Here is a 72,089-nt window from a genome sequence, read left to right on the forward strand (position 1 = left end):
CTGCTGTTCATCATCTGGGACCATTCAACATCCTAGATTTACCAGGTTATTACTTCTAAATAAACTGCTGTTCATCATCTGGGACCATTCAACATCCTGGATTTACCAGGTTATTACTTCTAAATAAACTGCTGTTCACCATCTGGGACCATTCAACATCCTAGATTTGCCAGGTTATTACTTCTAAATAAACTGCTGTTCATCATCTGGGACCATTCAACATCCTGGATTTACCAGGTTATTACTTCTAAATAAACTGCTGTTCACCATCTGGGACCATTCAACATCCTAGATTTACCAGGTTATTACTTCTAAATAAACTGCTGTTCATCATCTGGGACCATTCAACATCCTAGATTTACCAGGTTATTACTTCTAAATAAAAACTATTTTTGGGGTTCTCATAGGCTTAAAATTGTTGTTTAGATTGTTGCTTTAACAGTCACTAAGATAATATTTAGTTGTGATAGTTGTAAAATATCTATTTTGGATGCAGCTCTTGTTAGCTTGAATGCTAACGCTCATTAACAGGCTGTTAGCAAAGCTAGCCAAAGAGCATTTTACTGGTTGAAGTTGAAGTGTTTTTTAAAGTATAAAGCAGTTGATTTGAGACGATGGCACAAACATTATATTAAACAGGACGTTCAAACGAGCCTTACAATTATAATCCTAAAGTAGTGGGAAATGCAGTCATAAGCCAACCTGTAAATGGAGGCTATTTTTGCTGGCAGCCTCTGAGAACTCCCCTGAGTTTTCCCCCACGGTGGTGAATTAGTGAATAGCGACACAGAGCTTAATGTGAGTTTCCTTGAGTAGCACTCCTGATCTTCCACTGATAGTGCGCTGTAATATTCAGAATACGTTGTGAAAAACTGAAATCTTCGCTAACCATTGTTGCTCCACACAGATATACTACATCAATAACTAGAGGTTATTAGCATGGAGGAGTTCAGATATACTACATCCATAACTAGAGGTTATTAGCATGGAGGAGTTCAGATATACTACATCCATAACTAGAGGTTATTAGCATGGAGGAGTTCAGATATACTACATCCATAACTAGCGGTTTCTGTATTCGCAGGGGAGGAGTTTCTGCAACCAAATTGCTTGTGTATCGCCCTCATGAGGCAATTCTAGCAAACACAGAAAGGGGCCTATATTGGTGACCAAAAGGGGTTTCTGCAACTTTAATAACTTATTTATAGCCTAGAATCATCAACTTTACTACTAAAGTAAAAATAATAAGATTAAATATGACTGTTGTTGTTCATTGACTGTCTTATTATGACAATTGTCAAATAAGTTTGTAAAAGCATTAAAACATTCATTACAGATGTAAATTGTTGTACAACATCACGGGCATCACCTTTTAGCTAAAAATAAAAAGTGGATTTCTGCTGTTGTGGACCTTTAACCATCTGTCTGACTTTGTTGTTCACACAGGAGAGAGACGTGACTATCGTGGATCCTCTGGGGAGCCTCAACAACATCATGAAGCTGAGGAGGCAGAGAAGAGTCCCTCCAGATCAGAACACCTCAAGAAACACCAGCGGAAACCCACAGGGAATAAATCTCACCACTGCTCTGACTGTGGGAAGAGTTACTCAAGATCAGATTCACTAAAAGTACACCAGAGAATTCACACAGGCGATACAGCTCACTGCTGCTCTGACTGTGGGAAGAGATTCACCTCTTCAGCAGACCTCAAAAGACATGAGAGAATCCATACAGGAGAGAAACCTTATAGCTGTGATCAATGTGGGAAGAGTTTTAATGTTCCAAGCAGCCTGAAAACACACCAGAGAACACACACAGGGGAGAAATCTTATAGTTGCGCTGTCTGTGGGAAGACCTTTTCGAAATTATATACATTACAATCACACCAAAGAATTCACACTGGAGAGAAGCTTTATAGCTGCTCTGACTGTGGGAAGAGTTTTTCAAAATTATATACATTACAATTACACAAGAGAATTCACACTGGATAGAAACTTTATAGCTGTAACCAATGTGGGAAGAGTTTTACTCACTCAAGCTGCCTGAAGGTTCATCAGAGAACACACACTGGAGAGAGACCTTATAGCTGTGATCAAGGTGAGAAGAGATTTGTTACATCTAGCAGTCTGAGTGGCGCAGTGGTCTAAGGCATTGCATCGCAGTGCTAACTGTGCCACTAGAGATCCTGGTTCGAATCCAGGCTCTGTCGCAGCCGGCCGCGACCAGGAGACTCATGGGCGGCGCACAATTGGCCCAGCGTCGTCCAGGGTAGGGGAGGGAATGGCCGGCAGGGATGTAGCTCAGTTGATAGAGCATGGCGTTTGCAACGCCAGGGTTGTGGGTTCGATTCCCACGGGGGGCCAGTATAAAAAAATATGTATTCACTAACTGTAAGTCGCTCTGGATAAGAGCGTCTGCTAAATGACTAAAATGTAAATGACTATACACCAGAGAACACACACAGGAGAGAAACCTTATAGCTGTGATCAATGTGGGAAAAGTTTTACTTCATCTAGCCATCTGACTATTCACCAGCGGACACACAAGAGAGAAACCTTATAGCTGTAATCAATGTAGGAAGAGTTTTACTTAGCCAAACATCCTGATATCACACCAGAGAACACACACAGGAGAGAAATCTTACAGCTGTGATCAATGTGGAAAGAGATACTTTACCAGCATATCTCTGAATGAACATCAGAAAATACATGCATGAAGGAGTTGTTTCATGATATCAATAAAATAATGTCACAGTGTAGAATGTTTTTAACATTGTAGTAGGAGTATTTTAATGAATAATGTCCCAATGTAGAACCTTAAACGTTTTCCCCCTGTTCTATTGATTTCAGCGTGATATGGATATTAGCCTCATCAGGGGGAAAATCCAGGCTCTGAAATGAGTTGTGTTACACTTACCACGTTGGCGACCCACTTGAATCAAAATGCAACACTTCTAAATGTAGCTAGCTGTTTTCTACAAATTGTCCTCTGACCAGTGATGTACACATTTTTACCAGATTCCGTGTGGTTTTTGAGCTGTTAGTTTTAACAGGATGTGCAACCTCATCTCACTCCTCTCCTGCAATTGATTTCAACATGATATCGATATGATGACAAATAAGTGTGATGACAAATAAGTGTTGCGTTTCTCTTCGTTTTGGGGACCCTAAATTTAAATACATCACTCCAAAATGTAGCTGACTGTCTTCTGCAGGTTGTCCTCTAACCAGTGAAGTAAAAGATATCTCCCATTTCCATGTGTTTTTTTTAGTTGTGTTAGTTTCAACAGCAGGTACAACCTGATCTCCCCCCCTAATCGATATCAGTGATTTATTGCCACTGGTCAAAACAACAGCGGTTTTTGGTGATTGTGAGGTTTTATAAGGTGGTTGTTTAAAAAAATATTTAAATAAATACAAGTAATATGATTACTATTATGTTTCTGTAGATTTTAGGTTTAGGTTTTCATTATATCACAAACTGTTTTCGGTTATTGATTTGGACATTAAAGGGGGTGTACATTCGGTTTTGATATTTCATCATATTTACATTTCATGTAACATTTAGTAATCATAATTATTTATGCAACCTACTGAAAATTTTTTGGTACAATTATATTGTTTATAAACAGTGTAGTAAAACCAGCTTATATTTTGGGCTGGATATTACATCATATTCTTACTGTTTTAACCAATGTTATTTCCTTAGATGCTCTTTAGTCTTTCAGCTTTTATTGATATTCTTTAGTTTTGTATCCACTGTTTGTTGTCTAGTAAATATTTCCGTTTTTATTTTCATAGTTTTTATTAGTTTTTTCCTGTGAATCCACTGTGTTGCATCCATGTCTGAAATGTGCTATATAAATAAAGCTTGATTTGATTTGAACATATTTTTAAAACAAATGAACCCATTGACTGACCAATCAACAGACTCCAATGAACAAATATGTGTAAAAGCAACACATATCTTGGTCCATCTTAGTATGAAAACAGTATCAATTCAGTATATCTAACACTATGTCAAAATTGTGCATGGTACGTAAGTTTATCACTTTTCAACCATTCCAGTGCATTTTGGTTGAAAATGACGTATTGTTGATTTCAACATTTTTCTAAGGATTCAACTACTAAAAACTGAAATGAACAAATGGATCACACCGATCAACTTTTCAAGCCTGCTGAACTCTATTTAAAAAACAGAAACACCTTATTTATATACGTATTCTGACCCTTTGCTATTAGACTCGAAATTGAGCTCAGGTGCATCCTGTTTCCATTGATCATCCTTGAGTTGTTTCTACAACTTGATTGGAGTCCACCTGTGGTCAATTAAATTGTTTTGCCATGATTTGGAAAGGCACACACCTGTCTATGTAAGGTCCCACAGTTGACAGTGCATGTCAGAGCAAAAACCAAGCCATGAGGTCGAAGGATTGTCAGTAGAGCTCCGAAACAGGATTGTGTCGAGGCACAGATCTGGGGAATGGTACCAAAACATTTCTGTAGCATTGAAGGTCCCCAAGAACAACGTGACCTCCATCATTCTTAAATGGAAGAAGTTTGGAACCACCAGGACTCGTCCTAGAGGTGGACGCCCGGCCAAACTGAGCAATCGGGGGAGAAGGGCCATGGTTAGGGAGGTGAACAAGAACCCAATGGTCACTCTGAAAGAGCTCTAGAGTTCCTCTGTGGAGATGGGAGAACTTTCCAGAAGGACAACCATCTCTGCAGCACTCCACCAATCAGGCCTTTATGGTAAAGTGGCCAGACGGAAGCCATTATCAGTAAAAGGCACATGACAGCCCGGCTTGAGTTTGCCAAAAGGCACTTAGAGGACTCTCAGACCATGAGAAACAAGATTCTCTGGTCTGATGAAACCAAGATTGAACTCTTAGGCCTGAATCCCTACAGTGAAGCATGGTGGTGGTGGAAGCATCATGTTGTAGGGATGTTTTTCAGCGGCCGGGACTGGGAGACTAGTCAGGATCGAGGGAAAGATGAACGGACCAAAGTACAGAGAGATCCTTGATGTTAACCTGCCAATAGGACAATGACCCTAAGCACACAGCCAAGATAACGCAGGAGTGGCTTCGGGACAAGTGTCTGAATGTCCTTGAGTTACCCAGCCAGAGCCTGGACTTGAACCGATGGAATATCTCTGGAGAGACCTGAAAATAGCTGTGCAGCGATGCTCCCCATCCAACCTGACAGAGCTTGAGAGGATTTGCAGAGAAGAATGGGGGAATCTCCCCAAATACCGATGTGCCAAGCTTGTAGCGTCATACCCAAGAAGACTTGAGGCTGTAATCGCTGCTAAAGGTGCTTCAACAAAATACTGAATAAAGGGTCTGAATACTTATGCAACTGTGATATTTCAGTTTTAATTTTTAATACATTTGCTAAAATAATTAAACGTATTTTGCTTTGTCAAATTTAGCATAAGGCTGTTACGTAACAAAGTGGAAAAAGTCAAGGGGTCTGAATACTTTCCAAATTACCTGTATATTATGTATCCAGGGTTGGATAGGTTACTTTCTAAATGTAATATGTTTACAGTTACCTGTCCAGAATTGTAATCAGTAACGTACCTTTTGGATTACCCAAACTCAGTAACGTAAATCTGATTACTTTTAGATTTCAAGAGGCACAGGTTAGTACCACAGTCATAAAATCTGATTTAAACCTAACCGTAACCATACTGCTAACCCTAATGCCTAAACCTTACCTTAAATAATGCTAACCTTAACCACACTGCTAACCCTAATATCTAACTCTTACCCTTAAATAACCCTAACCTTAACCACACTGCTATCCCTAATGACTAACTCTTACCTTAAATAACCCTAACCTTAACAACACTGCTAACTCTTACCTTAAATAATGCTAACCTTAACCACACTGCTAACCCTAATATCTAACTCTTACCTTAAATAACCCTAACCTTAACCACACTGCTAACCCTAATGCCTAACTCTTACCTTAAATAACCCTAACCTTAACCACACTGCTAACCCACCCTACCCGTAACCACACTGCTAACCCTAATGCCTAAACCTTAGATTTCAGAGTCCAGCAGATGGAGCCACCGCCTCGTGACGTATACTCCATCTGTTACCAGGCCTCGACAAGTCTTCCCCTGGTGGCTGACCTGCTGTATGCCCCCAGCTCTGTCGGGAGGGGACGGTCATCAGTGCAACGTCTGTCTCCCCTTCTCGATAGGGCATCCGCGTTTCCATGCTTCGCCCCCTGACCTGTGACAACAGAAAAGAGAACCGTTGAAGGGACAAGAACCACCTGGTGACCCGATCGTTTGTATCTTTTCCCTGGCCATCCAGACCAGGTGGGTACCTAACAGGTAATACTTGAGAGTGTCTAGCGCCCACTTCACCGCCAGACACTCTTTCTCAACAATTGAGTATTTTTTTTTCTCTCTTGGTATCAGCTTTCGGCTGATGTACATGATGGGGTGCTCTCCTCATCGTGTATCTGGGACAGAACGTCCCCTAGTCCCGTATCACAGGCATCCGTCTGGACCACCATCGTGTATCTGGAAATATGGGTGTTACGAGAATCGGATGGGAGCACAGCGCTTCCTTCAGACGGCTGAACGCCGCTTCTGTCTCGTTCCGTCCATTTCACTGTTTTCGGGAGGCGGGCCTTGGTCAGATCGGTGAGGGGGGGAAGCCGCAAAGTTAGGGATAAACCGGCTATAGTATCCTGACAGTCCCAGGAAGGACTTGACCTGTGTCTTGGTGCATTGGAACGGGCCAGTCTCGTACTGCGTGAACCTTCCTCTCCTGGGGCTTGACGTTTCCCCGTCCAATCATATACCCCCAGGTACTCCACCTCCTCGAACGCTACCTTGCATTTCTTGGGGTTTTGCGGTCAACCCGCTTGTCTGAGCGCGTCCAGCACCGCCTGGAGCGCGTCAGGCGCCTTCCTCCCAACCTCGGCTGTGGGTGATATCGTCCAGATAGGCCGTCAGGCGCTCCTCCCAACCTCGGCTGTGGGTGATATCGTCCAGATAGGCCGTCAGGCGCTCCTCCCAACCTCGGCTGTGGGTGATATTGTCCAGATAGGCCGTCAGGCGCTCCTCCCAACCTCGGCTGTGGGTGATATCGTCCAGATAGGCCGTCAGGCGCTCCTCCCAACCTCGGCTGTGGGTGATATCGTCCAGATAGGCCGTCAGGCGCTCCTCCCAACCTCGGCTGTGGGTGATATCGTCCAGATAGGCCGCTGCTTACTGCTGGTGGGGTCGAAGCACTCTGTTCATCAGTCGCTGGAATGTGGGCGGGGCTCCATGGAGACCGAACGGGAGCACCCGGTACTGGTACAGACCGTCTGGTGTCGAGAACGCCGTTCAAACGGGGAAAACCCAGTGGAGGATTGGGGGTACTTCTCGGATTGAGAACATTAGGTGGGGTAGCAGCTGGTCCCAGTTCCTCCCGTCCTGCTCGATGACCTTCCGCAGCATCTGTTTGAGCGTTTTTGTTAAAGCGCTCGACGAGCCCATCCGTCTGCGGGTGAAAAACGGAGGTCCGGATCTGCTTGATCTGCATGAGGGCACACAACTCTTTCATGAGGCGGGACATAAACTCTGTACCTTGGTCTGTCAGGATCTCGTTCGGAATGCCCACCCGGGTGCGCCCCAAACAGGTGGGTGTGGGCAAGCTGAAGAACGGTTCCTAAGTACCGTCGGGTCAGCAACAATACCTCTCAAAGTTCCCCCTGTTGGCGCAAACCTGATACAAAAGGTTATTCTTAATTTGGAAATATCGCCAGTCACTCACCCCCGGAAGTAGCTGTCCGTCCACCGCTATCGCTTGGGCTGCGGCAGCTTTCAAATTCGGATCCTCCCACTGGACCGTCCCGAATTATCCCCTCAGTTGGCCTCCAACGGGGGTCTCGACTGGCCCCTCGAAATCGAGAAGGGGGAGGCTGGGCTCCACCTCCAGTGGTTCCCCAGGAGGTTTGGGTTCCTGCTCCCCCTCCGACTCCGGACCCGTAGAGTCAGGTTGGTTAACCGGTGGCGTCCTGGCCGTACAGGCGAGGGGTCGTACCCGCTCTCTTCTTCGGCCGGCTCGTATCTTTTTTTTCTTTTCGTTCGGTCTCCTGGTTCAGCAGGCTCGTGGTTACGAGCATAACCATGCTTCTAGAGTCTAATAGCGCTTCCGTGTCGTGTCTGTCAACCTTCACCGGGACCATGGGTGCAGTTGATTCATGGTGCGCCCAACAGGAGGTGACATAGTTTGCGGCCTCCGTTGCTAGCTGATGGCATTCGATTCCTCTCGAGCAGGGCAATTCCAGGCAATGTGCCCGGGACGGGACGCTTCTTTCAACAGCAGCAACAGTTAGTCAGACACCTCGGTAGCTTGCTAGCCAAAATAGCCGAACCAATAAAGCTCTTTAGACGCTTTCGTGTATATTAGCCACTGTGTTTTAAACCCACTTCTGTCGTCTAGTTAGTTATCCCATTTAATTTCATATTTACGGTGTTGTTGTTATTGGTCAGCTAGCTGGCTGGTTAAGTTAGCACTAGCCTAGCTAGCTAACATCCCCGACCATGAGCTCACTAAGCTACTCTCCTCCTGCTAAAGAAGAGGAGGTCTGCTGGACGGAGAAAGAAGCTCTAGTGAAAGAGGAGGAAGAAGAGGATGATGTTACAATACAAAAACAAGTAGAGGGTGAAGCTGTTACCGTGAAAGAAGAAGAGAAAGACGTTACAGTGAAAGAAGAGGAAGTTGCGTTCAGAGTGAAAGGGGAGGGAGGATGTTACAGTGAAAGAAGAGGAAGACGCGTTCAGAGTGAAAGAGGAGGAGGATGTTACAGTGAAAGAAGAGGAAGACGCGTTCAGAGTGAAAGAGGAGGGGGATGTTACTGTGAAAGAAGAGGAGGCTCCCGTTTTTGGAGTGAAAGAGGAGGAGATGACTGTCACATCGAAAAAGGAGGAGGAAGAAGAGGAGGAAACTTTATATCTGGTTCCGGTTTCCCAAAGGCATCTTAAGGCATCCAATGGTTCTAATGATGAACTTAGCAGTAAGATGGTTTTGAGAAACCGGGCACTGATTAACACTAGTAAGTACTGTCTTAAAAACAGAAGCACAAACTCTGCAGTTGTTGAACTGATGTGTGGCGTTAAAGGTGAAATCTGCAGTTGCTACATCCATATTTCGACTTTTAAATTATTTATAGATAGCCATTGATTCTTGAAGAATATAACACATGCCTCATGAGCTTAGTTCAACTATCGTACCCCATCAGATCCCAAAATAAGCTTTTTTTACTCCAATGTTTAGAAACAGTGTAAATGTAAATCAACACTGTATAGCCTCAACATGGTTAAAACTATAATGTTGATATCAAGGATGGTCAGTCCTTGCATCCATAGGTCTGTCTATGAATGTGACAGTAGTTACATTTCTCCAGCCCCATCTATCATCTTATTACCAAAACAGTGGCGGAATGACAGCTTTGTTATTGTTTGAACTGCAGATTGTTTGATTGATGTGTGGATTTTTTAAAGGGACAATTTAGGATTTAAACAGCAACAAAATGGCTGCACAGAGACTTGGTTTGGTAAACAGCTGAGGGATGGGGGGCTGGAGAAATGTAACCACTCTCAAATTCATAGAGAAAGCTATTGAAGCAACCTTAACCCAAAACCTAGCGACCTCATCAACAAGTTCAGACATCTTGGTATAACAGTTAGAAGGTGTTGGCTTGACAGTCTCTGGACCCAGGTTTGAGTCCAGCTCAGGGCTAATTCAAAATTATCACACAGGGTAATGAGTGGAGAACAGGAGGGCTTCATAAAGAAAAACTAACAGGTCTGTGAGAGCCGGAATTCTTACTGGTTGGTAGGTGATCAAATACTTATGTTATGCAATAAAATGCAAATGAATTACTTTAAAATCATACAATGTGATTTTCTGGATTTTTGTTTTAGATTCTGTCTCTCACAGTTGAAGTGTACCTATGATAAAAAGTACAGACCTCTACATGCTTTGTAAGTAGGAAAACCTGCAAAATCGGCAGTGTATCAAATACTTGTTCTCCCCACTGTATATATATATATATACACACAGAGGGATATTGAACCCCTTTTTAGGCACCAAACTACTAGGCATATAACTACTATATAAACTACTATATACTTCCATTCAAGTTAAAGTGTACTGTTAGATAGCTAGCTAATGTTAGCTGGCTGGCTCGCTAGCTAACATTACATGTATGACCTGTGTAGTACAGGTCAGGGACAAAGTTGTGGAGAAGTACCGATCAGGGTTGGGTTATAACTGTAGCTCAGTTGGTAGAGCATGGCGCTTGCAACGCCAGGGATGTGGGTTCGTTTCCCACGGGGGGCCAGTATGAAAAATGTATGCACTCACTAACTGTAAGTCGCTCTGGATAAGAGCGTCTGCTAAATGACTAAAATGTAAATGTAATATTATTCGTATCTCAGAGCCATTTGCATTACTAGTTATAGCCTAATGTTAGCTAGCTAGCTAACATTGAACCTAGTTGGTTAGCTTTTAGCTACCTGCAGATTCATGCAGGGTAGTAATGTAATGAGTTGGGATTATGGTTAATTGTTTAGCTAGCTAGCTACATGTCTAAACAAAAAGACTCCACTATGCAAGTAACAATTTCACTGTACCGTTTACACCTTCTGTATCCTGTGCATGTGACAAATACACTTTGATTTTATTTGATATAGTGTGTGTTTACCAGAGACGGTAATGTGAAGAACATGACCTGCACCAAAGTCAAATTAGGATATAACGTTAGTCCATTTTATTTAGTCACACTCACAACCGTAAGCTATTTTCAGTAATTAGCTCACCATTAACTTGTAAAACATGATCTTGTTGTGAGTTTATTTTCATGTAATAATTAATACAAATTAGTTAAAGACGTTGTCAGCTATATGGTATAAACCATCCTTTGGTCTTAAATTCTTTGGTTGTTTAGTACACTACCGTACTCACTCTGTTTAGCACATGGCCTCACATGGTCTACCCTGCCACTACCGTACTCACTCTGTTTAGCACATGGCCTCACATGGTCTACCCTGCCACTACCGTACTCACTCTGTTTAGCACATGGCCTCACATGGTCTACCCTGCCACTACCGTACTCACTCTGTTTAGCACATGGCCTCAAATGGTCTACCCTGCCACTACCGTACTCACTCTGTTTAGCACATGGCCTCACATGGTCTACCCTGCCACTACCGTACTCACTCTGTTTAGCACATGGCCTCACATGGTCTACCCTGCCACTACCGTACTCACTCTGTTTAGCACATGGCCTCAAATGGTCTACCCTGCCACTACCGTACTCACTCTGTTTAGCACATGGCCTCACATGGTCTACCCTGCCACTACCGTACTCACTCTGTTTAGCACATGGCCTCACATGGTCTACCCTGCCACTACCGTACTCACTCTGTTTAGCACATGGCCTCACATGGTCTACCCTGCCACTACCGTACTCACTCTGTTTAGCACATGGCCTCACATGGTCTACCCTGCCACTACCGTACTCACTCTGTTTAGCACATGGCCTCAAATGGTCTACCCTGCCACTACCGTACTCACTCTGTTTAGCACATGGCCTTACATGGTCTACCCTGCCACTACCGTACTCACTCTGTTTAGCATATGGCCTCACATGGTCTACCCTGCCACTACCGTACTCACTCTGTTTAGCACATGGCCTCACATGGTCTACCCTGCCACTACCGTACTCACTCTGTTTAGCACATGGCCTCACATGGTCTACCCTGCCACTACCGTACTCACTCTGTTTAGCACATGGCCTCACATGGTCTACCCTGCCACCACCGTACTCACTCTGTTTAGCACATGGCCTCACATGGTCTACCCTGCCACTACCGTACTCACTCTGTTTAGCACATGGCCTCAAATGGTCTACCCTGCCACTACCGTACTCACTCTGTTTAGCACATGGCCTCACATGGTCTACCCTGCCACTACCGTACTCACTCTGTTTAGCACATGGCCTCACATGGTCTACCCTGCCACCACCGTACTCACTCTGTTTAGCACATGGCCTCACATGGTCTACCCTGCCACTACCGTACTCACTCTGTTTAGCACATGGCCTCAAATGGTCTACCCTGCCACTACCGTACTCACTCTGTTTAGCACATGGCCTCACATGGTCTACCCTGCCACTACCGTACTCACTCTGTTTAGCACATGGCCTCACATGGTCTACCCTGCCACTACCGTACTCACTCTGTTTAGCACATGGCCTCAAATGGTCTACCCCTGCCACTACCGTACTCACTCTGTTTAGCACATGGCCTCACATGGTCTACCCTGCCACCACCGTACTCACTCTGTTTAGCACATGGCCTCACATGGTCTACCCTGCCACCACCGTACTCACTCTGTTTAGCACATGGCCTCACATGGTCTACCCTGCCACTACCGTACTCACTCTGTTTAGCACATGGCCTCACATGGTCTACCCTGCCACCACCGTACTCACTCTGTTTAGCACATGGCCTCACATGGTCTACCCTGCCACTACCGTACTCACTCTGTTTAGCACATGGCCTCAAATGGTCTACCCTGCCACTACCTTACTCACTCTGTTTAGCACATGGCCTCAAATGTGAATCCTTAAAGAGATGGGTGGGGCTAAGGCTTAAGAGGCTGTGAACGATGCTGAATGGGTGTAGACAAAGAAGAGCTCTCCAGTAGGTGTACCAAAATATTCAAGGGCTATTTTCTCAAAAGTGGGGTTACAAGTTTATCAACTTTCACAGCAGAATTACTTTCCCATTGTTTCTCAACTGTAGTGTATGATATACAATTTTCTAGCTCAGTCTCTACTTTTATCCAATGTTAAAAACTAAATGTCAAATTTTGCTACATAAGACCGAATTGAGCCGGTCGGTCACATATGTGATCCATTACAGAAGGCTGGGTGTATGTGTCACACCTCACTACTTCACAGGAGAGGCATTTGAACTTTTTTTTTAACGTAAAAAAATTAATCAAAATGCCTTTTTTTGGGTTGTCTATTTTAGTCAGCTTTCCTTCTTTACAGCTTTATTTATCTGGAGCCACTCAGATGGAACCAGGTTTCAGCTGCTGTGCAATGTTGACGTCCTTCCTCCCAGAGAGGTGAAAGCAACCCGGCAAACATATATTTTTGAGAAGATCAGGACTTTTGAAATGAAAAAGGCCATGGACATTAAATGTCCAGCCCCAAAGGGGTTAATTTGTTCAACCAAAGTTCCTCAGAGGATCTGATGATATAGGCCCTAGGTCTAGATATTGGTTTTGTCTTTGGGTTTTAGGTTTTCCCTAATTGTAATCTACTACCTTTAGTACTTGAAGTTAATAAAGTATTTTATTGTTGAAACGTTTTCTTTGTTATTTAAGCACTATTTTCTAGAATCATCAATTGTTGCTCTCTTGACAGTCTTATGAAGACAACTGTCAAATAAGTTTGTAAAAGCATTTAAACATTCATTACAGACGTCAATTGTTGTACAACATAATGGACATCACCTTTTAGCTAAAATAAACATAGGATTTCTGCTGTTGTGAGCCTTTAACCATCTGTCTGACTTTGTTGTTCACACAGGAGAGAGACGTCACTATTGTGGATCCTCTGGGGAACCTCAACAACATCATGAAGCTGACGAGGCAGAGAAGAGTCTCTCCACATCAGAACACCTCAAGAAACACCAGCGGAAACCCACAGGGAAGAAATCTTACCGCTGCTCTGACTGTGGAAAGAGTTACTCAAGATCATATTCATTAAAAGTACACCAGAGAATTCACACAGGATATACATCTCACTGCTGCTCTGACTGTGGGAAGAGTTTTGTTTTGTCAGAACATTTAAAATCACACCGGAGAACACACACAGGAGAGAAACCTTATAGCTGTGATCAATGTGGGAAGAGTTTTAGTCACTTAAGCAGCCTGACTATACACCAGAGAATACACACAGGAGAGAAACCTTACCACTGCTCCGACTGTGGGAAGAGCTTTGTTTCGTCAACACGTTTAAAATCACACCAGATAACACACACAGGAGAGAACCCTTATAGCTGTGATCAATGTAGGAAGAGTTTACTTCATCTAGCCGGCTGACTAGCCACCAGAGAATGCACACAGGAGAGAAACCTTACGACTGCTCTGACTGTGGAAATAGTTTTGCTTCAGCAGGAAGTTTAAAATCACACCAGAGAACACACACAGGAGAGAAACCTCATAGCTGTGATCAATGTGACAAGAGATACTCTGATAAAAGATCTCTGGTTAAACATCAGACAATTCATACATGAAGGAGTTGTTCAATGTGGGAAGAGTTTTACTGAATATAGAAAGCTGACTTTGCACCAGAGAAAACACACAGGAGAGAAATCTCATAGCTGTGATCAATGTGATGAATGAAATAATAATAATGTCACAATGTGGAATGTTTTTTACATTGTAGTAGGAGTATTTTAATTAATAATGTCATAATGAAAAACCCTAAACGTTTGCCCTGTTCAATTGATTTCACAAAGTACTATTTATGTGATTAACAAAAAGTGACTGACAAAATAAAGTGTTGCGTTACACTTACCTCGTTGGCGACCCACTTGAATCAAAATGCAACACTTCAAAATGTAGCTTGCTGTTTTCTACAAATTGTCCTATAACCAGTGATGTACACATTATATCCAGATTCCGTTTGAGCTGTTAGTTTTAACAGGACGTGCAACATGATTTCTCCCTTATCAATATCAGTGATTTATTGGTGCTTGTGCAGTTTATAAGTTTAAATAAATTCAAGTATTATGATTACTATTGTGGAACATGTTTGTGTCGATAATACATTTTATGTTTATGTTTTCAATATATCACAAACTGTTTCTGCATATTGCTTATTGATTTGGACATGTTGAAACTGTGTTTTGACATTGGGATTTCCCACCTAGCAAAATGTCATTGAAAAGATGTTGAAAAGAAGACTATGCCCTAAGTCCAATCTATGTTTGGTTATGGTTGAAAGTGAAAGTTGAAAACATCTTAAATTCAACCTACTTGCAGTCTATGCACATAGATTGGTCTATGATCAGTTTTATTAACAATCTTACATCACTCCAATATTTCTTTACAACATTTAAGTGCTAATTGTCTTTATTCCACTACTGAAGAAGCATGACTCAAATCACCTACTCATATTTCAAACATCCAGCCTGACAAAATATGCATGTTTAATTATCCCATGCCTCACCATTAAGTTAATTATTGCCAATACATATTAACAAAGGGGTGTACATTTGGTTTTGATATTTCATCATATTTGCATTTTATGTAACATTTAGTAATCATAATAATTTATGTGATTAACAGATTTATTTTTTGCACAATTATATTGTTTATAAACAGTGTAGTAAAACCAGCTTATATTTTGGGCTGGATATTACATCATATTCTTACTGTTTTAACCAATGTTATTTCCTTAGATGCTCTTTAGTCTTTTAGCTTTCGTTGATATTCTTTAGTTTTTTTTATTCTCTTATGTTTGTTGTCTAGTAAATATTTCAGTGTTTATTTTCATAGTTTTTATTAGTTTTTTCCTGTGAAGCACATTGTGTTGCATCCATGTCTGAAATGTGCTGTATAAATAAAGCTTGATTGTACTTTAACATATTGCAAAACAAATTAACCCAATTACCGACTTCAACCAATCCAGTGCATTTTTTACTTTTTTTTATTTAAAATGTTGAAATCAACAACATCAAAGGATTAAACTACTGAAAACTGAAACAAACAAATGGATCAAACAGATCAATCCCACTTTTCAAGCCTGCTGAAGGCGTGGTGGCCTTGGTTAACACCACCCCCGGCTCTACCAGGGGCATGCTTGAGGTGGTCTCCCACAGCTCTGCATATGTCATGTTCTGTGGCCTTGCCGTTCCATTTCTTGACTGCCCCTCCAACACAGAAATAAACACATTTAGTCATATTATATAAAACCCTCAAAGTAATAGGATATGGAGCATCTACGGCCTCAGTTACACCTGGCACTTAAATGTGACTTCTGTCATCCGATCAAGCTGCATTAGGTCTGGATGCACAAGAGTCACAATGTGCTCGAATTAGGTTTAGATCTGCCAGGATGGGCGTTGTGTTCGGAGTTTGACAGTCTGGGCGCAGTCAGGCCACCAAATCTGCATAAGCAATGTTAAAAGATGGGGTGAATGATTGGGGAAAGTAACGTTCTGCACTGAACAAAAATTAACATAGATGATGGAACATGTTATTAGGTAGGGTGTAGATAATTAATAATGTCACAATGTAGAACCCTAAACGTTTTCCACCTGTTCTATTGATTTCAGCGTGATATGGATATTATCCTCATCAGGTGGAAAAATCCAGTCTCTGAATTGAAAGAGTTCATGTGATTAATAAAAAATGATTAACAAAAAGAGTTGTGTTACACCAGGTTGTCCTCTAACCAGTGAGGTAAAAGATATCTCCCATTTCCATGTGGTTTTTAGTTGTGTTAGTTTCAACAGCAGCTGATTTTCCCCCTAATGGATATCAGTGATTTATTGCCACTTGTCAAAACAACAGTGTTTTTGGTGCTTGTGCAGTTAATAAGGTGGTTGTTTAAATAAATACAAGTACTATGATTACTATTGTGGCACATGTTTGTGTTGATAGTACATTTAATGTTTAGGTTTTCAATATACAGTTGAAGTCTGAAGTTTACATACACCTTAGCCAAATCCATTTAAACTCAGTTTTTCACAATTCCTGACATTTAATACATAAAAAGTACATTTTATGTTTTCAATATATCCCAAACTGTTTCTGGATATTGGTTATTGATTCGCACACGTTAAAACTGTGTGACCTAGCAAAGACTATCCCCGACGTCCAATCTAAGTTCAGTTTTGGTTGAAAGTTGAAGAGACAACTTGAAAACAACTTACTTTCAACGTACTTGCAGCTTACACGTGGACGCAGTATAAAAAATTGGTCTATGAACAATTTTATTAACGATCTTACATCACTCCAGTATTTCTTGACAACATTCAAGTGCTAATTGTCTTTATTCCACAACTAAATAAGCATGACTCAAATCACCTACTCATGTTTCAAACATTCAGCCTGACAAAAGATACATTTGCAATTATTCCATGCCTCTGCCGTTGACGTCCAATCTACTCTCGGTTTTGTCCAATCAGTCAGGCCACCGAATATGCATAAGCAATGTAAAGAGTTGGGGTGAATGAGTGGGGAAAAGTACATTCTACACAAATGACCTTCATACTAACAAATAACAAATGTGTGTGCCTGAGGGGATATTAACTTTCATACAGCCAAAAGGGGAGAGAAATCACACAAATATCAATGGACAATTTGCACTAATGTAAGTTAACATAGATGATGGAACATGTTCCCTTTTGCTCACGTGATGAACTGCTAAGGGGACATAAATATTTACCATCTAAACCATGTGTGACCTCTCACCTCTCTGGCTGAGGAGGGATGGAAGGATGAATGGACCAATCAGTCAACCAGTCAGTCATATAAAGAGAGTGTTGATCAGCTTAAATATCCATCTCCCACCCATGGAGAGACCTATATACTGGATCCAGGGTTGGGTAGGTTACTTTCTAAATGGAGTCTTTACAGTTACTAGTTACCTGTCCAAAAGTGTCATCAGTAACGTAACTGGTGGATTCCCCAAACTCAGTAACGTAATCTCATTACTTTCAGTTGCTTTTAGATTACTTTCCCCTTAAGAGCATAGGTTAGTGCTCATAAAATCTGATTTTAAACCTAACTTTAACCACACTGCTAACCATAATGCTATGCTATGCTAACAATAATGCTAAACCCCAACCTTAACCACACTGCTAACCATAATGCTATGCTATGCTAACCATAATGCTATGCTATGCTAACCATAATGCTATGCTATGCTAACCATAATGCTAAACCCCAACCTTAACCACACTGCTAACCATAATGCTATGCTAACCATAATGCTATGCTAACCATAATGCTATGCTAACCATTATGCTATGCTAACCATAATGCTATGCTATGCTAACCATAATGCCTAACCCCAACCTTGAATTTTTTTTTTCATTATTTTTTTACAATATAGCAATGTTTTGACTGCTGCAGGCCCATGTAGCGGAAATCCCTCAGTTCTTCTTCCAGGACAAGACTCATTTACATTTACATTTTAGTCATTTAGCAGACGCTCTTATCCAAAGCGACTTACAGTTAGTGAGTGCATACATTTAAATATTTTTTTATACTGGAATCGAACCCACAACCCTGGCGTTGCAAATGCCATGCACTACCAACTGAGCTACATCCCTGCCGGCCATTCCCTCCCCTACCCTGGACGACGCTGGGCCAAATGTGTGCCGCCCCAACTCATCACAATAAACGTCAACCTGCTTAAGAGGCATTAGAAGAAGACACATTTAATATTACCAATTGAACATCTATTGCAGGATAAATCAATGTTAGAGTTTACATAGCTGGCCATATTAGATGTTGCATTTAACTTTATGAGTTTGTTATGTAGGCTTCTTCTAACCCATTGCTTTCTACTACAGATAATAATACGATTAGGTTATATCTTTAGGCCTACAGAAAAAACTGTCTGTCAGATTTCCAGTCTTCAAGAATAGGATTTGGAATTATGGAAGTATAGATTAGCCAAATAGTTTTACCTGAGCATAACTCATAAACTAAGGACTTATCAACCTACTCTGTTGTTTATGATTGTGTTGTCATGGATTCATTGCTTCCAGTTGAAAAATAAACGGTGCTCTCGGAAAGGCATGATTTATTTGAGCAGCACCTAAAAGTGCTATTTTGAAGGGGCGCAACTTTCACTGGAGACAGGGGGGTGTTCCTCCCACATACTGAAATTGCGCCAACGGTGTGCTTTAGTACCATGCGGGCGCCTGAGAGCTGTTTGGAGTTTTCAGATGGCTGGATTTAGGACTGCACGGGAGAGTTAAACAGAGGCAGCTGCTGTCAGTTTGTTGCGTTATTTTTCTGAGTTGTAAAAGCAAGCAGAGCAGAAACTGGCTGCTCTTTAATCGTTAAATAAATGGTGAAACAGTTTTTGTGATGGTGTTCTTTGTTCAAATGTATATGTATGAAACGTACATTATGGAAAACATGTCTCGTTCATAGTTAGTAGAATAATGAATGGATCGGCAATATTTTGGCACCGTCGACTTTTAGAAGGTTAGTAGGAAAGTGAATCATGAAAACCACCTAAATATACTCACATTCACTGAACATTTAGTATTTGAAATTCAAACATTCATTTCCCAACAGTTTTTTCTATAATCCTACAGGCTCTTTATCAGTCTCCATGTCTTATATTCCAATGCATCCAACATTATGCCCACCATGGTATTGGTCAGCTGCTATTTGAGAACTCATCTGGTTTAGAAATCAAACTCTGGGTATCTTATTGCACAGCACATTGTACAACTGTTTTTAGAGTAGATTGTACTGCAAGGTATACTATATGTGTAGGCTATGCCATATGTACTGGTTAATATGCTGCTGTCGTTTCTAAACCTCCATTCTAGCAGACATGACACACACACTTCTTTCTATATACATGCTTTTATTTGGGTTTCTGTGCAAAGTATATGATTGGAATGTTTCTTTAAGCCTGCAGCTAGTTACTTGAAATGAGAAATATTATCATGACAAAACATGATTCAAATTCAATTCACTTGACAGAGAGAGCACTAGATAATGAAACACACATTGACATTTACAGTAGCTGGCTAGGCTATTCAAACTGTAACATTGGCTAGCTTTCAATACATTTGATAAATGGTCCATGGAGTTACCTCTTCATTCTATCAAGACAATTCGTATTGCATGCTGGATATTTCAAGTACACTCGAAAACATATTTATCTTATTTCAGTCTTCGGGAGCTAGATATATCTGTTTCTCTTCATCAAACAGCAGTTTTCACAAGAGGCTGTAGTTACATCGTAGATAGAAGCAGGCCATTGGCTGCCTCCATCACCAGGGGTATGTACGGGACCTCTGATTGGTTCCAAGTTTAGGAGTTCGGAAAATACATACTTTTTATGAGGAAATGTGCAAGAATTGAAGGTGACAACAAATGTTATAGTCATCATAATATTTTACTGTGATATTTTACCCACTCCAGTCAGCAGATGGCGATGTGGCACTTTAAGGCTATGCTGCTAGTGTGACGTATAATCTAGTGGACGGGACGCTTCTTTCAACAGCAGCAACAGTTAGTCAGACACCTCGGTAGCTTGCTAGACAAAATAGCCGAACCAATAAAGCTCTTTAGACGCTTTCGTGTATATTAGCCACTGTGTTTTCAACCCACTTCTGTCGTCTAGTTAGTTATCCCATTTAATTTCATATTTACGGTGTTGTTGTTATTGGTCAGCTAGCTGGCTGGTTAAGTTAGCACTAGCCTAGCTAGCTAACATCCCCGACCATGAGCTCACTAAGCTACTCTCCTCCTGCTAAAGAAGAGGAGGTCTGCTGGACGGAGAAAGAAGCTCTAGTGAAAGAGGAGGAGGAAGAGGAGGATGTTACAATACAAAAACAGGTAGAGGGTGAAGCTGTTACCGTGAAAGAAGAAGAGAAAGACGTTACCGTGAAAGAAGAGGAAGACGCGTTCAGAGTGAAAGAAGAGGAGGATGTTACAGTGAAAGAAGAGGAAGACGCGTTCAGAGTGAAAGAGGAGGAGGATGTTACAGTAAAAGAAGAGGAAGACGCGTTCAGAGTGAAAGAAGAGGAGGATGTTACAGTGAAAGAAGAGGAAGACGCGTTCAGAGTGAAAGAGGAGGAGGATGTTACAGTAAAAGAAGAGGAAGACGCGTTCAGAGTGAAAGAGGAGGATGTTACAATACAAAAACAAGTAGAGGGTGAGGCTGTTACCGTGAAAGAAGAAGAGAAAGATGTTGCAGTGAAAGAAGAGGAAGACGCGTTCAGAGTGAAAGAGGAGGAGGATGTTACAGTGAAAGAAGAGGAAGACGCGTTCAGAGTGAAAGAGGAGGAGGCTCCCGTTTTTGGAGTGAAAGAGGAGGAGGAGGAGATGACTGTCACATCGAAAAAGGAGGAGGAAGAAGAGGAGGAAACTGGATATCTGGTTCCGGTTTCCCAAAGGCATCTTAAGGCATCCAATGGTTCTAATGATGAACTTAGCAGTAAGATGGTTTTGAGAAACCGGGCCCTGATTAACACTAGTAAGTACTGTCTTAAGAACAGAGGCACAAACTCTGCAGTTGTTGAACTGATGTGTGGTGTTAAAGGTGAAATCTGTAGTTGCTACATCCATATTTGGACTTTTAAATTATTTATATATAGCCATTGATTCTTGAAGAATATAACACATGCCTCATGAGCTTAGTTCAACTGTTGTACTCCCATCAGAACCTAAAGTAAGCTTTTTTTACTCCAATGTTTAGAAACAATGTAAATGTAAACCAACACTGTATCGCCTCAACATGGTTAAAACTATAATGGTGATATCATGGATGGTCAATCCTTGCATCCATAGGTTTCAAATCAAATCGAATCTAATTTTATTGGCCACATGCGCCGAATACAACAGGTGCAGACATTACAGTGAAATGCTTACTTACAGCCCTTAACCAACAGTGCATTTATTTTTAATAAAAAAGTAAAATAAAACAACAACAAAAAAAGTGTTGAGAAAAAAAGAGCAGAAGTCAAATAAAATAACAGTAGGGAGGCTATATGTACAGGGGGGTACCGGTGCAAATAGTCCGGGTAGCCATGATTAGCTGTTCAGGAGTCTTATGGCTTGGGGGTAGAAGCTGTTGAGAAGTATTTTGGACCTAGACTTGGCACTCCGGTACCGCTTGCCGTGCGGTAGCAGAGAGAACAGTCTATGACTAGGGTGGCTGGAGTCTTTGACAATTTTGAGGGCCTTCCTCTGACACCGCCTGGTATAGAGGTCCTGGATGGCAGGAAGCTTGGCCCCAGTGATGTACTGGGCCGTACGCACTACCCTCTGTAGTGCCTTGCGGTCGGAGGCCAAGCAGTTGCCATACCAGGCGGTGATGCAACCAGTCAGGATGCTCTCGATGGTGCAGCTGTATAATTTTTTGAGGATCTGAGGACCCATGCCAAATCTTCTCAGTCTCCTGAGGGGGAATAGGCTTTGTCGTGCGCTCTTCATGACTGTCTTGGTGTGTTTGGACCATGATAGTTCGTTGGTGATGTGGACACCAAGGAACTTGAAGCTCTCAACCTGTTCCACTACAGCCCCGTCGATGAGAATGGGGGCGTGCTCAGTCCTCTTTTTTTTTCCTGTAGTCCACAATCATCTCCTTTGTCTTGGTCACGTTGAGGGAGAGGTTGTTATCCTGGCACCACATGGCCAGGTCTCTGACCTCCTCCCTATAGGCTGTCTCATCGTTGTCGGTGATCAGGCCTACCACTGTTGTGTCGTCGGCAAACTTAATGATGGTGTTGGAGTCGTGCCTGGCCATGCAGTCATGGGTGAACAGGGAGTACAGGGGGGGACTGAGCACGCACCCCTGAGGGGCCCCCGTGTTGAGGATCAGTGTGGCAGATGTGTTGTTACCTACCCTTACCCTTACCTACCCTAGGTGTGTCTATGATTTTGAGAGTAGTTACATTTCTCCAGTCCCATCCATCATCTTATTACCAAAACAGTGGTGGAATGACAGCTTTGTTATTGTTTGAACTGCAGATTGGTTGATTGATTGATGAGTGGCTTTTTTTAAAAGGGACAACCTAGGTTTTTAAACAGCAACAAAATGGCTGCCCTGAGACTTGGTTTGGTAAACAGCTGAGGGATGGGGGCTGGAGAAATGTAACCACTCTCAAATTCATAGAGAAAGCTATTGTAGCAACCGTAACCCAAAACCTAGCGACCTCGTCAAGAAGTTCAGACATCTTTGCGTAACGGTTATGAGGTGTACATGCCTTTAACCAAAGCCAGTGTGAAATCGTTACAGCTTTGAAGTTCTCAAGCAATGTTATTCAATTCAAAATGTTTGGTAAGGATGAATGTCTGATTTGAAAACGTTAATGAGGCTAATAGGATTTTGAAAGTCGTGTAGTGTCCACCCGGCGTAAGATGCTCAAGGCACGTCAAAGGTCTGACTGGACAGAGATGCTGGGGGAAATGGTCACAACAGGGGACTAGTGGGTGTGTGTTTCAGGGGAAGGGGGTGGATCTGATCTCCATCACCTAGGACTTGACAATGGTTCATCAAATCTCCCTGTTTCTGCCATTTTTTACTCAATTTTGCATTGCCTTCTCCTACAGCTGCAACTGTATATGCATTTGTAAATCAAGTCCTTTCTTGAGTTGGGCTCTGGGATGTGAACATCTGTTGAGCATCTGAGTTTATGGTTGTTTGTGGGGGAAAGGGGTTGAGTGTTAATGAGTGTGTGTGTGTGTGTGTGTGTGTGTGTGTGTGTATCCCACAACTTGCTAGGGATATATGGAGGCTTAAATATCCTGACCCAGTGAGACTCAATCAAGCTAGTCGTCTTCACTACTTTCGTATCTCATTCTCGCTGGCACCAAAAGTTTAAAAAGTGTTGATGGGGACAGAATTTGGTCGGACCATCATATAATTGGCATATACATTACCCTTACTGAATTTCCACGTGGGCAATGGTATTGGAATTTAATCAAAGCCTATTGGATGATAATTTGTTTTTAACTAGGACAGAGGAATTTATAACTTAATTTTTCCGACATGACATAGGTACAGCAGATCCCCTTAATTGTGTGGGACACTTTTAAATGTGCGTTTAGAGGTCATGCAATTCAGTACTCATCTCTAAAACTAAAGCAATTTAGGTCAAAAGACTCCATATTAACAAAGGAAATGGAAGGACTAACAGTACAGATAGATAGCAATAAAAACTGTACCAAAGAGGCTCAGGATAAGTTAAAGGAAAAACAAAAAGAAATGGAGGAACTTACTCAAGAAAGATCCAGTGTAATATATTATTAAAATAAAATGAACTGGATGGAATATGGGGAAAAATGCATCAAATTATTTTGCCATCATCAACATAGAAATGCTACCAAAAAGGATTTACTGAAACTTGTTGCAAATGATGGAGTCACCCATGATTCACCAAACGATATTTTGAAAGAGGAAGCAAAGTACTTTAAGCATATGTTTTCGTTTCAGTCTCCTCCATCTCCACTAACCAAAGCTAATTGTATGGATTTATTTTCTTTTAATAATGTAAAATTAACAGCTGTACAGAAAGACTCATGTGAAGGCCATATTACAGAGGAGGAACTTCTTGATGCAATTAAAGCCTTTAAGTCCGGGAAAACTCCTGGGCTGGATGGCATACCAGTGGAGGTATACCAAACCTTTTTTGATATACTCAGAGGACCGTTATTAGCATGTTTTAACCACTCCTATATAAATGGTAGATTATCGGACACTCAACAAGAAGGTCTGATTTCATTATTACTGAAACAGGACACAAGTAGTAAATATAAAGGTCCATTAAAACAATTGGAGGCCTTTTACAATTCAGTGTTGTGATGCAAAAAATTCTAGCAAAATGCTTAGCGCATAGAATGAAAAAAGGTATTGTCGGCTATTATTCATCCTAATCAGACAGGTTTTTTACATGGACGATACATTGGAGATAATATACAGTGGGGGAAAAAAAGTATTTAGTCAGCCACCAATTGTGCAAGTTCTCCCACTTAAAAGATGAGAGGCCTGTAATTTTCATCATAGGTACACGTCAACTATGACAGACAAAATGAGGGGAAAAAAATCCAGAAAATCACATTGTAGGATTTTTTATGAATTTATTTGCAAATTATGGTGGAAAAAAAGTATTTGGTCAATAACAAAAGTTTCTCAATACTTTGTTATATACCCTTTGTTGGCAATGACACAGGTCAAACGTTTTCTGTAAGTCTTCACAAGGTTTTCACACACTGTTGCTGGTATTTTGGCCCATTCCTCCATGCAGATCTCCTCTAGAGCAGTGATGTTTTGGGGCTGTCGCTGGGCAACACGGACTTTCAACTCCCTCCAAATATTTTCTATGGGGTTGAGATCTGGAGACTGGCTAGGCCACTCCAGGACCTTGAAATATTTCTTACGAAGCCACTCCTTCGTTGCCCGGGCGGTGTGTTTGGGATCATTGTCATGCTAAAAGACCCAGCCACGTTTCATCTTCAATGCCCTTGCTGATGGAAGGAGGTTTTCACTCAAAATCTCACGATACATGGCCCCATTCATTCTTTCCTTTACACGGATCAGTCGTCCTGGTCCCTTTGCAGAAATACAGACCCAAAGCATGATGTTTCCACCCCCATGCTTCACAGTAGGTATGGTGTTCTTTGGATGCAACTCAGCATTCTTTGTCCTCCAAACACGACGAGTTGAGTTTTTACCAAAAAGTAATATTTTGGTTTAATCTGACCATATGACATTCTCCCAATCCTCTTCTGGATCATCCAAATGCACTCTAGCAAACTTCAGACGGGCCTGGACATGTACTGGCTTAAGCAGGGGGACACGTCTGGCACTGCAGGATTTAAGTCCCTGGCGGCGTAGTGTGTTACTGATGGTAGGCTTTGTTACTTTGGTCCCAGCTCTCTGCAGGTCATTCACTAGGTCCCCGCATGTGCTTCTGGGATTTTTGCTCACCGTTCTTGTGATCATTTTGACCCCACGGGGTGAGATCTTGCGTGGAGCCCCAGATCGAGGGAGATTATCAGTGGTCTTGTATGTCTTCCATTTCCTAATAATTGCTCCCACAGTTGATTTCTTCAAACCAAGCTGCTTACCTATTGCAGATTCAGTCTTCCCAGCCTGGTGCAGGTCTACAATTTTGTTTCTGGTGTCCTTTGACAGCTCTTTGGTCTTGGCCATAGTGGAGTTTGGAGTGTGACTGTTTGAGGTTGTGGACAGGTGTCTTTTATACTGATAACAAGTTCAAACAGATGCCATTAATACAGGTAATGAGTGGAGGACAGAGGAGCCTCTTAAAGAAGAAGTTACATGTCTGTGAGAGCCAGAAATCGTGCTTGTTTGTAGGTGACCAAATACTTATTTTCCACCATAATTTGCAAATAAATTCATAAAAAATCCTACAATGTGATTTTCTGGATTTTTTTTTCTCAATTTGTCTGTCATAGTTGACGTGTACCTATGATGAAAATTACAGGCCTCTCTCATCTTTTTAAGTGGGAGAACTTGCACAATTGGTGGCTGACTAAATACTTTTTTCCCCCACTGTAAGACAAGTACTGGAAACGATAGAAGACTATGAAAAATCAGGGAAACCAGCCCTGGTATTCATAGCTGACTTTGAAAAGGCCTTTGATAAAGTACGACTGGAGTTTATATATAAATGCCTGGAATATTTCAATTTTGGAGAATCTCTTATAAAATGGGTTAAAGTTATAGTAACCCTAGGTGTAAAATAGTCAATAATGGTTACTTCTCAGAAAGTATTAAACTGTCAAGAGGAGTAAAACAAGGTTGTCCATTATCGGCATATCTATTTATTATGCCCATTGAAATGTTAGCTGTTAAAATCAGATCCAACAATAATATTAAGGGATTAGAAATCCAGGGCTTAAAAACAAAGGTGTCATTGTACGCTGATGATTTTAATGTTTTCTTTAAAATCCACAAATTAGGATCAATCCACAGCCTCATAGAGGATCTAGACACTTTTTCTAACCAAATTATGATAAGTGTACTATATTACGTATTGGATCACTAAAAAATACAACTTTTACATTACCTTGTAGTTTACCAATAAAATGGTCTGATGGGGATGTGGACATACTCGGTATACGTATCCCGAAATAAATAAATGATCTCACATTTTAATAGATAGTTATCAAAAATAGATAAGATCTTGCTACCATGCAAAGGAAAATACCTGTCTATTTGTGGAAAAATCACCCTGATTAACTCTTTTGTCATATCTCAGTTTACCTATTTGCTTATGGTTTTGCCAACACCTAGCGACCTGTTTTTAAAGAAATTATATGAGCAAAAAATATTCAATTTTATTTGGAATGGCAAGACAGACAAAATTATAAAGGGCCTATTTATATAATGAATTTGAATTCAGAGGGCAGAAATTATTAAATATTAAAGCATTAGACCTCTCACTAAAGGCATCAGTCATACAAAAGTTATACTTAAATCCGAACTGGTTCTCTAGCAGATTAGTAAGAATGTCTCACCCTATGTTCAAGAATGGCCTTTTTCCCTTTATTCAGAAAAAGGCCATTATTTGAAAAACGAAATCATCTCCAAAATATAGTTATTTTTAAAACAAGCCATAGAAAGTTGGTTGCAATTTCAGTTTAATCTACCAGAAAGGACTGAACAAATAATACAACAAATATTGTGGTAAATCTCAAATATACTAATTGATTAAAAAAACGGTATTTTTTTTATTTAAAAAAAAAAAAGCTATAATCTTTGTAAATGACATCATAAATAGGACTGGTGGAGTTACAGTGAGTGAAAAAAGTATTTGATCCCCTGCTGACTTTGTACGTTTGCCCACTGACAAAGACTTGATCAGTCTATCATTTTAATGGTAGGTTTATTTGAACAGTGAGAGACAGAATAACAACAACAAAAATCCAGAAAAACGCATGTCAAAAATGTTATAGATTGATTTGCATTTTAATGAGGGAAATAAGTATTTGACCCCTCTGCAAAACATGACTTAGTACTTGGTGGCAAAACCCTTGTTGGCAATCACAGAGGTCAGACGTTTCTTATAGTTGGACACCAGGTTTGCACACATATCAGGAGTGATTTTGTTCCACTCCTCTTTGCAGATCTTCTCCAAGTCATTAAGGTTTCGAGGCTGACGTTTGGCAACTCGAACCTTCAGCTCCCTCCACAGATTTTCTATGGGATTAAGGTCTGGAGACTGGCTAGGCCACTCCAGGACCTTAATGTGCTTCTTCTTGAGCCACTCCTTTGTTGCCTTGGCCGTGTGTTTTGGGTCATTGTCATGCTGGAATACCCATCCACGACCCATTTTCAATGCCCTGGCTGAGGGAAGGAGGTTCTCACCCAAGATTTGACGGTACATGGCCCCGTCCATCGTCCCTTTGATGTGGTGAAGTTGGCCTGTCCCCTTAGTAGAAAAACACCCCCAAAGCATGATGTTTCCACCTCCATGTTTGACGGTGGGGATGGTGTTCTTGGGGTCATGTATATGTGCTTTCTTGAGCAGGGGGACCTTGCGGGCGCTGCAGGATTTCAGTCCTTCACGGCGTAGTGTGTTACCAATTGTTTTCTTGGTGACTATGGTCCCAGCTGCCTTGAGATCATTGACAAGATCCTCCCGTGTAGTTCTGGGCTGATTCCTCACCGTTCTTTGTCAGTGGGCAAACGTACAAAATCAGCAGGGGATCAAATATTTTTTTCCCTCACTGTATGTCACACATGCAGCTAACAAAAATATATGGAAATGTCTGCTCTACCCACAATTACAACCAACTAATTGCAGCATTACCGCAAAAATGGAAGGGGGAATAGGTAAGGAACTTGTCTGTCGGCCCTGCATTAAAGACCAAAATTGGTTAAAGAAAATGTTGATACATTTTTTTTATACCAGTTTCAAGGACATACCAATTGACAGCTGTGCCGTATAGATGCAAAATAGTTGGGAAGACATTTTCCATTCCATGGCACATGGTGTATGAACTGACATGCAAAACGACGCCGGATTCAAAACGTAGAATTGTTAAATTTAAATTATTATATACAATTCTTGCAACCAATAGAATGTTATACAGTGGTCTGTAATTTTTATCATAGGTACACTTCAACTGTGAGAGACGGAATCTAAAACAAAAATCCAGAAAATCACATTGTATGATTTTTAAGTAATTAATTTGCTTTTTATTGCATGACATAAGTATTTGATACATCAGAAAAGCAGAACTTAATATTTGGTACAGAAACCTTTGTTTGCAATTACAGAGATCATACGTTTCCTGTAGGTCTTGACCAGGTTTGCACACACTGCAGCAGGGATTTTGGCCCACTCCTCCATACAGACCTTCTCCAGATCCTTCAGGTTTCGGGGCTGTCGCTGGGCAATACGGACTTTCAGCTCCCTCCAAAGATTTTGTATTGGGTTCAGGTCTGGAGACTGGCTAGGCCACTCCAGGACCTTGAGATGCTTCTTACTGAGCCACTCCTTAGTTGCCCTGGCTGTGTGTTTCGGGGTCGTTGTCATGCTGGAAGACCCAGCCACGACCCATCTTCAATGCTCTTACTGAGGGAAGGAGGTTGTTGGCCAAGATCTCGCGATACATGGCCCCTTCCATCCTCCCCCTCAATACGGTGCAGTCGTTCTGTCCCCTTTGCAGAAAAGCATCCCCCAAAGAATGATTTTTCCACCTCCATGCTTCACGGTTGGGATGGTGTTCTTGGGGTTGTACTCATCCTTCTTCTTCCTCCAAACACGGCGAGTGGAGTTTAGACCAAAAAGCTCTATTTTGTCTCATCAGACCACATGACCTTCTCCCATTCCTCCTCTGGATCATCCAGATGGTCATTGGCAAACTTCAGACGGGCCTGGACATGCGCTGGCTTGAGCAGGGGACCTTGCGTGCGCTGCAGGATTTTAATCCATGACGGCGTAGTGTGTTACTAATGGTTTTCTTTGAGACTGTGGTCCCAGCTCTCTTCAGGTCATTGACCAGGTCCTGCCGTGTAGTTCATTAAATGTCCAGCCCCAAAGGGGTTAATTTGTTCAACCAAAGTTCCTCAGAGGATCTGATGATATAGGCCCTAGGTCTAGATATTGTTTTTGTCTTTGGGTTTTAGGTTTTCCCTAATTGTAATCTACTACCTTTAGTACTTGAAGTTAATAAAATATTTAATAGCAACGGTAGACAATGTAATACTGTTAATAGTTTGTATTTTGAATGCAGCTCTTGTTAGCTTGAATGCTAACGCTCATTAACAGGCTGGTAGCAAAGCTAGCCAAAGAGCATTTTACTGGTTGAAGTTGAAGTGTTTTTTAAAGTATAAAGCAGTTGATTTGAGACGATGGCACAAACATTATATTAAGCAGGACATTCAAATGAGTCTTACAATTATAATCCAAAAGTAGTGGGAAATGCAATCATAAGCAACCTGTAAATGGAGGCTATTTTTGCTGGCAGCCTACGAGAACTCCCCAGAGTTTTCCCCCACGATGGTGAAATTGGCAGCCTACCAGAACTCCCCTGAGTTTTCCCCCACGGTGGTGAAATTGGCAGCCTACCAGAACTCCCCTGAGTTTTCCCCCACGGTGGTGAAATTGTGAAACCGACACAGATCTTAATGCAGCCATTTTTGCAAACACAGAAAGGGGCTTATATTGGTGACCAAAAGTCGTCTGGCAAACTGCTTAGGGTTTCAGCAACTTTAAGAACTGATTTTTTTTCTAGAATCATCCAAACAAATTGTTGTACAACATAATGGTCATCACCTTTTAGCTCAAATAAACTGGATTTCTGCTGTTGTGGACCTTTAACCATCTGTCTGACTTTGTTGTTCACACAGGAGGGAGACGTGACTATCGTGGATCCTCTGGGGAGCCTCAACAACATCTTGAAGCTGACAAGGCAGAGAAGAGTCTCTCCACATCAGAACACCTCAAGAAACACCAGCAGAGACCCACAGGGAAGAAACCTCACCATTGCTCTGACTGTGGGAAGAGTTACTCAAGCTCAGAGTTACTAAAAGCACACCAGAGACATCACACTAGAGAGAAACCTTACAGCTGTGATCAATGTGGGAAGAGTTTTTTTAAACCTAGCCATCTTAAAATACATCAGAGAACACACACCGGAGAGAAACCTTTCCACTGCTCTGACTGTGGAAAGAGATTTGTTACATCAGGATGTTTAAAATCACACCAGAGAACACACACAGGAGAGAAATCTTATAGCTGTAATCAATGTTTGAAGAGTTTTTTAAAAGCTAGCCATCTTAAAATACATCAGAGAACACACACCGGAGAGAAACCTTTCCACTGCTCTGACTGTGGAAAGAGTTTTGTTTCATCAGGATGTTTAAAATCACACCAGAGAACACACACAGGAGAGAAATCTCACTGCTGCTCTGAATGTGGGAAGAGATGCACCTGTTTAGCAACCCTCAAAATACATCAGAGAATCCATACAGGAGAAAAACCTTATAGCTGTGATCAATGTGGGAAGAGTTTTAGTCACTCAAACAGCCTGAAATCACACCAGAGAACACACACAGGAGAGAGACCTTATAGCTGTGATCAATGTGGGAAGAGTTTTAGTCACTCAAACAGCCTGATAGTACACCAGAGAACACACACAGGAGAGAGACCTTATAGCTGTGGTCAATGTGGGAAGAGTTTTACTGGATCTAGGCCGCTGACTATACACCAGAGAACACACACAGGAGAGAAACCTTATCGCTGTAATCAATGTTTGAAGAGTTTTTTTACAGCTAGTGGTCTTAAAATACATCAGAGAACACACACCGGAGAGAAACCTTTCCACTGCTCTGACTGTGGAAAGAGTTTTGTTTCAGCAGGATGTTTAAAATCACACCAGAGAACACACACAGGAGAGAAACCTCATAGCTGTGATCAATGTGACAAGAGATTCTCTTATAAAATATCTCTGATTAAACATCAGAAAATTCATACATGAAGGAGTTGTTTCATGATATCAATGAAATAATGTCACAATGTAGAACGTCTTTAACATTGAAAGTGTTGCGTTACACTTACCCCGTTGGCGACCCACTTTAATCAAAATGCAACACTTCAAAATGTAGCTAGCTGTTTTCTACAAATTGTCCTCTGACCAGTGATGTACACATTATTCCCAGATTCCGTGTGGTTTTTGAGCTATTAGGTTTAACAGGACGTGCAACCTCATCTCCCCCCTCTCGCGCAATTGATTTCAATATATAATAAGTGTTGCGTTTTTCTTAGTTTTGGGGACCCCTACATTGAAATGCATCACTCCAAAATGTAGCTGACTGTCTTCTGCAGGTTGTCCTCTAACCAGTGAGGTAAAAGATATCTCCCATTTACATGTGTGTTTTTAGTTGTGTTAGTTTCAACAGCACATAAAAATACCAGTAATTTAATTACTATTGTGGCACGTTTTTTAAATATATTTTTTATAGGGTAGATCAGCTTAATATTGCAGATAGATTGTAACTTCCATCAATGTAATTGTCTGCATCACTTCCAATCCACCGTTTATTTATATATACAGTGGGGGAAAAAAGTATTTAGTCAGCCACCAATTGTGCAAGTTCTCCCACTTAAAAAGATGAGAGAGGCCTGTAATTTTCATCATATGTACAAAATGAGGAAAAAAAATCCAGAAAATCACATTGTAGGATTTTTAATGAATTTATTTGCAAATTATGGTGGAAAATAAGTATTTGGTCAATAACAAAAGTTTCTCAATACTTTGTTATATACCCTTTGTTGGCAATGACACAGGTCAAACGTTTTCTGTAAGTCTTCACAAGGTTTTCACACACTGTTGCTGGTATTTTGGCCCATTCCTCCATGCAGATCTCCTCTAGAGCAGTGATGTTTTGGGGCTGTCGCTGGGCAACACGGACTTTCAACTCCCTCCAAAGATTTTCTATGGGGTTGAGATCTGGAGACTGGCTAGGCCACTCCAGGACCTTGAAATGCTTCTTACGAAGCCACTCCTTCGTTGCCCGGGCGGTGTGTTTGGGATCATTGTCATGCTGAAAGACCCAGCCACGTTTCATCTTCAATGCCCTTGCTGATGGAAGGAGGTTTTCACTCAAAATCTCACGATACATGGCCCCATTCATTCTCGGATCAGTCGTCCTGGTCCCTTTGCAGAAAAACAGCCCCAAAGCATGATGTTTCCACCCCCATGCTTCACAGTAGGTATGGTGTTCTTTGGATGCAACTCAGCATTCTATGTCCTCCAAACACGACGAGTTGAGTTTTTACCAAAAAGTTCTATTTTGGTTTCATCTGACCATATGACATTCTCCCAATCCTCTTCTGGATCATCCAAATGCACTCTAGCAAACGTCAGACGGGCCTGGACATGTACTGGCTTAAGCAGGGGGACACGTCTCGCACTGCAGGATTTGAGTCCCTGGCGGCGTAGTGTGTTACTGATGGTAGGCTTTGTTACTTTGGTCCCAGCTCTCTGCAGGTCATTCACTAGGTCCCCCCGTGTGGTTCTGGGATTTTTGCTCACCGTTCTTGTGATCATTTTGACCCCACGGGGTGAGATCTTGCGTGGAGCCCCAGATCGAGGGAGATTATCAGTGGTCTTGTATGTCTTCCATTTCCTAATAATTGCTCCCACAGTTGATTTCTTCAAACCAAGCTGCTTACCTATTGCAGATTCAGTCTTCCCAGCCTGGTGCAGGTCTACAATTTTGTTTCTGGTGTCCTTTGACAGCTCTTTGGTCTTGGCCATAGTGGAGTTTGGATTGTGACTGTTTGAGGTTGTGGACAGGTGTCTTTTATACTGATAACAAGTTCAAACAGGTGCCATTAATACAGGTAACGAGTGGAGGACAGAGGAGCCTCTTAAAGAAGAAGTTACAGGTCTGTGAGAGCCAGAAATCGTGCTTGTTTGTAGATGACCAAATACTTATTTTCCACCATAATTTGCAAATAAATTCATTAAAAATCCTACAATGTGATTTTCTGGAAAATGTATTCTCAATTTGTCTGTCATAGTTGACGTGTACCTATGATGAAAATTACAGGCCTCTCTCATCTTTTTAAGTGGGAGAACTTGCACAATTGGTGGCTGACTAAATACTTTTTTTCCCCACTGTGTATATATATATACACATACATACACACATATACATACACATTTACATACATACATCCATATATACACATACATACATACACATACATATCCTTTAAAAAATATATATATTTCCCTTTATTACTTTCCAACCCCACCACCCCTTCCCTAATTGGAGTAAACTAGTGAACAACAATGCTTAGGCCTCTACTTCCAGCTTATACATACTATATACATTTTATGGACACAGTCAATTTTACAATAATTATATTTTGTTTGTTTTTTCTCCTGAACTTCTTCTACTCTCAACCTCTCCGATCATTTTCATGATGTCCATCCGGTTTGCTTCTATATGCCATATCTTTCTAACTGTGCTCTTTCACAAAAGCTCCCAACCTATATACTTATTATGGACACAGTATGCTTACATTATTAGTTATCTTGTTATTAGTTGTTGTTAGTTGTTATTAGTCCCATCCTTCAACTCCATTCAACACCACCCATCTATCTCTTAACACCACCCATATTGGATTTCTATTTGCCATATATTTTTCAACTGTACTGTGATGTTTTACAAAAGTTCTGAACCTTTCTATTCTCATTGTTTCTACAGATTGTAAATTGAAAATAAACATTTTTGCTAAAAGTATTATTATATTATTGATCGATTGACTATGATTTTTCAGCACATGTTTGTGTAGATAGTACATTTTATGTTTTAAATATACAGTTGATGTCGGAAGTTTACGTACAGGTTGGAGTCATTAAAACTAATTTTTTCAACCACTCCACAAATTTCTTGTTAACAAACTATAGTTTTGGCAAGTCGGTTAGGACATCTACTTTGAGCATGACACAAGCAATTTTTCCAACAATTGTTTACAGACAGATTATTTCACTTATAATTCACTGTATCACAATTCCAGTGGGTCAGAAGTTTACATACACTAAGTTGTCTGTGCCTTTAAACAGCTTGGAAAATTCCAGAAAATGATGTCATGGCTTTAGAAGCTTCTGATAGGCTAATTGATATCATTTGAGTCAATTGGAGGTGTACCTGTGGATGTATTTCAAGGCCTACCTTCAAACTCAGTGCCTCTTTGCTTGACATCATGGGAAAATCAAAAGAAATCAGCCAAGACCTCAGGAAAAAAATGGTATACCTCCACAAGTCTGGTTCATCCTTGGGAGCAATTTCCAAACGCCTGAAGGTACCACGTTCATCTGTACAAACAATAGTATGCAAGTATTAACACCATGGGACCACGCAGCCGTCATACTGCTCAGGAAGGAGACGCGTTCTGTCTCCTAGAGATGAACGTACTTTGGTGCGAAAAGTGCGAATCAATCCCAGAACAACAGCAAAGGACCTTGTGAAGATGCTGGAGGAAACAGGTACAAAAGTATCTATATCCACAGTAAAACGAGTCCAATATTGACATAACCTGCAAGGCCGCTCAGCAAGGAAGAAGCCACTGCTCCAAAACCGCCAGAAAAATGCCAGACTACGGTTTGCAACTGCACATGGGGACAAAGATTGTACTTTTTGGAGAAATGTCCTCTGGTCTGATGAAACAAAAATAGATCTGTTTGGCCATAATGACCATCGTTATGTTTGTAGGAAAAGGGGGTTGCTTGCAAGCCGAAGAACACCATCCCAACCATGAAGCACGGGGTTGGTAGCATCATGCTGTGGGGGTGCTTTGCTGGAGGAGGGACTGGTGCACTTCACAAAATAGATGGCATCATGAGGAAGGAAAGTTATGTGGATACATTGAAGCAACATCTCAAGACATCAGTCAGGAAGTTAAAGCTTGATCGCAAATGGGTCTTCCAAATGGACAATGACCCCAAGCATACTTCCAAAGTTGTGGCAAAATGGCTTAAGGACAACAAAGTCAAGGTATTGGAGTGGCCATCACAAAGCCCTGACCTCAATCCTATGGAAAATGTGTGGCCAGAACTGAAAAAGCATGTGCGAGCAAGGAGGCCTACAAACCTGACTCAGTTACACCTGCTCTGTCAGGATGAATGGGCCAAAATTCACCTAACTTATTGTGGGAAGCTTGTGGAAGGCTACCCGAAACGTTTGACCCAAGTTAAACAATTTAAAGGCAATGCTACCAAATACTAATTGAGTGTATGTAAACTTCTGACCCACTGGGAATGTGATGAAAGAAATAAAAGATGAAAATAAATCATTCTCTCTACTATTATTCTGACATTTCACATTCTTAAAATGAAGTGGTGATCCTAACTGACCTAAGACAGGGAATTTTTACTAGGATTAAATGTCAGGAATTGTGAAAAACTGAGTTTAAATGTATTTGGCTAAGGTGTATGTAAACGTCTGACTTCAACTGTATCACAAACTGTTTTTGCATATTGGTTATTGATTTGGACACATTAAAACAGTGTTTTGATATTGTGCTATCCCACCTAGCAAAATGTCATTGAAAATACGTTGAAAATAAGACTATGCCCGATGTCCAATCTACGTTTTGGTTGAAAGTAAAAGTTTAAAGGATGTATTTTTCAGGTCGTTTTTTCAATGACTTGAAAACAACTAAATTGAACGTACTTGCAGCCTATAAACGCAATATAACAAATGGGATAAATAAACAAATTAAATGTATAAATAAAGCTTGATTTGAACAAATTGCAAAACAAATTAACCCAATGACTGACTTCAACCAATCCAGTGCATTTGTGTTGAAAATGAATTTTTTTAAATCAACAATACGTCAAAGGATTCAACTACTGAAAACTGAAACAAACAAATGGATCAAACAGATCAAGGTTCACCTTCCAACAGGACAACGACCCTGAACACACAGCCAAGACAACACAGGAGTGGCTTCGGTCTCTGAATGTCCTTGAGTGGCCCAGCCAGAGCCCGGACTTGAACCCGATCGAACATCTCTGGAGAGATCTGAAAATAGCTGTGCAGTGACACTCCCCATCCAACAAAATGTGGAAAAAGGGAAGGGGTCTGAATACTTTCCGAATGTTAGGGTTAGGGTTAGGGTTGCTGTCAGTTCCACTTTAAATGCAACAATGTTTCACACACAGAAGTTATTTTCAAAGAGATGGCTAACAACAGCAAACATGCTGCAATAAAAAACACAGTTCCACTCATGAGATGATGATCATTTGAAACTTAACTTCTTGTTGAAGTACTTGAGTGGCCCAGCCAGAGCCCGGACTTGAACCCGATCGAACATCTCTGGAGAGATCTGAAAATAGCTGTGCAGTGACGCTCCCCATCCAACCTGATATAGCTAACAAATTAGCAACAACATCCTCTTTGATAACACCTGCTGCAACCGCTGCAAACTAGCCGACAACAAAAGCTAGCTAGCTAGACCGTGGGAAAACTATTGCTCGCTATTGTGCAGTGACCTGTTTGCCTTCAAGAAGGCAGAAGTTTTTGTAAAAACGTTCCCACCCATTAAGTCAAAATGTGATTGGTTGATTCTACTGTCACTCCAACATTTCCTCCCTAATACAGTTGAATGGCAGATGCCTTCTATTTGGCTTCTGATGACCTAGCCAATGGCTGACTTTGCCAGCTAGATTTATCTCCCCAGAGACAAGAAAATAATATTTTTATCTCTTCAGTGTTAACCGATTCCTTTCCAACAAAAGCTGCAGAGATTAAATCAGAACATCACTGAAAAGAATAATATAATTATAATTATAATTTAAATACTTAGCCCTTCTCTGAAGGCGTAGAAGGCCCATTGTTCATGTGTTTGGGTTAGTCATAATTTTTATCCCAAAGCATGCATTTTTTCACTAATCTGAATGTCTAAAGAATCCATATGTTGTTCTGAAATATGAACACAGAAATACTGGACATTTTGGACTCTTATTATGGTGGTGATTTGACAAAATTTCAATCATGGTCTTGAATTGGACTCCCATGGTCTTGACTCGGTCTCGGACCCCTTGTCCCCCTCCCGGTCTCGGTCTTGACTCGGTCTCGGACCCCTTGTCCCCCTCCCGGTCTTGACTCGGTCTCGGACCCCTTGTCCCCCTCCCGGTCTTGGTCTTGACTCGGTCTCTGACCCCTTGTCCCTCTCCCGGTCTCGGTCTTGACTCGGTCTCGGACCCCTTGTCCCTCTCCCGGTCTCGGTCTTGACTCGGTCTCGGACCCCTTGTCCCCCTCCCGGTCTCGATCTTGACTCGGTCTCGAACCCCTTGTCCCCCTCCCGGTCTCGGTCTCGGACCCCTTGTCCCCCTTCCGGTCTCGGTCTTGACTCGGTCTCAACCCCCCGCCGGTCTTTCGAAAATGTGCAAGAATTGAAGGTGCCAACAAATGTTATAGTCATCATAACAATATTTTACTGTCATATACAAAAATCAGGTCCTCCCTCGACTGGCATCGATTAACTTCGCTCTTTTCAGCTTCTGCCCACCACCTAATAACACAACCACACCACAGATAGAACAATGAGCCAGATATTTCACCTGATGTATAAATGTTAAGCATCCGGTTGACGTTTCCGCTCACTACCAAATATGGTGATGAGAGGAAGCCCAGTGGCGGGAGAAGATGGAGATCGAGTCAGACATTCTGCACATTTTCTCCTCGATTAAACATTTAATCTCAATACAGTTTTTATGTTTCCAAAACTTGAATCTATAATAAACACAGAAGGAAGGAAGTGGCCGGCAGTGGGAGAAGATGGAGCGAGATGGATTTTGTCCGACATTATGCTAATTTTCTCATGATGAACGTTTGATCTCAATACAGTTTTCTATTTTCAAAACTAGAATCTGTGTCAAACAGAGTGGACTACGTTTTGTAGACTTTAACCTTTGCCAAAGTTTCTAATAATCGTGTTGTTTAGAAGGAGTGCAAGGGCGAATTGAGTTATTGCAGAGTAGGCGTTCCCTAACGGAATAATGCAAATAAATGCTAGAACGCGCCAATAGGAGCTCTCTTGCTCCTGCTTGGCTCTGCCCACCTCCTTGCTTGTTCTGCCCACTATGATTAATTTACTCCTATCGGAAACGACAGGCTCTGGTCTATCTTGGGTTAGTTCTTCTCAAATAGTGGGGCGCGCCCCCCTGGAGGGGGTCGGAGCGATGCCGGGGGGGGGCGCGTGTGACCAGGGACGGTGTGTTCAATAGGGCGATATGGGCGACGCACTGCCAAACGGGAAAAGGAAGGGATTTTTTTTCTAATCAATTATATCACGGCAACAGTAGTTATCAGTGTTCACGTCTGATCTGCCAGCCACTAAATGTCAAATCAGGCTAAAGTCGTGCTTCAAATGGCCCCGCCCGTTTTTTGGGCGATTTCAGTCAGGTTGAAAATCGCCCAGAAGTCTCTCATAGCCTGTCATGTAAAATCTATTTTTTTCACATTTCAAAGCTTTCAATACATTCTCTATGGGTGTCTGTGGGCTTGCACTTACGCGCTTTCGTCATACGTGACGTAACCATGAACGTAACTAAGACAATAGCGGCTAGCAGCGTCTCTGTTGCGACCTGCAGTGTGGCGTTATTTTATGTTTTTAATTTGTAGACTTAGTTTACAACATTCTGCCAACCATGGATTTCCAGTGGTTGGTTTTGGACTGATCTTGTTGATCGTGGTACATACCCGCTACGAACGGACTAAATAATGAAAACGCTGCTGGCAGCGGAATCCCAATACAGCTGGGAGACTTGGCTGGATGACAGAGTCCCGGACAGAGAAGTGGAGCCGGCCGGCTTCACCCCTGGTCAGAGCGGACCGCGATCCTGGTAAGAGAGCGACTCTGTACCCCGACATTGAACTGCTTTCTGTGTCATTGAACCTTACTATCTGCCCCGTGAGTTCCCCCAATTGTTTGTTACCGTTGTGTACTGTTGATAATCACAAGTTTACTGGAGAACTGAGACCAAGTAGAGACTTTGGACAGGGTGGATATGGTATAATAAAGGCAGTTTATTCAGAGGTAAAGATATCTGGAATCGCGTGCACGGACTCGTTCGTCAAACTCTTAGGGAGAAGAGAGCCCGAAAACATTGTGTGCAGACATTTTATACAATAAATGATGTAGGTTGAATCTAGTAGTTCTGATCTTCTGATTGGTCCTGATGAGTTGGGCGAGGTCCCCTCCACTGTTGCATTGGCTCTGAGTTGGGTTCTCTGTCTTCAAATGTTCAGCCTAAAGAGAGGGGATTTTTGTGTGTGTGTGTGTGTGTGTTTAACAGTGATGATGTGTGTGTGTGTGTGTGTTATCAGTGATGATGTGTGTGTGTGTGTGTGTGTGTGTGTGTGTGTGTGTGTCCTCAGAGCAAGAACTCGTGAGTTGGAAGAACTGAGAGACCTATGGCGTGGGTGTTGTCCTTGGCCACCTGCTGACAAGGCTGACAAGATAGGACTCTTTGTCCATTGTTATAGGATAGGAACAGCATTGATTGAAAACAAACGCCCAACACAAAATGGGTCATGCACAAGATTTTAGTCAGACCAAGCTATAACATTATATATTTACTACGACAGTACATTCAACCAAAAGCTAATATAACAAAGGCATCAGAGATTATTTATAATCTGTCACAGAAACTGGAATCCATCTCCCCAGATCAGTCAATAAATGCTTCTGGTATTGACTTATATGCTGCCCCTGTCTTCATGTTGTTGCTGGACATATCTTTTTTAAAATGTGTGTAGGTCACCTAAATCATCAGAAAAATTGCCCCTCCTGAGAATTTTTTCAGGAGCCGCCACTGCGTGTGACCCCGGGGAACATGCTTTTTTTTGCCGCAGGGAGTAGGGTTTTTTTGCACCGAACAAGAGCACACAGCACAGAGCAGGAGATATGAAGTGCAGATAACAAACCCTTAGGAGACACCATGGAAAAATATTCAACAGGGATGAAAAGAAAGGCGGAGAGAGACGGAGATACTGAGACAAACGTAAGTCTCCCGAAAGCTAAGACGGGGAAATATGATGAAGCGTATGTAGCGCTTGGCTTCACTGTGACTACGGTGGGAGACGAGGAAAGACCGGTATGTTTACTGTGTCTAAAAATGTTGGCAGCGGACAGCATGAAGCCAAATAAATTAAGGCGTCACTTAAAGACATTACACCCCAATCACGCTGATAAGCCGCTTGAGTTTTCAGCGAAAACGTGCTGAAAATTGCAAACAATCGTCCCGCTTTGTGAATGCTACTTCAGTAAACCAGCGAGCACTGTTAGCATCATATAAGGTGGCGTACCAAATGAATGCTACTTCAGTGCAAAAAAAAACACTCCATAGCAGAGGAGCTGATACTGCCTGCAGCATTAGACATGGTCTCTGTCATGCTGGATGACGCAAGTGCTGCAAAAATAAAAACTATCCCTCTGTCCAATGACACTGTCGCCAGACGTATAAATGACATTGCTAACGATCTTAAAGACAAACGTTTTGCCTTACAGTTCGATGAAGCAACGGACAGCAACAAACACTGTTTGTTTATCGCTTATGTACGTTTTGACATATTGATTATATTTAATTGTATTTTTCAGTATCAAATGGTCAAACAAATTTTACAGTTTAAATAAGGTTTGAATTTTTTTTTAAATTTCAGGCAAATTTATGCACTTTTAGTATTTTCTGTTACAGACTAAAAAACAATGTTAATAAAGTTATTCTTTGTTGTAAGTTGATCTATATTTTTCTTTTTACTTTTTTTGTTTTCTTTAATGTTAATAAGGATACAATGTTATGCAGAGGTGTACTTATAACAATTTTATAGACAAATTATACTATTTACAGTTGCGGCAGAGAGTTGGGGGGCGCGAAATGTTTACTTCTTCCTAGGGGGGGCGTAACAGAAAATAATTGAGAAGCACTGGGTTAGTTCAAGTCTGTAGCCACACAAGTCCAGGTGTGGCTAACGTTAGCCAGCTTGAGCTAGCTGCAGAGATAGCATTCAAACTCGATAACACAGAGTAGAACAATGTGCATGTTACTGTTCAATAATTTTTTTTTTTAACAATAAATAAAAAAAGAGTACATCAATATGACGTTGAGAAATAATGCATTGTGGGTAGTTTAGAAGATATCCGGAAATAAGTGAATAAATATGTTATAATGCTAAAACATAACTGCTTGTACTTAATAGGTAACCATATCGTGACTACAACTACGTTACTAAGTATTTAACCACACTGTGTTGTTACATTGGCTTCCTACCTTTGAACTTTTATTCTAAAAATAAAATCTACATTTTACTCAACTTCGTTACCCACTCCAGTCAGCAGATGGCGATGTGGAACTTTAAGGCTATGCTGCTAGTGTGACGTATAATCTAGTGGACGGGACGCTTCTTTCAACAGCAGCAACAGTTAGTCAGACACCTCGGGAGCTTGCTAGACAAAATAGCCGAACCAATAAAGCTCTTTAGACGCTTTCGTGTATATTAGCCACTGTGTTTTGAACCCACTTCTGTCGTCTAGTTAGTTATCACATTTAATTTCATATTTACGGTGTTGTTGTTATTGGTCAGCTAGCTAGCTGGCTGGTTAAGTTAGCACTAGCCTAGCTAGCTAACATCCCCGACCATGAGCTCACTAAGCTACTCTCCTCCTGCTAAAGAAGAGGAGGTCTGCTGGACGGAGAAAGAAGCTCTAGTGAAAGAGGAGGAGGAAGAGGAGGATGTTACAATACAAAAACAAGTAGAGGGTGAAGCTGTTACCGTGAAAGAAGAAGAGAAAGACGTTACAGTGAAAGAAGAGGAAGACGCGTTCAGAGTGAAAGAGGAGGAGGAAGACGCGTTCAGAGTGAAAGAGGAGGAAGATGTTACAGTGAAATTAGAGGAATACGCGTTCAGAGTGAAAGAGGAGGAGGGGGAGATGACTGTCACATCGAAAAAGGAGGAGGAAGAAGAGGAGGAATCTGGATATCTTGTTCCGGTTTCCCAAAGGCATCTTAAGGCATCCAATGGTTCTAATGATGAACTTAGCCGTAAGATGGTTTTGAGAAACCGGGCCCTGATTAACACTAGTAAGTACTGTCTTAAAAACAAAGGCACATACTGCAGTTGTTGAACTGATGTGTGGTGTTAAAGGGGAAATCTGCAATTGCTACATCCATTGATTCTTGAAGAATATAACACATGTAAACCAACACTGCCTCAAAACTATAATGTTGAGTCCAGCTCAGGGCTACCCCCTGAATTCACTACACTACGAATACAAGGACTGGCCATCCATAAGGTCAAAATCACAGTTTTAACCTGGTTTTGTAGATATAGAGTGTTTGTTTACAAACAGTGGCGTTATACAAGCTTATATTTTGGTTTCTGATGGTGTAAGACAGTTGAAACATTTGTTTGGTCGATGGGCTGTTGATCGACCAAGATTTTTTTGTTGAGCTGTCGCAAATATATATTTGTTTTATGGCACAAGAGACACATGTCTGATTCGCGCCTGTCTCAGTGGTCTAATCCATTGCGGAGGCTGCGGGGATGGTACAGTCCAAAGAAGGGGGCATTACATGATTTTGGCCCCGGTTTTAGCTGTCACAGACAAGTTTTGAGATCGGAGACAAAATCCCCATGTCGTTTGCCTACTCGGGGTGTGCGGCCGTCACCGACACTCGTTTAATGTTAACGGGTCAGAGACACCATCTGAGTGCTACCGATCACGTCTTTGAGCAGTCCCCAGGCGTCCCGATATTTTCAAGCATGTTTTGATTTTATCTGCAAAAAAAAAAAAAATCTGCAATGCTCTTTTAGTGTGAGATGTGCAACGACAAGTTTTGAGAACGGGTGATCAGCAACAGCCAATGAGAGCTCGCCAGAGAGGGGAAGCCAGCGAGATGATGGCGTTGTGCAGACTCTCGAGCAGGAGCGATCACTACTAGGATGCGTTTGTGCCTTTAACCAAAGACGGCGTGAAAATCGTTACAAGCAATGTTATTCAATTCAACATGTTTGGTAGATATTTCCACTCTGTAGGGCAAGGATGAATGTCTGATTTGAAAACGTTTATGAGGCTGCTTTTGAACCACAGCTTGTTCTAGCTATGTTAACAATCTAATCACATCATCACATCATTGTTTTCACCAGACAGCGTGGTGGTATGGAGAATCCTCACGACCAAGTGGAGAATATTGTAGTATGTGACACCCCGTCTGTGCCAGATCGTTTAGTGCGCTCACCACTACACTGGCAAGACTTAAAACTAGAGGAAAGACGGGTTGTTTAATGTGAGAGGCTCAGCCATGTTAGGATTTTGAAAGTCGTGTAGTGTCCACCCGGCGTAAGATGCTCAAGGCACGTCTCTCTCCAGAAGGCGCTCTCTCCCACCAATTCGTGCACATTAATTGTTTCCTAACTTCATGGTGTGAATTGTTTGCCCTTGGATTGTTAGTGTCTATCAATTCCCCCAATACATATATCACCAGTAGTACATTTACCATTCATTCCCATTTCTAATCTACAATGTTTGTTTGGTTACGGAAACTTCTGTTAATGCATTCAATATATTATTATTACAGTCTTTAAACATTCTCATTGTCGGAGTGGACACTAAAAAACCATAACAAATGCGGGAGATAAGACATTCATAGTTCACTCTATAAAGCCATAACAATGCAAATTAATTACTTAAAAATCATACAATGTGATTTTTTGGATTCCGTCTCTCACAGTTCTCCTCCCGTACCTATGATAAAAATTACAGACCTCTACATGCTTTGTAAGTAGGAAAACCTGCAGAAATCGGCAGTGTATCAAATACTTGTTCTCCCCACTGTAGTTGGCAATGGCAAGATCAGTTACTTTTAGACTTGCATCGTTTTCATTTAGATATAATTTTTATTAACCTCATGACATTCATTTTGAGATATTGAGACTTTGTCATAAATGAAATGAAAACTGTTCCACGAAAATGTGCATATGAAAATCATAACTGGCACACGCAGATCAGTAGAAATGGCAGGATAACTTGACCCCCTGGTGTACCCCTTTTACCGGCAACTACAAGAGCATAACGGCAGAGTCTGTGAAGGCCAGCAGCAGCGGGAGGAGAAGGGTTGTCAGTTGATCTGGATCTCTTGTGCCCTCAAGGCATCAAACCGTAAGCTTAACGCATCAGACAAGCTCAATGCATATAGTTGATTTCACTAAAAACACATAGTGTGTGTCTATATATGGAAAAATACATGTTTAAACATTTCTAGCAATCGATTGGTCGAAAGAACAGATGACTTTCATTCGAGCAGCGGGAGGAGAGGGGGTTGGGAACTGTTTTTTTTTCTTTCAAATTCTGGTTAGGCTATATTGATCTCTGGCTCCCTCTTTGGTCATTTGTGTCTTAATTTTTAATTACATTTACATTTTAGTCATTTAGCAGACGCTCTTATCCAGAGCGACTTACAGTTAGTGATTAGATATTTTTTTTATACTGGCCCCCCGTGGGAATCGAACCCACAACCCTGGCGTTGCAAACGCCATGCTCTATCAACTGAGCTACATCCCTGCCGGCCATTCCCTCCCCTACCCTAGACGACGCTGGGCCAATTGTGCGCCGCCCATGAGTCTCCCGGTCGCGGCCGGCTGCGACAGAGCCTGGATTCGAACCAGGATCTCTAGTGGCACAGTTAGCACTGCGATGCAGTGCCTTAGACCACTGCGCCACTCAGGAGCTCACAGTGCTTAAAGCATCAGACAAGCTCAGTTGCTTACATATAGTTGATTTTTAGTGTCCTAAGTTTTCATAACTGTGACCTTAATTGCCTACCATCTGTAAGCTGTTAGTATCTCAACCACCGTTCCACAGGTGCATGTTCATTAATTGTTAATGGTTCATTGAACTAGCATGGGAAACAGTGTTTAAACCCTTTACAATGAAGATCTGTGAAGTTATTTGGATTTTTACGAATTATCTTTGGAAGACAGGGTCCTGAAAACGGGACGTTTCTTTTTTTGCTGAGTTTAGTTGATTTTATTCAAACATAGGGTATGGAAAAATACACTTTCTAAAAATCGGCCCAGATCGCTTTTAGTCGGGAACAGCTCTAGTTTATAATGTGCTATTGTCTGCTTGATTTAAAGGAGGATCTTTGGGAAGTTATGGGTCCTACAGTAGGTCTGTTATGTTATTGTTAGGGGGCCTAGAGTAGGTCTATGTTGTTGTTAGGTGAAGTTATGGGTCCTACAGTAGGTCTGTGTTATTGTGAGGTGAAGTTATGGGTCCTACAGTAGGTCTATGTTGTTGTTAGGTGAAGTTATGGGTCCTACAGTAGGTCTATGTTATTGTTAGGTGAAGTTATGGGTCCTACAGTAGGTCTATGTTGTTAGGTGAAGTTATGGGTCCTACAGTAGGTCTATGTTGTTGTTAGGTGAAGTTATGGGTCCTACAGTAGGTCTAGGTTATTTTGGGTGAAGTTATGGGTCCTACAGTAGGTCTGGGTTATTGTTGGGTGAAGTTATGGGTCCTACATGTTTTTGAGAGACTTACCTTTCCACACTTACCATTAGACATTTTGGAACCAAACTGTTCATATTAGTGTGAACCCAAACTGTTCGGACGCTACAGATGTTTTCGTGAGATGATCGGCGGATGTGGTGGATTGAGACACAGCCCAGGCAAAAAAAATTATATCTCTAATTTAGACAGATTTTTAAAAATTAGATTTAAGCAGACATCAACTCTAGGGGGTTAACCTGTCTCCTCCTCTTCATCGACACTGATTTAAAGTGATTTTAACAAGTGACATCAATAAGGATAATATCTTTCACCTGGACAGTCTGTCATGGAAAGAGCAGGTGTTCATAATGTTTTGTACTCTCCGTGTATATAGTCTTTTGTCCATGTAAGTTCACATGTGTAACTGAATGAAATGTGTTTTTACTTTTGTTTCCAATCATTTAGAAATGTGATCCCAATGTCACACATTGTCCTCTTTATTAATAGAGAGACTCATATACAGTATAGCATTAGTTTAAAACTAAAATGGATGAACCAATCCTGGATCACTCCTTTAAAATGGAACTGACAGCATTTTAGCAACATGAAATCTTATTCATATCTGTTCATATACACCCCCAGGAAGAATATTACACTTTTAGAAACATTTTCTGACAAGCGAGCTCTTAGGTCATTTTCATGTATTCATAAATTGTTAGAATGTTTGGGAATTATGTATACTAAGGCGTTTGTGAAAATTCTATAGCAATATAGAGCGGGAAAGCGGCCGTGCGTTTGGACAATTAATAGACACTGCAGTAAATAAAACCTAATAAAAACATCTGTCTCGTCCAGGACCGGAGTCTACACAGACCGGTGCGCCATAGCCAATCAGATCTACAGTTGGCCTTTATACAAACAAGCCATTTGCACACAGGCCTGCCATCATTCACTTTGAACTGGACTGTGTGTTTACAGGCAGTTGCAACAGCACAACTTTAGATCATTAGAACGCATTTGATAAAAGCCACAAAAAATACACCTGAATGGATTTCTGCAAATATGTAAATGCCACGGGAGTCCTCTTACATTTGGGAACTTTACAGTCCTATTGATCAACCAACCATGAAAAAGTAGGCTCTCTCTCCCTCAGTTACGCTGCAGGACTGTTTTGCAGCACAGACTGGAATATGTTCCGGGATTCATCCAATGGCGTTGAGGAGTACACCACCTCAGTCACCGGCTACATCAATAAGTGCATCGACGACGTTGTCCCCACAGTGACCGTCCGTACATATCCCAACCAGAAGCCATGGATTACAGGCAACATCTGCACCGATCTAAAGGCTAGAGCTGCCGCTTTCAAGGAGCGGGACACTAATCCGGACGCTTATAAGAAATCCCCCAACGCCCTCAGACGAACCATCAAACAGGCAAAGAGTCAATACAGAATTAAGATTGAATCCTAATACACCGGCTCTGATGCTCGTCGGATGTGGCAGGGCTTGAAAACTATTACAAACTACAAAGGGAAGCCCAGCCGCGAGCTGCCCAGTGATGCGAGCCTACCAGACGAGCTAAATTACTTATATGCTCGCTTCAAGGCAAGCAACACTGAAGCATGCATGAGAGCACCAGCTGTTCCGGACGACTGTGTGATCACGCTCTCAGTAGCCGATGTAAGCAAGACCTTTAAACTGGTCAACATTCACAAAGCCGCGGGGCCAGACGGATTACCAGGACGTGTACTCAAAGCATGCGCAGACAAACTGGCAGGTGTCTTCACTGACATTTTCAACCTCTCCCTGACCGAGTCTGTAATACCTACATGTTTCAAGCAGACTACCATAGTCCCTGTGCCAAAGGAAGCGAAGGTAACCTGCCTAAATGATTACCGCCCCGTAGCACTCACGTCGGTAGCCATGAAGTGCTTTCAAAGGCTGGTCATGGCTCACATCAACACCATCATCCCAGAAATCCTAGACCCACTCCAATTGCTGACGACACAACAGTGGAATGCCTGATCACCGACAATGATGAGACAGCCTATATGGAGGAGGTCAGAGACCTGGCAGTGTGGTGCCAGGACCATAACTTCTCCCTCAATGTGAGTAAGACAAAGGATCTGATCGTGTACTACAGGAAAAGGCGGGCCGAACAGGCCCCGATTAACATCGACGGGGCTGTAGTGGAGCGGGTCGAGAGTTTCAAGTTCCTTGGTGTCCACATCACCAACGAACTATCATGGTTCAAACACACCAAGACAGCCGTGACGAGGGCACGATAACACCTTTTCCCCCTCAGGAGACTGAAAAAGATTTGGCATGGGTCCCCAGATCCTCAAAAAGTTTTACCGCTGCACCATCGAGAGCATCCTGGCCGGTTGCATCACCGCCTGGTATGGCAACTTCTCTGCATCTGACCGTAAGGAGCTACAGAGGGTAGTGCGTACGGCCCAGTACATCACTGGGGCCAAGCTTCCTGCCATCCAGGACCTACATACTAGGCGGTGTCAGAGGAAGGCCCAAAAAAATAGTCAAGGACTCTGTTCACCCAAGTTATAGACTGTTCTCTCTGCTAACGCACGGCAGGCGGTACCGGAGGGACAAGTCTAGGACCAAAAGGCTCCTTAACAGCTTCTACCCCCAAGCCATAAGACTGCTGAACAATTAATCAAATGGCCACCCGGACTACAATGTTAGTTAGTCTATAGTTATGTATTTGAAAATGTATCAATTGACCAATTCGGCACATTTGGGCAGACTTGATACAAAATAGTCCAGTATAGCAATGCTTCACTGGATCAATCTGAAGCTTTGCACACACACTGCTGCCATCTAGTGGCCAAGATCTAAATTGCGCCTAAACTGCAATATTACATTGTGGCCTTTCTCTTGCATTTCAAAGATGATGGAACAAAAACATAATAGATGTAACATAACATTTGTATTATCTTTTACCAGATCTAATGTGTTATATTCTCCTACATTTATTTACAATTTCCACAAACTTCAAAGTGTTTCCTTTCAAATGGTATCAAGAATATGCATATCCTTGCTTCAGGTCCTGAGCTACAGGCAGTTAGATTTGGGGATGTCATTTTAGGTGAAAAATTGAAAAAAAGGGTCCGATCCTTAAGAGGTTAACCATCTGTCTGACTTTGTTGTTCACACAGGAGAGAGACGTGACTATCGTGGATCCTCTGGGGAGCCTCAACAACATCATAAAGCTGACGTGGCAGAGATCTCAAAGACCAGCGGAGACCCACAGGGAAGAAAGCTCACCACTGCTGTGACTGTGGAAAGAGTCTCTCCACATCAGAACATCTCAAAGACCAGCGGAGACCCACAGGGAAGAAAGCTCACCACTGCTCTGACTGTGGAAAGAGATCAGTTATCTCAGGATATTTCAAATCACACCGGAAAACACACACAGGAGAGAAATCTTATAGCTGTACTCAATGTGGGAAGAGTTTTGTTCACTCAAAAACACTGATATTACACCTGAGAATACACACTGGAGCGAAATCTCACAGCTGCTCTGATTGTGGGAGGAGATGCAACTCTTTAGCAACCCTTAAAATACATCAGAGAATCCATACAGGAGAGAAACCTTATAGCTGCTCTGACTGTGGGAAGAGTTTTGTTATGTCAGGACATTTAAAATCACACCAGAGAACGCACACAGGAGAGAAACCTTATAGCTGTACTCAATGTGGGAAGTTTTAGTCATTCAGGCTCCCTGATGGTACATAAGAGAATCCATACAGGAGAGAAACCTTATAGCTGTAATCAATGTGGGAAGAGTTTTAGTCATTCAAGCAGCGTGATAGTACATAGCAGAACGCACACAGGAGAGAAGCCTTACCACTGCTCTGTCTGTAGGAAAAGTTTCTCACGGTCAGATTCTCTAAAAACACACCAGAGAATTCACACTGTAGAGAACGAATATAGTTGGTACCAATGTGGGAAGGGTTTTGTTACATCTAGCTGTTGTACTATACACCAGAGAACATACACAGGAGAGAAACCTCATATCTGTGATCAATGTGACAAGAGATACTCTGATAAAAGATCTCTGGTTAAACATCAGACAATTCATACATGAAGGAGTTGTTCCATGATATCAATGAAATAATGTCACAATGTAGAATGTTTTAACATTGTAGTAGGAGTATTTTAATTAATAATGTCATAATGTAGACCCTTAAATGTTTGCCCCCTGTTCTATTGATTTCAGCGTGATATGGTTATTAACCTCATCAGGGGGAAAATCCAGGCTCTGAATTGAAAGAGTACTATTTATGTGATTAACAAAAAGTAATTAACAAAAAAAAGTGTTGTGTTACACTTACCGCCCAGCCCCGCTTCGCACCCCAGCCCCGACCGACCCAGCCCTTAGAGCCAATCCTTATCCCGAAGTTACAGATCTGACTTGCCGACTTCCCTTACCTACATTGTTCTAACATGCCAGAGGCTGTTCACCTTGGAGACCTGCTGCGGATATGCGCCCCTCTTGAATCAAAATGCAACACTTCAAAATGTAGATAGCTGTTTTCTACAAATTGTCCTCTAACCAGTGATGTACACATTATTCCCAGATTCCGTGCAACCTCAGGAAATAGAGTTAAGGAAATATTTACTAAATAAACTAAAGTAAAAAATGTAATTAAAGGTAACAATAACGAGGCTATATACAGGGGGTACCGGTACCGAGTCAATGGGCTGGGGTACAGGTTAGTCCAGGTAATTTTTACATGTAGGTAGGGGTAAAGTGACTATGCATAGATAATAAACAGCGAGTAGCAGCAGTGTAAAAACAAATGGGGGGGGTAGGGGGTGTCAATGTAAACAGTCCGGGTGGCCATTGTATTAATTGTTCAGCAGTCTTATGGCTTAGGGGTAGAAGCTGTTAAGGAGCCTTTTGGACCTAGACTTGGCGCTCCGGTACCGCTTGCCGTGCGGTAGCAGAGAGAACAGTCTATGACTAGGGTGGCTGGAGTCTTTGACAATTTTTTGGGCCTTCCTCTGACACCGCCTGGTATAGAGGTCCTGGATGGCAGGAAGCTTGGCCCCAGTGATGTACATTCATGATGAGCATTTTTTTTGTTTGCTTATGGCCTTCTACAGCTCATTGAGTGCGGTCTTAGTGCCAGCATCAGTTTGTGGTGGTAAATAGACGGCTACGAAAAATATAGATGTAAACTCTCTTAGTAGATAGTGTGGTCTACAGCTTTATCATGAGGTACTCTACCTCAGGCGAGTAAAACCTCGAGACTTCCTTAATATTAGACATCGCGACACCAGCTGTTACACCCCTCTCACCCCTCGTCTTACGTAGCTGTTCTGTTCTGCCGATGCACGGAAAACCCAGCCACGAATCGGTGAAACATCAGATATTACCGTTTTTTTATGTCCCCATTGTTAGGATTGTCTCGGAAATGGAGATCGTCCAGTTTATTCTCCAGTGATTGCAAGTTGGCCAATAGAACGGATGGTAGAGGCTGTAATCGCTGCCAAATGTGCTTCAACAAAGTACTGAGTAAACGGTCTGAATACTATATACATGTGATATTTCCGTTTTTTATTTTTAATAAATTAACAATTTCTAAAAACCTGTTTTTGCTTTATCATTATGGGTTATTGTGTGTAGATTGAGGAAAAAAAACGATTTAATCAATTTTAGAATAAGGCTGTAATGTAACAAAATGTGGAAAAAGTCAAGGGGTCTGAATACTTTCCGAATGCACTGTACCTGATGTTACCAGTGAATGCAGTTTTTGTGAACTAGAAACTGAATCTATTGAACACCTATTTTGTAATTGTAAATATAATAATAATATGCCATTTAGCAGACGCTTTTATCCAAAGCGACTTACAGTCATGTGTGCATACATTTTTGTGTATGGGTGGTCCCGGGGATCGAACCCACTACCCTGGCGTTACAAGCGCCGTGTTCTACCAGCTGAGCTACCTCACATAGTAAGGTGTTCTGGACTGATGTAAAACTATATATTGGCAACAAAATGCATAAAACAATTGAAATATCTAAGTTGTATTATTATTTTACTACACTGATTGAACGTCAGATTGTCAAATCTATTTTTATTAAGATAAAAAATGTCTACACAATTCAAAATGTATGAAGAAAAAGGCCCTGAGGGTTTTCTGATTTGGGAAACTATTTATCATTCAAACGTGATTTGCATTTTAATGAGGGAAATAATTATTGATCCCCTCTCAATCAGAAAGATTTCTTGCTCCCAGGTGTCTTTTATACAGGTAACGAGCTGAGATTAGGAGCACACTCTTAAAGGGGGTGCTCCTAATCTCAGTTTGTTACCTGTATAAAAGACACCTGTCCACAGAAGCAATCAATCAATCAGATTCCAAACTCTCCACCATGGCCAAGACCAAAGAGCTCTCCAAGGATGTCAGGGGCAAGATTGTAGACCTACACAAGGCTGGAATGGGCTACAAGACCATCGCCAAGCAGCTTGGTGAGAAGGTGACAACAGTTGGTGCGATTATTCGCAAATGGAAGAAACACAAAATAACTGTCAATCTCCCTCGGCCTGGAGCTCCATGCAAGATCCAACCTCGTGGAGTGCAATGATCATGAGAACAGTGAGGAATCAGCCCAGAACTACACGGGAGGATCTTGTCAATGATCTCAAGGCAGCTGGGACCATAGTCAACAAGAAAACAATTGGTAACACACTAAGCCGTGAAGGACTGCTAAGGGGACAGGACAACTTCACCGTATCAAAGGGACGATGGACGGGGCCATGTACAGTCAAATCTTGGGTGAGAACCTCCTTCCCTCAGCCAGGGCATTGAAAATGGGTCGTGGATGGGTATTCCAGCATGACAATGACCCAAAATACACGGCCAAGGCAACAAAGGAGTGGCTCAAGAAGAAGCACATTAAGTTCCTGGAGTGGCCTAGCCAGTGTCCAGACCTTAATCCCATAGAAAATCTCGAAACCTTAATGACTTGCAGAAGATCTGCAAAGAAGAGTGGGACAAAATCCCTCCTGAGATGTGTGCAAACCTGGTGGCCAACTACAAGAAACGTCTGACCTCTGTGATTGCCAACAAGGGTTTTTGCCACCAAGTACTAAGTCATGTTTTGCAGAGGGGTCAAATACTTATTTCCCTCATTAAAATGCAAATCAATTCATAACATTTTTGACATGCGTTTTTCTGGATTTTTGTTGTTGTTATTCTGTCTCTCACTGTTCAAATAAACCTACCATTAAAATTATAGACTGATCATTTCTTTGTCAGTGGGCAAACGTACAAAATCAGCAGGGGATCAAATACTTTTTTTCCCTCACTGTATATATATATTTTTTTTCCTTATTTCTTATTAATGTTCTTATTATTCTTTTATTTAAAAAAATTCCCAACGGGCTTGCATACGAACTCTATAGCAGACTAGATCAGGGGTGGCTCAAGGGCCAAGAAAACTTGAAACCAAGGAAGGGCCACATACTAAGTTATATGCGTGACAAAACATGTGAACCCTTTATTCTTTTTCACATTGACACGCAATTACTAGTGTACTGTAGGTGGACATTGAAGAACAATTCTACCCTTGTAACATCTCTACCCTTGTTTTTTGTGAAAACATTTTTCACAGACAGGTCCTGGAGAACAACATTAAGTTTGGCCTTGAATGTCGTAGCTTCACCAACCGTATCAAGGAACATACCTATCTCCCCTCTCAGTTCCCACACACGGCGAAATACTTTTTCCAGGCTTAGCCAGCGCACATTTGAATGGTACAACAAGTCCTGGTGCTCTGCCTCTGTGTCATTGAGCAGCTGAATGAACTAACGATGGTTAAGCCTCCTTTCCGGTGTAAACAAGTTTTACAACCACTTTGACAACATTTTCCAGCTTTAACACACCTTTAGCATGCTTGATTGAAAATTGACGATTGAGATTATATTCCTTAAAAACGGCAACACTTTCTTGACATATCAGACATACGTCCAATATTAGTAAAAAAGTATTTTGCTGTCCATACTTTTTTAATCATGACATTCAGTCCACTTTTCTCATTTTCGCAGCACTCATTTTCGCGTCAAAAGTCGTCAAACTATGATGACTGAGCGCATTCTGAATCTGACTGAAGTGCCCGGCGGGCCGTACTTTTCCTCCCCAACTAAGATACTAAGTCTTTAACCACATTGTGTTGTTACACTGGTGAGTAAAAACTCATGCTTCCTACCCTTTAACTTGTCTAAAAATAAAATTATTCACTGACTAGGTGAAAAATCTGTTGATGTGCCCTTGAGCAAGGCACTTAACCCTAATTGCTCCTGTAAGTGGCTTTGGAGAAGAGCGTCTGCTAAATGACAACAAAAAAAAAGACTGCGTTACCCACTCCAGTCAGCAGATGGCAATGTGGGACTTTAAGGCTATGCTGCTAGTGTGACGTATAATCTAGTGGACGGAACGCTTCTTTTAACAGCAGCAACAGTTAGTCAGACACCTCGGTAGCTTGCTAGCCAAAATAGCCGAACCAATAAAGCTCTTTAGACGCTTTCGTGTATATTAGCCACTGTGTTTTAAACCCACTTCTGTCGTCTAGTTAGTTATCCCATTTAATTTCATATTTACGGTGTTGTTGTTATTGGTCGGCTAGCTGGCTGGTTAAGTTAGCACTAGCCTAGCTAGCTAACATCCCCGACCATGAGCTCACTAAGCTACTCTCCTCCTGCTAAAGAAGAGGAGGTCTGCTGGACGGAGAAAGAAGCTCTAGTGAAAGAGGAGGAGGAAGAGGAGGATGTTACAATACAAAAACAAGTAGAGGGTGAGGCTGTTACCGTGAAAGAAGAAGAGAAAGACGTTGCATTGAAAGAAGAGGAAGACGCGTTCAGAGTGAAAGAGGAGGAGGATGTTACAGTGAAAGAAGAGGAAGACGCGTTCAGAGTGAAAGAGGAGGAGGATGTTACAGTGAAAGAAGAGGAGGACGCGTTCAGAGTGAAAGAGGAGGAGGATGTTACAGTAAAAGAAGAGGAGGAAGCAGTTTTTGGAGTGAAAGAGGAGGAGGGGGAGATGACTGTCACATCGAAAAAGGAGGAGGAAGAAGAGGAGGAAACTGGATATCTGGTTCCGGTTTCCCAAAGGCATCTTAAGGCATCCAATGGTTCTAATGATGAACTTAGCAGTAAGATGGTTTTGAGAAACCGGGCCCTGATTAACACTAGTAAGTACTATCTTAAAAACAGAGACACAAACTCTGCAGTTGTTGAACTGATGTGTGGTGTTAAAGGGGAAATCTGCAGTTGCTACATCCATATTTGGACTTTTAAATTATTTATATATAGCCATTGATTCTTGAAGAATATAACACATGCCTCATGAGCTTAGTTCAACTGTCGTACCTCATCAGATCCCAAAATAAGCTTTTTTTACTCCAATGTTTAGAAACAATTAAACCAACACTGTATAGCCTCAAAAATATAGTTAAAACTATAATGTTGATATCATGGATGGTCAGTCCTTGCATCCATAGGTCTGTCTATGATTTTGAGAGTAGTTACATTTCTCCAGTCCCATCCATCAACTTATTACCAAAACAGTGGTGGAGTGGCAGCTTTGTTATTGTTTGAACTGCAGATTGGTTGTTTGATTGATGTGTGGCCTTTTTAAAGGGGACAACCTAGGTTTTAAACAGCAACAAAATGGCTGCCCAGAGACTTGGTTTGGTAAACAGCTGAGGGATGGGGGCTGGAGAACTAGTGTGGTGTACTCCTCAATGCCATTGGATGAATCCCGGAACATATTCCTGTCTGTGCTATTGGGAAACAGTCCTGTAGCTTACAGTTCTTAATGTCCAATTGATAGAATAGTCTCAAACGGACCTCGTCCGGTTTATTCTCCAGTGATTTGCACATTCGCCAATAGAACAGAGGGTAGAGGTGATTTATTCACTCTAGCCTCTATAGTGCCTTATTTTTGGCCTGGTCCGGGACAATCAATATGTGTTTCACCACCGACTCATTTGAAGTAGAAGTCCTCGTCCAAATCAAGGTTAGTGAAAACTGTTCTGATGTCTAGAAGCTCTTTTCTGTCATAGGAAACGATGGGGGAAACATATTGTCAAAAAAAAAGTTCTGATTAGCGTAAAAAAAAACATACAAAATAGCACAATTGATCAGGAGCCCATAAAACGACCGCTTTCCAATGCAGCGCCATTCTTAATAACATTCTTAATAACATTAGCATGAATTAGCCTACGTGAACAAGAAGCACAACACATTTTCAGAGTTGTGAGATAATTAACTTCTCTTTAATATAGTGTAACTTTGAAATCGTGAAATTACGTTCCTTCGAGGAAAACAGGCAGGTTTCTCGACTGGTTTTTAGAAGGGATTTCGTTACTATTAGCTTAGCAACCACGTGACGCAGCATGACAACGCAAACGCAATTGGTCGACAGTCTGTTGGACGGGCGTTAGACGTTTGGAAAGTTTTGAAACTTTCTGGAGAAAGTTGTTCCTTGAAAAAATGTTTGTTTACCAGCCTGTTTAATTAGGATCCCGTGATGCGGTTAGCCTCAGTTAGTCCCGGGCTTGTGTCTGTTTAAATCCCTGCTGTTTGTTGCGGTTTCCATCGGCTTTACGAGCTGGCTGGAATTGTGTGGAGTACCAGCGTCAGCCTACGTTGCTACCATCATGCCGCCCAAAGGTAAAGAAGGCTGGAAATGTGTGGAGTACCAGCGTTAGCCTACGTTGCTACCATCATGTCGCCCAAAGTTAAAGCTGGCTGGAATTGTGTGGCGTACCAGCGTTAGCCTACGTTGCTACCATCATGCCGCCCAAAGTTAAAGAAGGCTGGAGTAATGGAGAGGACAGTGTTTCGCTATCACAGGTGGTAATCTATCACAGGTGGTAATCTATCACAGGTGGTAATCTATCACAGGTGGTAATCTATCACAGGTGGTAATCTATCACAGGTGGTCATCTATCACAGGTGGTCATCTATCACAGGTGGTCATCTATCACAGGTGGTCATCTATCACAGGTGGTCATCTATCACAGGTGGTCATCTATCACAGGTGGTCATCTATCACAGGTGGTCATCTATCACAGGTGGTAATCTATCACAGGTGGTCATCTATCACAGGTGGTAATCTATCACAGGTGGTCATCTATCACAGGTGGTCATCTATCACAGGTGCGTAATCTTTTACATCAACAACAATATGTCTACAAGCAATTGTTACAGCAACAGGAAAATAGCTTTAAGAGCCTTATCCAAAGACTGATGGACTCAACTAACAAAAGAAGAGACGATCTGACCAGAGAGGTTCAAGACCTTAAGAACAGTTTGTAGTTCTCCAGGGAGAGGTGGATTATTATTACAGATGACTACAAGTCCCAGCATCGGAACATCTGACCAGAGAGGTCCAAGACCTTAAGAACAGTTTGTAGTTCTCCCAGGGAGGGGTGGATTATTATTACAGATGACTACAAGTCCCAGCATCGGAACATCTGACCAGAGAGGTCCAAGACCTTAAGAACAGTTTGTAGTTCTCCCAGGGAGAGGTGATGTCCTGAAAGAGACTTGCAACAAACTGTAAGTCACCGTGAGATGACATCTTCACTGTCTGTGAATTATTATTACAGATGACGATCTAGAGCAGGTGTCAAACACAAGGCCAGCAGGCCCAATCCGGCCCGGGACACATTTCTATCCGGCCCGCAAAGTTATTTGGGTTGTCAATTAATTTTGGCCCGCTTCCAAAACCGCCCGCGATGCTGCACTACAACTCCCAGCAAGCACTGCCAACGTGCTGCACGCTAAAAACATCAGTGGATTGCCACAGACACACCCCTCCTCCCAGATCCACACACAGACCAACACACGATCCAGCCAGTGCACTGTATCACATCCCTAATGCTATCTACCAGAACGGAAAGTTTTAAACATGTTGTAGGGTAAATGTCCGTGCCAAGTTTTTCAGTTCCAACAGGACATTGCTGTAGCCTACAGGAAATGACATATTGGTTGTCAAAAAGTTATAAAGTTATGAGATAAAGGATTCACACGCGGGTATAAATTACTACTGAAGGACAATATGACACACAAGCGAGCAGTGGTGTAAAGTACTTAAGTAAAAATACTTTTAAGTACTACTTAAGTCGTTTTTTGGGGTATGTGTACTTTACTATTTATATATTGGACAACTTTTACTTTTACTTCACTACATTCCTAAATAAAATGATGTACTTTTTACGCCAAACATTTTCCCTGACACCCAAAAGTACTCCCCCCTCCTACATTTTGAAAGCTTAGCAGGACAGGAAAATGGTCCAATTCATGCACTTATCAAGAGAACATCCCTGGTCATCCCTACTGCCTCTGATCTGGTGGACTCACAAAAACACAAATGCTTAGTTTGTAAATGATGTCTGAGTGTTGGAGTGTGCCCCTGGCTTTCCAAAAACTAAAATAAAACTAAAATGGTGCCGTCTGGTTTGCTTAATATAAGGAATTTGGAATAAATATTACTTTGACTTTTGTCCTTCAGTATATTTTAAACCAAATACTTAGATTTTTGTCCTTAAGTATATTTTAAACCAAATACTTTGACTTTTGTCCTTAAGTATATTTTAAACCAAATACTTTGACTTTTGTCCTTAAGTATATTTTAAACCAAATACTTTTACTTTTGTCCTTAAGTATATTTTAAACCAAATACTTTTACTTGAGTAATTTTCTATGAAGGAATCTTTACTTTTACTCAAGTGTGACAATTGGTTACTTATTCCAGCACTGCAAGCGAGTATAAATGAGTCAAAAGTTGAGTCATCTACTTTATGAAATTACAGCCTGTTGTGTTCGCATCGGTGAATTCAACTTCAGTTGCGCTGCTTTCGTGTGTCCCGTTTAGAGCGGTCAGCGAAGGGAAAGTGTACAGACACACGCTACAGTCCTAGGCTACTGGAAATGTTTCAGTCAGGCTTCGGTTTTTAAAGCTTGACAATGAAGAACCAGAAAACTAAACTTTCAACAAAACACTGTGCAAAGGAGAAACATGTAGGTCTATTACAGCAACATTTGAGCAGTAATCTAGACTCGACTACAAGACATTTTGACTGACACCACACAGCAATGCAATATTATTGTTTTAATAGTTTTAAATGGTTTATACAGCATCCTATGTACATAAGTGGACATTGTAAAGGGCCATATTTTTTCAAATAAATCCAATGGCCAGTTTGGGTCGCATTTGTAGGTCTATGCACGTTTCTCTACCATAAGCCGCCTCCAACGTCGTTTTTAGAGAATTTTGGCAGTACGTCCAAACCGGCCTCACAACCGCAGACCATCTCAGGACCTCCACATCCAGCTTTACTCAGGACCTCCACATCCAGCTTTACTCAGGACCTCCACATCCAGCTTTTCCCCCTCTGGGATCGTCTGAGACATCCACCCGGACAGACCATCTCAGGACCTCCACATCCAGCTTTTCCCCCTCTGGGATCGTCTGAGACATCCACCCGGACAGACCATCTCAGGACCTCCACATCCAGCTTTTCCCCCTCTGAGATCGTCTGAGACATCCACCCGGACAGACCATCTCAGGACCTCCACATCCAGCTTTTTCCCCCTCTGGGATCGTCTGAGACATCCACCCGGACAGACCATCTCAGGACCTCCACATCCAGCTTTTCCCCCTCTGGGATCGTCTGAGACATCCACCCGGACAGACCATCTCAGGACCTCCACATCCAGCTTTTCCCCCTCTGGGATCGTCTGAGACATCCACCCGGACAGACCATCTCAGGACCTCCACATCCAGCTTTTCCCCCTCTGGGATCGTCTGAGACATCCACCCGGACAGACCATCTCAGGACCTCCACATCCAGCTTTTCCCCCTCTGGGATCGTCTGAGACATCCACCCGGACAGACCATCTCAGGACCTCCACATCCAGCTTTTCCCCCTCTGGGATCGTCTGAGACATCCACCCGGACAGACCATCTCAGGACCTCCACATCCAGCTTTTTCCCCCTCTGGGATCGTCTGAGACATCCACCCGGACAGACCATCTCAGGACCTCCACATCCAGCTTTTCCCCCTCTGGGATCGTCTGAGACATCCACCCGGACAGACCATCTCAGGACCTCCACATCCAGCTTTTCCCCCTCTGGGATCGTCTGAGACATCCACCCGGACAGATGTCTCAGACGATCCCAGAGGGGGAAAAGCTGGATGTGGAGGTCCTGAGATGGTCTGTCCGGGTGGATGTCTCAGACGATGTGGAGGTTGTTTCATCAGCTGTCCGGGCGGATGTCTCAGACGATCCCAGAGGGGGGAAAGCTGGATGTGGAGGTCCTGAGATGGTCTGCGGTTGTTTCATCAGCTGTCCGGGTGGATGTCTCAGACGATCCCAGAGGGGGAAAAGCTGGATGTGGAGGTCCTGAGATGGTCTGCGGTTGTTTCATCAGCTGTCCGGGTGGATGTCTCAGACGATCCCCAGAGGGGGAAAAGCTGGATGTGGAGGTCCTGAGATGGTCTGCGGTTGTTTCATCAGCTGTCCGGGTGGATGTCTCAGACGATCCCCAGAGGGGGAAACGCTGGATGTGGAGGTCCTGAGATGGTCTGCGGTTGTTTCATCAGCTGTCCGGGTGGATGTCTCAGACGATCCCAGAGGGGAAAAAGCTGGATGTGGAGGTCCTGAGATGGTCTGCGGTTGTTTCATCAGCTGTCCGGGTGGATGTCTCAGACGATCCCCAGAGGGGGAAAAGCTGGATGTGGAGGTCCTGAGATGGTCTGCGGTTGTTTCATCAGCTGTCCGGGTGGATGTCTCAGACGATCCCAGAGGGGAAAGCTGGATGTGGAGGTCCTGAGATGGTCTGCGGTTGTTTCATCAGCTGTCCGGGTGGATGTCTCAGACGATCCCAGAGGGGGAAAAGCTGGATGTGGAGGTCCTGAGATGGTCTGCGGTTGGACAGCTGATGAAACAACTGCAGACCATCTCAGGACCTCCACATCCAGCTTTTCCCCCTCTGGGATCGTCTGAGACATCCACCCGGACAGACCATCTCAGGACCTCCACATCCAGCTTTTCCCCCTCTGGGATCGTCTGAGACATCCACCCGGACAGCTGATGAAACAACCGCAGACCATCTCAGGACCTCCACATCCAGCTTTTCCCCCTCTGGGATCGTCTGAGACATCCACCCGGACAGCTGATGAAACAACCGCAGACCATCTCAGGACCTCCACATCCAGCTTTTCCCCCTCTGGGATCGTCTGAGACATCCACCCGGACAGCTGATGAAACAACCGCAGACCATCTCAGGACCTCCACATCCAGCTTTTCCCCCTCTGGGATCGTCTGAGACATCCACCCGGACAGCTGATGAAACTGTGGGTTTCCCCTCTGGGATCGTCTGAGACATCCACCCGGACAGCTGATGAAACAACCGCAGACCATCTCAGGACCTCCACATCCAGCTTTTCCCCTCTGGGATCGTCTGAGACATCCACCCGGACAGCTGATGAAACTGTGGGTTTCCCCTCTGGGATCGTCTGAGACATCCACCCGGACAGCTGATGAAACTGTGGGTTTCCCCTCTGGGATCGTCTGAGACATCCACCCGGACAGCTGATGAAACAACCGCAGACCATCTCAGGACCTCCACATCCAGCTTTTCCCCCTCTGGGATCGTCTGAGACATCCACCCGGACAGCTGATGAAACAACCGCAGACCATCTCAGGACCTCCACATCCAGCTTTTCCCCCTCTGGGATCGTCTGAGACATCCACCCAGACAGCTGATGAAACTGTGGGTTTGCCCTCTGGGATCGTCTGAGACATCCACCCGGACAGCTGATTAAACTGTGGGTTTGCACAACCCAAGAACGGTCACCAGGGTCTTGACCTGACTGCAGTTCGGCGCCGTAACCGACTTCATTTTGGCAAAATGCTCACCTTCGATGGCCACTGGCATGCTGGAGAAGTGTGTTCTTCACGGATGAATCCCGGTTTCAACGGTAACGGGCAGATGGAAGACCGCGTGTATGGCGTTGTGTGGGTGAGCGGTTTGCTGATGTCAACGTCGTGAACACAGTGCCCCATGGTGGCGGTGGGGTTATGGTATGGGCAGGCAGGCATAAGCTACGGACAACGAACACAATTGCATTTGATCAATGGCAATTTGAATGCACAGAGATGCCGTGATGAGATCCTGAGGCAGATTGTCGTGCCATTCATCCGCTGCCATCACCACAATTCCTGGAAGCTGAAAATGTCCCAGTTCTTCCATGGCCTGCATACTCACCAGACATGTCACCCATTGAGCATGTTTGGGATGCTCTGGATCGTATACGACATCGTGTTCCAGTTCACAACCAATATCCAGCAAACAGAAAGGGTCGTATATTGGTGACCAAAAGTCATCTGGCACACTGCTTAGGGTTTCAGCATCTGTAATAACTTATTTCTAGCCTAAATCATCAACTTTACTACTGTTAAAAAATAAGACTAAATATCACTGTTTATCACTGACTGTCATATTAAGACAAGTGTCAAATACGTTTTTAAAAGTATTATAACATTCATTACAGACGTAAATTGTTGTACAACATCATGGGCATTACCTTGCTGTTGTGGGCCTTTAACCAGCTGTCTGACTTTGTTGTTCACACAGGAGAGAGACGTGACTATTGTGGATCCTCTGGGGAGCCTCAACAACATCATGAAGCTGAGGAGGCAGAGAAGAGTCTCTCCACCTCAGAACACCTCAAGAAACACCAGCAGAGACCCACAGGGAAGAAATCTCACTGCTGCTCTGACTGTGGGAAGAGTTATTCAAGATCAGATTCACTAAAACTACACCTAAGAATTCACACAGGAGATAATTCTCACTGCTGCTCTGACTGTGGGAAGAGATTCACCTCTTCAGCAGACCTTAAAAAACATATGAGAATCCATACAGGAGAGAAACCTTATAACTGTGATCAATGTGGGAAGAGTTTTACTCATTCAAGTAATCTGAAAGCACACCAGAGAATACACACTGCAGAGAAACCTTATAGCTGTGATCAATGTGGGAAGAGTTTTTCTAAATCTAGCCATCTGACTATACACAAGAGAACACACACAGGAGAGAAACCTCACCACTGCTTTGACTGCGGAAAGAGTTACTCAAGATCAGATTCACTAAAAATACACCAGAGAATACACACTGGAGAAAAACCTTATAGCTGTGATCAGTGTGGGAAGAGTTTTAATGATACAAGTAGCCTGAAAACACACCAGAGAATTCACACTGGAGAGAAACCTTATGACTGTGATCAGTGTGGGAAGAGTTTTAATGATACAAGTAGCCTGAAAACACACCAGAGAATTCACACTGGAGAGAAACCTTATAGCTGCTCTGACTGTGGGAAGACCTTTTCAAAATCATCTACATTGCAATCACACCAGAGAATTCACACCGGAGAGAAACCTTTTAGCTGCTCCGACTGTGGGAAGAGCTTTTCAAAATTATATACATTACAATCACACCAGAGAATACACACAGGAGAGAAACCTTACAGCTGTGATCAATGTGGGAGGAGTTTTGTTACTTCTAGCCAGCTGACTATACACCAGAGAACACACACAGGAGAGAAACCTTACCACTGCTCAGACTGTGGAAAGAGATACTCTGGTAAAAGATCTCTGATTATACATCAGAAAATACATACATGAAGGAGTTGTTTCATGATATCAATGAAATAATGTCACAATGTGGAAGAACCCTTAAACGTTTTCCCCCTGTTCTATTGATTTCAGCGTGATATGGATATTAGCCTCATCGGGGGAATTGAAAATGTACTATTTATGTGATTAACAAAATTGTGATTAACAAAAACCGGTGTTGCGTTACACTTACCGCGTTGGCGATCCACTTGAATCAAAATGCAACACTTCAAAATGTAGCTAGCTGTTTTTTTTACAAATTGTCGTGGTTTCAACGACTTTACAACAACTTCATTTCAACGTACTTGCAGCCTATAAAACTGGACGCAGTATAAAAAATGCGTCTAAGAACTGTTTTATTAACAATCTTACATCACTTTATTCCACTACTGAAGAAGCATGACTCAAATCACCTACTCATATTTCAAACATCCAGCCTGACAAAATATACATGTTTAATTATTCCATGCCTCACCATTAAGTGAATTATTGCCAATACATATTAACAAAGGGGTGTACATTCGATTTTGATATTTCATATTTCATAATACTTAAATGTAATGTAACATTTAGTCATAATTATTTATGCAACTAACTTACCATTTTTGTACAATTATATTGTTTACAAACAGTGTAGTAAAACCAGCTTATATTTTGGGCTGGATATTACATAATATTCTTACTATTTTAACCAATGTTATTTCCTTAGATGCTCTTTAGTCTTTCAGCTTTTATTGATATTCTTTAGTTTTTTATCCACTGTTTGTTGTCTAGTAAATATTTCAGTGTTTATTTTCACTTCTGAAATGTTCTTTATAAATAAAGCTTTATTTGATTTGAACATATTGTAAAACAAATGAACCCAATGACCGACCAATCAATAAATTCTTGCAAAACCAATGAACAAAGAGAAATTGAACGTTCTGCCGCCGTACGTTCTGCCGCCCTGTACGTTCTGCAGCCGTACGTTCTGTACTTTCTGCCACCCTGTACATTCTGCCACCCTGTACGTTCTGCCACCCTGTACGTTGAAATGTTGAAATCAAACCAGACTCAGCGCTGGATAGAAGAAGTGTTCTTCCTAACCAGTCCCTCAACACCTCTCTGGCTGTAGAAGTGTTCTTCCTAACCAGTCCCTCAACAGCTCTCTGGCTGTAGAAGTGTTCTTCCTAACCAGTCCCTCAACACCTCTCTGGCTGTAGAAGTGTTCTTCCTAACCAGTCCCTCAACACCTCTCTGGCTGTAGAAGTGTTCTTCCTAACCAGTCCATCAACACCTCTCTGGCTGTAGAAGTGTTCTTCCTAACCGGTCCCTCAACAGCTCTCTGGCTGTAGAAGTGTTCTTCCTAACCAGTCCCTCAACACCTCTCTGGCTGTAGAAGTGTTCTTCCTAACCAGTCCCTCAACAGCTCTCTGGCTGTAGAAGTGTTCTTCCTAACCAGTCCCTCAACACCTCTCTGGCTGTAGAAGTGTTCTTCCTAACCAGTTCCTCAACAGCTCTCTGACTGTAGAAGTGTTCTTCCTAACCAGTCCCTCAACACCTCTCTGGCTGTAGAAGTGTTCTTCCTAATCAGTCCCTCAACAGCTCTCTGGCTGTAGAAGTGTTCTTCCTAATCAGTCCCTCAACAGCTCTTTGGCTGTAGAAGTGTTCTTCCTAACCAGTCCCTCAACAGCTCTCTGGCTAAAGAACTGGGGAGGGGTCTTATCTGGTGTCCTGTGTGATCCATTCATCCTTCCATCCCTCCTCAGCCTTCCTCTCATCTGAAGACCCAGTGAGGGTGGAGCTCAGTCAGAGAGCTGTTGAGGGACTGGTTAGGAAGAACACTTCTTCTATCCAGCTCTGAGTCTGGTTTGAGTCTGATACTGCTATCTCTTACCTATCCAGCTCTGAGTCTGGTTTGATTATGTTCCTACTATCTCTTACCTATCCAGCTCTGAGTCTGGTTTGATTATGTTCCTGCTATCTCTTACCTATCCAGCGTTGAGTCTGGTTTGATTATGTTCCTGCTATCTCTTACCTATCCAGCTCTGAGTCTGGTTTGATTATGTTCCTGCTATCTCTTACCTATCCAGCGCTGAGTCTGGTTTGATTATGTTCCTGCTATCTCTTACCTATCCAGCTCTGAGTCTGGTTTGATTATGTTCCTACTATCTCTTACCTATCCAGCTCTGAGTCTGGTTTGATTATGTTCCTGCTATCTCTTACCTATCCGGCGTTGAGTCTGGTTTGATTATGTTCCTGCTATCTCTTACCTATCCAGCTCTGAGTCTGGTTTGATTATGTTCCTGCTATCTCTTACCTATCCAGCTCTGAGTCTGGTTTGATTATGTTCCTGCTATCTCTTACCTATCCAGCGCTGAGTCTGGTTTGATTATGTTCCTGCTATCTCTTACCTATCCAGCGCTGAGTCTGGTTTGATTATGTTCCTGCTATCTCTTACCTATCCAGCGCTGAGTCTGGTTTGATTATGTTCCTGCTATCTCTTACCTATCCAGCTCTGAGTCTGGTTTGATTATGTTCCTGCTATCTCTTACCTATCCAGCTCTGAGTCTGGTTTGATTATGTTCCTGCTATCTCTTACCTATCCAGCTCTGAGTCTGGTTTGATTATGTTCCTGCTATCTCTTACCTATCCAAGAGGTCAACTCCTGATTTCTGGGTCACTGAAGCAGCCTGGGATGGTGCAGTCTGCCCTTTGACCTCTTGAGGAAGATCCAATCTGTCAACAAGCGGCTCTGTTTCTTCACCAGACAGTGGAGTCATCAGTGACAGCAGCTCCTTGGTCTCCTCATCCTGAGGGAGAGTAACACTGAACACACCCTTCCCTGTGTCCTACAAGTTAGTCTACTGTAGGGGGGCATCTCAATAGTCTACAGTGACTTCCTCTATCTCATTTTCTTTCATTGTCATTGATCTCAACAGCAGACAGGTGAAAGCGTTATGGTTTCTGTTTTCACCCGTCCGGTTCTTTCAGATCAGTATGAGCAGAGAACAGAAAACAGTGACAGTGATTCAATTCAGACTATTGAGATGCAACCAAAACCTTTGGGTTCAGACTATTGAGATGCACCCACAACCTTGGGTTCAGACTATTGAGATGCATCCATAACCTTGGGTTCAGACTATTGAGATGCACCCATAACCTTGGGTTCAGACTATTGAGATGCACCCATAACCTTGGGTTCAGACTATTGAGATGCACCCATAACCTTGGGTTCAGACTATTGAGATGCATCCATATCCTTGGGTTCAGACTATTGAGATGCACCCATAACCTTGGGTTCAGACTATTGAGATGCATCCATATCCTTGGGTTCAGACTATTGAGATGCACCCATAACCTTGGGTTCAGACTATTGAGATGCATCCATATCCTTGGGTTCAGACTATTGAGATGCACCCATATCCTTGGGTTCAGACTATTGAGATGCACCCATATCCTTGGGTTCAGACTATTGAGATGCATCCATATCCTTGGGTTCAGGCTATTGAGATGCATCCATATCCTTGGGTTCAGGCTATTGAGATGCATCCATATCCTTGTGTAAGCTTCTGTACTGTACCTTGAATTTGAGCTTGGCTCTGTTGATGTCATTCAGAAACTGCAACCCCCTCTTCAGGAGCTGAGACCCCCCCCCCACCATGCAACTTATACGAAATACGCTGCTGTCCAGGTGGATCTGCATCCCTCCCAGCATGCACTGCAGTAGCCCTGACAGCGGGAAGGACCTGTCGTGATCATTAGGCACCAAACAGAGGAAAACGGACTTCAACACGGTGGGACTACATGGACACTTCCCATAACAAAAGGCTCTGATGGTCTGACATGACACTGTGTTGTAGTGTTGGGGGTGTTACCTGAGACTAGTTCCTGTATATCTGATGGTCTGACATGATACTGTGTTGTAGTGTTGGGGGTGTTACCTGAGACTAGTTCCTGTATCTCTGATGGTTGACCCAGGCCTGGCACAGCGACTGTAGCACCTGGACACATACAGCTGCTGCTCCGGAGGGGGTTGACCCTGGCCTGGCACAGCGACCACAGCACCTGGACACATACAGCTGCTGCTCCGGAGGGGGTTGACCCAGGCCTGGCACAGCGACCACAGCACCTGGACACACAGTAGTAAACAACATTGGCATACAGTGCTTTTGGAAAGTATTCAGAGCCCTTCAGTTTTCCACATTCTGTTACTTTACAGCCTTGTTCTAAAATGGATTCAAGTCTTCTTGGGTATGACGCTACAGGCTTGGCACACCTGTATTTGGGGAGTTTCTCCCATTCTTCTCTGCAGATCCTCTCAAGCTCTGTCAGGTTGGATGGGGAGCGACACTGCACACCTAAATTCATGTCTCTCTAGAGATGTTCGATTGTGTTCAAAGTCCAGGCTCTGGCTGGGCAACTCAAGGACATTCAGAGACTTGTCCCGAAGCCACTCCTGCGTTGCCTTGGCTGTGCGCTTAGGGTCGTTGTCCTGTTGGAAGGCGAACCTTCGCCCCAGTCTGAGGTCCTGAGTGCTCTGGAGCAGGTTTTCATCAAGGATCTCTCTGTACTTTGCTCCATTCATATTTTCCTCGATCCTGACTAGTCTCCCAGTCCCTGTTACTGAAAAACATCCCCACAGCATTATGCTGCCACCACCATGCTTCACCGTAGGGATGGTGTCTGGTTTCCTCCAGACGTGATGCTTGGCATTCAGGCCAAAGAGTTCAATCTTGGTTTACTCAGACCAGAGAACCTTGTTTTTCATGGTCTGAGGCCTTTAGCTGCCTTTTGGCAAACTCCAAGTGGGCTGTCATGTGCCTTTTACTGAGGAGTGGCTTCCGTCTGGCCACTCTACCATAAAGCCCTGATTGGTGGAGTGCTGCAGAGATGGTTGTCCTTCTGGAAGGTTCTCCCATCTCCACAGAGGAACTATGGAGCTCTGTCAGAGTGACCATCGGGTTCTTGGTCACCTCCCTGACCAAGGCCCTTCTCTCCCGATTGCTCAGTTTGGCCGGGCGGCCAGCTCTAGGAAGAGTCTTGGAGGTTACAAACTTTTTCCATTTAACAATGATGGAGGCCACTGCGTTCTTGGGGACCTTCAATGCTACAGAAATGTGTTGGTACCCTTCCCCAGATCTGTGCCTCGACACAATCCTGTCTCGGAGCTCTACGGACAATTCCTTCAATCTCATGGCTTGGTTTTTGCTCTGACATGCACTGTCAACTGTGGGACCTTATATAGACAGGTGTGTGCCTTTCCAAATCATGTCCAAACAATTTAATTTACCACAGGTGGATTCCAATCAAGTTGTAGAAACATCTCAAGGATGATCAGTGGAAACAGGATGCACCTGAGCTGAATTTCGAGTCTAATAGCAAAGGGTCTGAATACTTACAGTGCTGCTTGAAAGTATGTGAACCCTACAGGGCTGGTCATTATTTTGCTATAAAATATTAAAATAAACATAAAATCCTTATTGAAACCACAATTCATAATAAAGACATTCCACGTAATTGACAGACTAAAATATTCCACCCCGATACTCTATTATGTGGTTGTTGTCTTGTTCCCTGTGTCTGAGGGTTGGTGAGTTGGAGAATGCAGTGTCCCAGCAGATGGTGAGTTACGGGCCGATTCCAGATTCTGATCAGTGGAATGACGAATACGATCCTCCAGGCCTGGAGAACCCTGATAACTGTCACGATCGCTTAAGGAGGAGGACCAATGCGCAGCGTTGAATGCGTACATATTATTTATTAAACAGATCACCCGATCAAAACAACGAACGAAACGTGAAGTCCTTCGATACACACAAACCAAAAGGAACAAGAAACCACAACACAAAGTGAAAAGACCGATAGTTAAATATGGCTCCCAATCAGATATACAAACATAGATTACATACCCTGGCTCAACATAACATAGTCCCCAGAGCCAGGGCGTGACAATAACCTGCAATTAGATACAACTTTTATTGGTTCTGACGTGTGAAGGTCATAGAGAAAATCTCAAAAAAGAGGACCTATGATTGGAAGTAGTAATAGAACTAATCACTGAGGTTAATCATGCTTGTAAATACATTTATTAAATGTGTGTGGGTGTAAAAATGTAGTCAAAGGGTGGATTGATAGATGATTTGTATGTTTAATGTAATACTGTATAACTGTGTGAACTGAATGACGAATACGATCCTCCAGGCCTGGAGGACCCTGATAACCTGCAATTAGATACAACTTTCATTTGGTTCTGACGTGTGAAGGTCATAGGGAAAATCTCAAAAAAGAGGACCTATGATTGGAAGTAGTAATATAACTAATCACTGAGGTTAATCATGCTTGTAAATACATTTATTAAATGTGTGTGGGTGTAAAAATGTAGTCAAAGGGTGGATTGATAGATGATTTGTATGTTTAATGTAATGACTAAAATATTCCACCCCGATACTGTATAACTGTGTGAACTGAATGACGAATACGATCCTCCAGGCCTGGAGGACCCTGATAACCTGCAATTAGATACAACTTTCATTGGTTCTGACTTGTGAAGGTCATAGGGAAAATCTCAAAAAAGAAGACCTAAAATTTAGTCAAAGGGTGGATTGATAGATGAATTTGTATGTTTAATGTAATGACTAAAATATTCCACCCCGATACTGTATAGAGTTATAAGACAATAAACCATTAAATATGCGTGACTAACCTTTTCAACTTATGAAACCACTATCAGGGAAGGGAGGCTAGAAACTGTTAAAGATAGAAATTCCTTTACTGTGGAAAGTTACAGCCCGCCTAAAGGTGGGTGGAGTTATCTACAGATGTGTGAACAAGGTCCTTTGTGTGTACGGATATATAAAAAGGACTGTGTGGTCTTCTGAAGGGGGAGAGCTCTCTGAATAAAGAACTGACTATCTGCAGACTGAGATTCTGTCTGTTTTTCTAAAAACTGAAGCCTTTACAACCTTCAGGTGACAGATAGAGTTGAGTAAAAGTTCAGTTAGAACATTGAGATAGAAATTCTCGTGACAGGTGTCTGGCATGAACTGCCCACTTCAGGTCCTGCCACAGCATCTCGATTGGATTTAGGTCAGGACATTGACTTGGCCAAACCAAAACACAAATCTTCTTTCTCCTGAGCCATTCTTTGGTAGATTTGCTTGAATGCTTTGGGTCGTTGTCTTGTTTAAATGAGAATAGTCCATGTAGCCATGATTAGCTGTTCAGGAGTCTTATGGCTTGGGGGTAGAAGCTGTTAAGAAGCCTTTTGGACCTAGACTTGGCGCTCCGGTACCGCTTGCTGTGCGGTAGCAGAGAGAAAAGTCTATGACAATGGTGGCTGGAGTCTTTGATAATTTTTAGGGCCTTCCTCTGACACCGCCTGGTATAGAGGTCCTGGATGGCAGGAAGCTTGGCCCCAGTGATGTACTGGGCCGTACACACTACCCTCTGTAGCGCCATACAGTCGGATGCCGAGCAGTTGCCATAACAGGCGGTGATGCAACCAGTCAGAATGCTCTTGATGGTGCATCTGTAGAACTCTTTGAGGATCTGAGGACCCATGCCAAATCTTTTCAGTCTCCCGAGGGGGAATAGGCTTTGTCGTGCCCTCTTCACGACTGTCTTGGTGTGTTTTGACCATGATAGTTTGTTGGTGATGTGGACACCAAGGAACTTGAAGCTCTCAACCTGTTCCACTACAGCCCCGTCGATGAGAATGGGGGCGTGCTCAGTCCTCTTTTCTTTTTCCTGTAGTCCACAATCATTACCAGGTTTCTTATCTCTATTTATCAGAGTCCCACCCAAACACTTTCCTAACAATCTCTCCTTTGATTGGTTCATTTGGTAGCTAATTATTTACCCACCTGATTCTACTTACCTACTTGATTTAACCAATGCAACTTGGGGTTCACTTATTTTTGCACCTGCACTAATTCCTTTTTAATGTTGTTTTTCTACTACACGCATGATTTCCTATACACCAACATAGGGTATTGGTAAATATAAACCTGTTATGTCAGATCAAAAAGACTGGTTCTGATTAAATGAAAATGTCATGATTAAAACTGAACAAATCTGTAATTGCACAAGGGGTTCACAT

At 42.5% G+C, this 72,089-nt stretch overlaps 3 protein-coding genes and 1 pseudogene across 3 annotated transcripts in view; all 4 read left to right on the forward strand.

The window, feature by feature from the left end:
* The first annotated feature begins 7,628 nt into the window (after positions 1-7,628).
* Positions 7,629-32,292, forward strand: LOC121563226 (oocyte zinc finger protein XlCOF22-like). The gene is made up of 3 exons (XM_045217062.1): positions 7,629-7,655; positions 7,886-8,003; positions 30,720-32,292. Exons 1-3 carry the CDS (start codon positions 7,629-7,631, stop codon positions 31,760-31,762), a joined length of 1,188 nt encoding a protein of 395 aa, XP_045072997.1. The 3' UTR covers positions 31,763-32,292.
* Positions 32,293-38,983: 6,691 nt separating this feature from the next.
* Positions 38,984-50,990, forward strand: LOC123485941 (annotated as a pseudogene).
* Positions 50,991-63,055: 12,065 nt separating this feature from the next.
* On the forward strand, positions 63,056-64,440 carry LOC121560286 (zinc finger protein 239-like; the record flags this gene model as incomplete). The annotated part of the gene is made up of 1 exon (XM_045217061.1): positions 63,056-64,440. A coding segment is annotated over one exon (963 nt), but the record flags the coding sequence as incomplete, so codon positions are not given.
* Positions 64,441-69,593: 5,153 nt separating this feature from the next.
* Positions 69,594-72,089, forward strand: part of LOC123485942 (zinc finger protein 664-like) — an 18,531-nt gene continuing 16,035 nt past the window's right edge. Inside the window, exon 1 of the mRNA XM_045217063.1 lies at positions 69,594-69,613. Coding sequence (XP_045072998.1) covers positions 69,594-69,613 — 20 coding nt within the window. The remainder of the gene's footprint in view (positions 69,614-72,089) is intronic.

The sequence above is a fragment of the Coregonus clupeaformis genome, unplaced genomic scaffold (assembly GCF_020615455.1).
Source record: "Coregonus clupeaformis isolate EN_2021a unplaced genomic scaffold, ASM2061545v1 scaf0902, whole genome shotgun sequence".
Taxonomy (NCBI): Eukaryota; Metazoa; Chordata; class Actinopteri; order Salmoniformes; family Salmonidae; genus Coregonus; species Coregonus clupeaformis.

Coding starts and splice junctions, on each gene's coding strand:
- LOC121563226 (XM_045217062.1), top strand. CDS start 7,629: ATGCCCACCCGGGTGCGCCCCAAACAG. Junction 7,656..7,885: donor CCCGGGTGCGCCCCAAACAG/GTGGGTGTGGGC, acceptor TTATCCCCTCAG/TTGGCCTCCAACGGGGGTCT. Junction 8,004..30,719: donor CCCCCTCCGACTCCGGACCC/GTAGAGTCAGGT, acceptor TCTCCACATCAG/AACACCTCAAGAAACACCAG.